Raw genomic sequence first — 67,847 nt, forward strand, 5'->3', positions numbered from 1 at the left:
TGCATGACTTCATTTTTCCTCCCTCTGGAAAATGAGGTTTGTTTCCCAAGTGATATGGAAGAGCCAACTGAATGCATGCGAAGGACCTTGATATCTTCTGCGCTGACACTCGTGTCTGGAGCTGAGAAAGAGGCAGGCGCCAGTGGACCGAGCTTCCCCAGAGGATGAGCTGGGATTGTCCCCGGTGCCAGTAGTTTTCTCCTGCCGTCCTCCCATGCCTTGCTCCTCATGTCTCCCGCAAAGCCAGGCCAGACCGCCCTTTCCCTCGCTGTTAACGCTGTTTCTTAGCAGCTGTGTCCTTCCCACTGTTGGGCACCAAACGATTACCTGAACCTCCTCAAGGTCTTGCTGAGCCGGGCTGTCCCAGCAAGGCAGGTGCGTACCGCTTGCCAGGGCTTCCCCGAGCTACCCGGACTCGCTGTGCTGCTGCTTGTGCCCCTTCCTCTCCCAGAAAACTGCCCCTATCCTGTAGGGGAGCAACCTTCCCCTGGCCCTTTTCTTTCCCAATGCAACATCTTCCTAGAAAGTGCTAAAGAAGGACGGACGCATTCATTCTGCTATTGCTGGTTGTTCAATAACACACCTTAATTCATCGTTAGCCCATTTTCAGGGGTGTTAAAGAGAAAACTCTGGCGTAGCGGCCATCAGGCCAGCGGTGTCTGACTAGCGAGGAAGCAAAAAATGATGTGCAGTGTCTGTAAATGAGGTGGCTGGTTTGCTTGCTCTTTTCTTGAGGCGCTCTGCTAGGCAGCTAGCAAGGTCTGGACAAGCCCCATCGCGTCCGGAGTTAAGAATAAGAGAATGATATAAATGGTAATTTTTTGGCCAACAGTCACATTCTGCTCTCTGCTTCATTAGAGAAAAATATGTAGGAATCTGAGCGCAGTCAGCAGACCGATTCTAGATTTACATCCATGTAACGGAATTTCGCCCAAAGAGACCAAAAAGAACTGATGTAGCACTTTTATTTAGTTGAATATAGCTGTCCTGCTCTGTTCAGGAGAATATTTTAACCAGAACCCATATAATATTGCCTGTACTGTATGACTAATTTCTACAGCAATACTAATTGAATTCTGTAGCAATTTATTGACTTAGAGGGAATTAAATTGCTTGGCAGAATAATGAAAAGAAGAAAGACTCAAGCAGGAGGGTTAAGTATGGCAGATTTCATTGACCACAAGAGTCCTAACTATAATACAGTGAAACAAAGTTCCTATAAGAGCGATAAATAAGGAGCTTAATATATCACGAGCAGGTACGAGCTGCTTAATCTTTGGCAAGGCACTGTGCTTTTGCCTGCTTGGAAATTAGACTCTGTCTTGCCCAACATACAAATTGTTTCAGAGCCTCAAGCCGTTAATTTGTAAATAACACAGAAAATAATGGTTATTATTACAGTGCTTCTGCTAATTTCATCTCCATATCATTGCCATGCTAAATCGGGGGAAAAAAAACTGTTAAAAAATGTAAATTCTTCTTAAGATGAAGGGGGAGAGTGTTTGTGTGGTGGTTTTCTTTCTTTTTATTTTTATTTTTTAATATTATGGATGATGTTGATAAACTCATATTAAGTGAAAACTGGGTTTAGTTCTTCTGTTCCCCTGCAGGTTATACAATTATTAAAATACAGAGATTATAATGTAATTTATTTAAATCTGTTCTGAGGAATGTAGAATAAAATATTCTAAATGACTCAGACTTGCTGATTTTTGGAGGACCCTTTCAGAATAAATTTCTAGGTGACTGAAGGAATCCAGGAAGATTAAGCAACAGAAATACACTGCTTAAATAATGAACTAGTAATTGCAGCCTTTATGTAAAGGAACTACGTTTTGGTCATTTACCCTCCTTAGCTGAGATGGAAACTGCCTTCCCTTAATTCACTTTTACTCTACTGTGAAAGTTTATACAGAGCACTGAGGCTTTAATAAATACAATACTTAAATAGTGAGAATATAACAACATACCAGGTCAACAAATGTTTTGTTATTCATGAGAATAATTCTGAGTTCAGACTCCTAATTTGTCAAACTGGAGACCAAGGTCAAAATTTATTGTTGGTGCAAGCAGACATAATTGGTCTGAGAACGTTGGATCTTTGGAAATTATCCCACTATCATCTCGGAAGAGCAGAAGTCCTTTTGCATCACGCGTTTCTGTGAAACCCAGCCCTCCGCGCCAGTCCCCCCCCAAAAAGCAGGGGTTACGCAGCCCTTCCAGGCAGACCGACTCACAGAGCTGGGTCAGGAGAGGGTTTCAGAATCGAGAAGAAAAATAACGGGACTTCCCGCTCCTCACCCAGGAGCCCCTGAATCTGGGAGTCCCTGTCCCAAACAGGAATACATCTGCCTCTAATTTTGCCTGTTTTTTCAGACCTGTGTTTGACCTGTGATGGTTCTCATGTGACTTTTTTTAATTGACATGTTTTTTCTTCTTTCTGCTTCACTGTCTTTGAATAGGTTGAAGAGCGTTGTAATTGGGGAAAGGTCCAATCTGTATACGCAGGTCACTTCTGTGATACCCCACGTGTCCTGACAGAACGCTGTTTTCATATAAAGCAAAGTGAAATGCTAGAGCTTAGAATTTATTCAAAAGAGGAGTGATGGGAAATGTGAAATCCTTTCCAAACCTAAAGGTTTGAATCCAGTTTTGCTTAGAAAATGGTGAACTAATTTCTAATACAGCTTGGAAAGATAAATTTGGTTCCAGTTCTCCTTCCTAATAACCTTCTGCAGCTGCTGGCCAGGAGTGGCTCCTTAGTCATACATGTAGTTGAATATGACCCAGTGTCTTTCTGCTTCCATCAGAAGCTGAAAACACGTTTCAGTGTAGATGAAAACAGTGTTTCCATTGCATGTGCAGGCTCTGGTCTGCCATGCCTGTGACTGGAAGCGAGAAGTGGGTTTCTCAGACAGCTATCAGCTCCTTCCACATAGGAAATGCACTTTTATGGTCAGGTAATATGTCAAATCATGTTCTCAGGGTGATGGTAAATTGTAGGAGGACCATCAGTCTGGGACAGGCAAACTTGAAATGGTGCTGGGGTAGTGTTCAGCTTTTTGTTTGTTTGTTTGTTTTTTAAAAAAAAGGAAATTTAATGTTGGAGAACTAGACCAGCCTTGCAGTTTTGGATACTGCAACTCCATTAATCAACAGGGCAGATTCACCAATAGTTTCAGAAGAGCAAACCTTCTTTGGTAGTTTCTTGTCAGTGCGTCTCAGCCCGGAGCTGGAGAGAAAGCTAATAGTGCGAAAGAATCAGAAAGTGACTCTTAAGCTGTTCAACTCATTCAACCCTTGACACCCCAAAGATAATACCAATAGCCAGTTACAAGGCTGTGTAATACTGACAGGTGAGTACTGCTGTAAGAAATACCTGTTCATTTTCTATTACCCGAGGAAATATCTGGTTCTCCTAAAGCTTTGTAAGAGTTGACAGAAAAGGCTTTGATTTTTTTTTTTTTTTAACATGACTTCCAATATCCTCAGCCTCCCTAGGTATCTTTCCATTAAAATACAAATCTGCCTTCCTCTCAGTTCAGTCCTGAAGTATACAGGTCGTGTTTATTCTTTGCAGTTCTTGGCAGCACCAGTACTCCTCTAAAGTAGCTCTTTTTAGAGTAAAACTTGTGCTGTACTCAAATTGAGGAGAGGGATAAGAGGGACGGGGCAGGATGTCAGCAGCAGATTTATGATGGTGAGGTGGCCAACAGGTAGCTTCTGGCACATAGAGAAGCAGGGGGATATAAAGAAGCCCCTCAAGGCAGATAAAGAAACCTTTGGTGGTGAGATAGCACTTGGGCAGTAGGACCGCTGCCCAAGGCTGGTTGCTGCAAGTGTGCTCCCCTTTCCATAAGGAGGGAACGTTACCTTAGCTACACCCAGTGTTTAAGTCCTTACTGGTTTTGAGTCATTAATCTATAATGGTGGTGGAATTGTTTCTTCCTCTCCGTCTGCTAGGAAGAAGACCATGAGTTAGGCAGGCAGCTGGACTTAAGCAGGTCAAACAGCTGATTCTCTCCTTGGCTTGTGGTTAGTTGAGGTGGTTTGCATATAACACTGTCAAACTGCCTGAGATATACCCAGACTTTCATGACAAGGAATACATCTCTACCACTCTGTTCAACGAGTTTCAAGAGGGCCCTTATTTTAAAAGCTCTTAATAAGTGAAAGCAGCTGTTTCTTTCCATCTTGGAAACTCTTTTTTTCCCTTGATACCTCCTGGGTCCATATATATGGGGTGTGCTATTCTAAGCCCAGATTCATGTTTCAGCGTAATTAGATTGTCATTCCTACCTCTGTCTTAATTAAATAACAAGCCAAGCATGGGCAGATAGGAGACTTAACATTGGTTGGCTACCAGTTTGGGAGAGGAGATCCAGGTAATTTGTTTTAACTGGACAATTTATTACCAGTTTTTCTTCTCTTAAACAGATGATCGCTTATTTTTCTCCTACCTGTTAAAAATAACAAATTGCGAATGAACAGCTGTATGTTTCTTGCAATTTGTCTTAAAATATATCTTAGACCCTATCTAAGATAGGCACCGGTTGTCTTATCAGACTAGTCTCAGTGATGGTATCCCTCTGAAGTAGGTGTCTTGCTGTTGGAGAAAGAATTTGTGCCTGGGGTAGTGTAATGACTCCCCATCTTTTCGTAGCTGAGTCCGAGAGAAGGGGGAATGTTCTGCCTTTCACTGGGTTCAGCTTCTCAGCTCCCACCATCTCATTACCCTCTTCTTCCCTCGCCTCCTTCCGCTCCCTGCCGTCCCCTCAGATTCCCTCTGGGCACCTCTTGCTTCCACTTCGGCCAGCTCAAGAGCTCCACCACGCTTCCTGCCCCTCAAAGACCGTGCGGACACCTAAACCGGCCCTGCGGCGAGACCACTTCAGCTCTGCGTCTCGCTTAACCTGGGATATAGGGTATGTCTCAGTGACACAGTCGACGCAGGACTGCGATGTCGGCCCGCTGGGGCAGGGGCAGCAGGGTTGGAGCTGCACCCTGCAGTCGCAGCCAGCGCCCGGAGCGCAACAGCGAGGGGAGCTGTGAATTGGGACGGGTGTGCGTTAGCGCCTGCGTGATCTGAATAGCAGTCAGAGCTGGGGGGCTGGGGACAAGTGCATTAGCAGAGAAGAAATATGAAATAATGAAGGTTTAGCACGTGGGGAAAAAAAGAAAGGACATTGACAACAGAGAAAATTTCTTGCTGTTATACACGGGGAGCGGTTAGACAGGGAGAAATGGGTGGTGGAGGAGAAAGTACAAAAATAAGAAAAAAAAACGAAGGCAGCTCTAGAACAGGGACAGGAGGATGGAGTCTTTAGATAGACATTTGGAGCTAGGAATCTTCATTATATATCTGTTTACTTTCCATCCAGACAGATTCTTAATGTGTCAGCTACCACAGGGTCAACTCAGTGCTAGAAGTTTTGGGGCCAGACTGGAAAGCACTCTAGTGCATGTTTAGACCCTAACTAGTTTGGGTGTGAGGCGATTTAAGACTCTTAAATTTACCTGAAACCAAAATCTTCCTCGGTGGCATCAATAAATCCCTAGTCATTCATGGCTGGGAAGGAATTTCAGCAGGCGCTGGGAAGTGGAGATTGGGTTGCTTTGGGGTTCGGATGCTCTCAGGCTTTCCATCCCTTTAGTCAGGGTGACAACTGGCATCTATTTTCCTCCTGCAATTCTCCGCCAGCCTAAATTTGGCTCCGGGTCCTCCCGCCATTAAGAACAGGGTATGTGGATATAGACCTGGATGTGACCGATGGAATGGACAGATGCAAGCCCAGAGTGGTCAGTGCCTGTCCCTAGGCATGTGCATGGTCCTCTCAGATTACCTTAAGTATCCCTTACTACTCGCAGCAAGGAGCTGGCTCTGTTTCTCATGCAGATCTTGGCTGGTGCCTCTCCATGCTGGGTAGAAGAGATTCGTTCCCTCCTTCCTCCTTTTCACCCTGCGTGGGACAGGGAACTTTTCTTGACGACGGTGTGGGTGAGGAGAATGACACTGGGGTGACTCGTTCCGAGAGCTGCTGTGCATCTAGCCTTTCTCCTTTGGTACATTTAAGTGGCTGAAATCTTGTTTGCTGGGCTGCGGCTCGTGACATTAGACAGACTAAAGGGGTCTCAAGCATCCTGCCAAGACCGCAAACACGGTCAGCTTTGCACCAAACAAGAGGGAGCGAGTTCACGTGATTTGACTAGTGTTCTTTTGTGTCAGGATTTGATTTGGCTGATGGAACAGATAGAAGGATGCAAGTGCTGAGCAACTGGGGCTTTCCTCTGGAGTCTGGCTAAGCATGTGTTTGTGTGGAGGCAGAGATTACATAAATGCGTGGGAGCTGGGTAGTGTTATTTATGTTACAGGCTCATCCTGTATGTGTGAAGTGCTGGATGCAAATACTGAGATCTGGAAGCTGGGTGCTGTTTGTGTGTGTATTCCTGCACTCTGAAAGCTGAGCTAGCCGGCCAGCACGATTTGTCACTGGTCCCGAACGTCGTTCGACTTTCTTCGGTCCCAGACAGCGCACCATGACTGTCTGGGTTTCATCAAGATACGGAAGAAGAAATAATACAGTGTTAGAAAAGTCAATGCTTAATATCCAAATCTGGTTCTGGAAAATATTTCCCACCGTTACGATGAGCCTGGGGTTTGCAAATGGCTGCACCTTAAAGTATGCAGATTGCAGCCTGAATCATCTACGCTGCCACTGTCTGAGGAGGAACACCTACCGTGCTAATCTTTCCTGTCTGTTTTAATACTGTCTCCCTAGAAACTTGTTTACGACCAAATAATCCACACAGAAATTACATGGGTTTGGGTACAAATGCCTGGCAAACAGCATGGCCGGGGTATCAACGTCATGGGCTGATCTCTAGGCAACAGCTTCTCCTCTGCCTCATCCTGTTGCTCTTTCTGAAGCGGGATCTGTGCTGCACCAAAGGGCCCATAGACAAGGAGGCATAAAAGGTTTTACTAAGAATCCAGGCAGGCTGTAAAGACAGCGCACCGCTTGGGAAGAGGGTGCTGGTGTATCTTCGCTAATAAATCAGGATCGTTATCACACCAGGGGAGAGAAAGAGAACCCAAAGCAAAGGCATCTGGTGTGAATTATGTCTGTGAGCCTGCTGGAGCTCTCCATCTTCCTGAAGCACTCGCTTCAGCCTTACAGCCTGCCAACAGCCATTAATCCCAGGCGCTCCTGCCAGAAAGCTGATACTGGGCCGAGTCAAATATTTCTTCTGCCTGACAGGTTTTTTTCTTTTTCTTCTCCTTCTTCCTTTTCATACTTGCTGTAACGAGCAAGAGCCCAGAAGTGCTTGGATTGCTTTCTGCAGAGTCCATGGACACGCGTGTCAATGCAAATAAATCCAAAAGCTGGGGCAGCTTTTTCTTCCTACAGGTTAGATTGCCCCTTTTGGTTCCAAATGCAAGCGCATAAAGGAAGGAGTGACAGCTGCTGAGCGTTGGCACTGAACTACAGCAATGTACGTGCCTACGGAAACCATTGCTTACCCGCTACCGTTCCCTCAGGAGAACAACTGGAATGTGTGTGTGTGGGGGAAGCCAGTGGCAAAATTCCCCTCGAGTTTATTAGTTTCTGATTTCTCCCAGACTTGTCAAGGTGCAAATGCCCCGACTGCCCTCTTTTAAGAGTAATCCTGACTTATGCAATGAATTCTATTTGTATTTTTTGATGGGAGAGGAAACACTGAAGGGGCTTTGAGATTGAAAGCTTGCTTGGACAGAGCTGTCTTTGTTCACTGGTACTGTGATGCTGCAACCGTGGCCTGAAGACCCGCTGTTTTAGAGGATGCATGGTAACATAACGAAGCATGTTAGAGAATATTTTATAGACATTCAATCAGTATTTATGGTGGAATTTGCAGGGGTTACCACAGTACAGTAACAGCACTTACAGGAATGAGAAATTGCCTTTTCCAGGAAATATAACATTATGGATTTATCTAATCATCTTTTTTCCTCAGCCAAGGAAGTGGCACATGAACCCCTGATAACCAAGTCCATATTTTTTAAGGAATAAACGTGAGGGCACAAGAACATATTTGACCTACTTCGTCTGTGAACTCACGTAACTGACGCCAGCGAGCCCTCGTTGAGGGTTTGTCCCCACACCCCCAAGGATGTCAAGCACAGTGTCCCTGCAGCTTCTAATAGGACGTACTACTTTATGTCCTGTATGTTTTCAGCATCCTTACTTTTACACCGCTTGCCTCACGTGCTAGTCTGGAGTCCGTAATACCAGATCCCTGACAGCCATCACTAGGTCACAACTAAAGGATCGGGTCCTCTCCAGCAGTTCACGCGGAGAGAGTCTGATAACTCGGCCTGGCAGCACAGAGGAGGGGTAGAGCTCGGCACTGCTTTTCTGCTCCGCGGAGACTGATTCAGACGAATCGTTTCCAAAGGAACATATCCAGCAGCTGGGCAGGTTCTGACGCTCTGGCTCTCAAGCTGCTCTGCCTTGCGTGAGGCATGTTTTGATGATTGGGGGCGGGCTGAATGAACGAAATGATCAGCCCCAAAACGCTGATTTGCAGTGCCTCGTGCCAGTGCTCGTGAGAAGCTAGAGCTGCACGCTGGATGTTTACCAAATGCTGAAAAACGTATAGTAGTGAATCACACAAAGACTTCCCTTTCTTCCCATTAGAGTTATTGTAAGCAATAACAGGAATGACCTGGAATAAAACTAATGCTGACGGAAGACGATATAGCTAGGTATTAGGGGATGCTCCTACCTATCTAATAACCAAAGCTTAACCCCTGGATTTGCTGTTTCCAAAAAGTTTACCTCCAATGCGTGATGGCCAGTGGTGTACTAAGACCTTTCCTTTAAGGAAGACAAACAAAGAAAGAAAAAAGCAAAAGAAGGTTGTAAAAATCAATGCCTAAATTTAATGGTGGCTCATCGAAATTAAAATGCACAATTTATCTGTTTGCTGTAGAGATGGAATCAATGATAACAAACGATGACAGATAACAAAGGAAGACTGGTGAACAGATTTTTATGAATAATATCTACTGAATTGGATAAAATAAGGGAGCAGAAATATCACCAGGAACTCCTCCAGAAGGAGGTGTTCCAGCTTGGGTAACTCAGATAACTATTGATAACAATCATTTGTTATTTCTGTCTCCCTAGGCTAGCTCAGAGGAATAAGTAATCCCTTCCAGCCACGTGGATATTGTTAACTGTATCTAGCTTTGCTTTGCTTTGCTTGTTTCTGTTTTGTTTTGTATATGCATGTGTGAAAAGGGTAAGAGCTGATACTTCTGCTTTAGATTAATTGCCACGGGTGAAGTTCAAGAGAAGACAAAAATGTAAACCAACTGAAGTAATAAAATCAAATGGATCCAATTTACAGCTGCCTCCATTTCCAAACAGGAGAAACCCTGTTTCTCCTGTAAGGATGGCTTTACTATTAATACTGCTTTTAATAGTGATCAGGATAATAGATCACCAGTATTCCTCTTCTTGGAACTCCCTTCTCTTCTGCTACTCTGGTCCCTTCAAACAGTTTCCGTTTCCAGTATTAATAATAGGCTGTACATCTTTCCAGAGGCTTCCTGTAAGTAAGCAGGTTCAAGTATTGTTTGTACTTTCAGGGCAAAGGTCCTTCACAACTGATGCTTTATGTGGTTGTTATATTCTGGATTTTGCTCCCACAAGTTACTACTTATTCCAGTATCGAGTTACAAAAATAGCTTTGCTGTAACAGACAGTTGGAGTTGCGCATACACTAGCATGATAGTACACAGTAATACCAGAGCCTACAACACTCGTAGCACAATAATTGGACAAAACAGTCCTAAAACACCAGATGTGTTGCTGAAAGATGGCTTCCATTAAAAATCACTAAAGGCCACTTCTGCTATGTGCCATTTTGCACCTGAGCCCCGTTCTGACTGGATGTGCAGCACAGCAAGCTCCTTTTTGTAGAGCAAGGTTTTCAACTTCAAAGCGTGTTCCTTTTTGTGAAGACCACTGCATACCGCCTATGCTTTTTCCAGACTTGAAAAGATGGTTCTCGGATCAGACGACTTCCTTGCAATGATTGATATCTTCTGCTGTTTTCCCCAGACAGGAACACTGTAGTCGTACATGTTTACAGTTCACTAGTCATCTCCTCGGTAACAAAAATCTCTTTGTCATCAACCTGATGCGTGAGTATAGATATCGTATGCGTGCAGTGCTTTGCGGTGCCCACAATCGAGGGACCTCTGGCTTCCGCTGCGTGTAATTTTCTGCTCTTCCTCGAGCAAGGATGCATGCAGGCGCAGCCCTCCTGGTCCAGCTTTGAAAAGCTACGCCTAGGGGGATGCAGTCTGTCCAAGCACAGTGTGCCGTGGAAAGCTTTTATAGACTTAAGTCATCTACCTGGGCTTCTCGGAGCTCTCAAAAAAATATTATCTTTTGTAAGTGCACAACGTGGCATCTCTATAAGTCTTTTCTGTGTTACATATAGAGATGCTGCCTTGTATGTCGGTGAGCTGTTAATCACGATAGGGAACGATAAGAGGGATGTCTGTCCTTAGCGGGAGAAACAGGACAGGCCGGAGCTGAGGGGAGGCAGCCGGCCCGCGGGCACGGGGCCGAGGGCGCGGGGCAGGCGGGGGCGAGCGGGGCCGCGGTGCGGCCGGGGCTGGGACGGGGGGCGGGTAGGTCCCCCCCAAACGGCCCTAGGCCCCGTTCGCCCCCGTTCAGTCCTCTCAAGCCTGAACTACCCAGAGGAGCCACAGCACCTAACTAGCCTCCCTGTTTCCAGCCTGCTGCCGGGCTGCTCCGCCGCCTGAGGCGACGGCCTCCCCACCGCCCCCGCCCCGCCGGGCGCCCCCCCCCCCCGCGGGGCAGCGCGCATGCGCGCCGGTCGGCTGCAGTGCCGCGCGCTGCGCGCACGGGGGCAGCAGCGGCTGCCGTGTCGGCGGGCGGGCGAGCTCAGCGCGGCGCCTTGCGCATGCGCCCTGCAGCCGGCGAGGCTGGGTGACGTCGCCGCCGGAAGCGGCGCGCGGCGGTTTCCGGCTCGCGGCGGCCGTTGCCCGGTAGCAGCAGCGGGGCGGAGGCCTCTGGCTGCGGGGTGAGGGAGCGGCGGCGCCGGTGGTGGAGCGCTCCCGGCTGGAACCGGGGCGCCGGCCCGGCGGTTTGCCCTTCGCTGCGGTGCCGCCCGGCTCGCTCGGCCCGGGACTCGCAGCAGGAGCCGAAGCCCGTTGCAGCCAGGTGACTTGAGGGAGCTTTTAACGGCGCCCGGGGCTCACGCTGCCCGCCTCGCACCCGGGAACAGCGGCGCTCCCTTCCTGCCGGTGCTTGGTCGCGGTTTCAAAGGCCTCTTAGTCCTTGCTGGGCTCTGAGCTCTGTATTGGGTTTTTCTGGGTATAAGATCTATAACTGATCCTGAAGTTAACTTGTGGTTTTTTTCACCCCTTCTGATATTTAGGGTGGAGCAGGTGCTAAGACAGTTGAGAAGATGGATGATATTTTTGTCCCCTGGAAAATTACACAAGTTGGCAAAGCGTGCTGGTGGTCCATGTTTTCTGCAGCTATCTGGGTAGACATTTTGGGAGCTCTATTTGGCTGGCTCACAAGCTCCGTTTGGCTTTTGGCAATGTAGGTCACTGATCGTGGGCGAGGGACCCTTTCCTCCTTATTGCTGACGGACTGAGTTTCGTCAAGTAACTTTTGTGGTTTTGGAGGGCTGTGTAAATATAAATCAGTTGGTTGTATGGTAATGTTATTCCCACCACGTAGCAGCTTTTCAGATATAGGGAAAAGAATACGCAGTGAGGCCATCTTCGAAGAGCTGTCCAATTTGCAATTGTGAGCTCGTGTTGCTTTGTGAGATGTTGTTTTCTAAGCTGCTTATGGTGAGAAACGGGAATTTTATTTGTGAAGTGACAGTAATATAAATTGTACCGTTTCTTCTGATTTGCCTTTAACTGACTAAAATTTTGAGATGCTGCTATTACCACTGTTTCAGCCAATTTTATTTTTATACGTGCAGATATTCTGAGAAAAGAATCCCAAGGGAAGAAATGCTGCAAACGCACAGAAGAACATTTGCACACATCTGCAAATGCACATCTTCATCAAGGACAAAAGGCACTGAGTGCAAATGAATGACTGACCTCTCGAATGACCCATCTTCCTTCTTTCCATAGGAAATTGTGCTGGTAAAGAGGTAAAGAAAATGGACACAAACTATAATGCCACAGTCTGTGGCAGTTATAGATGAGACTGGGGCTCTGTGACATTGTCACGTTTATTTCAGGCTAATAAGATGATGAATTTACTGATATAAGACCTAAATATTGCTAGTGTGACTCTTAGTTTTAATATATGTTGTTCCTTTTGAGAGTCAGTTTATGTTGGAACCCTGTCCACTGTTCTAGTATTAAGTCAGCTGGCTGGTTCAGTCATTAAACACACACAAAAATAGTTGCTCTTTTTTTCTTGTCCATAAAGAGCAGAATGAACTGTTCACTTTGTTTTATCTTAAGAGCATCTATACTTCATTATTGTAAAGTACAGGAGGAAGTTCTTGGGTGTTTTCTGAGATGCAGAGTGATGCTAAATCTTTTTGGTCTGATAGAAGAGCAGTGTTCTTACTTGAAGATCAGTTTTTCACAAATGTCTTGGATAATCGCTGACTGTTTTCTATTAGAATAACACGTTTATAAGAGTAGGGGAGATGAATGCCCCTCAGTGTTAGTGTAGCTTCTGTCTGTGATGTGTACCGGGGTTCAGACACAATGCTTAAATGTTAGCTGCTCTCATTAGAATGGACAGCAGTGTTCACCCAGAGGGATTTTTCTTTGCTTCTTGCTTTCCTAGACACGGAGTCAAACAGGGATATGGATGTTCTCCTAACCCGCCCGAGTTTCACATCTGAATCATCCAAATGGGTATGTGTCTTTGTGTTGTTATGGGTGACTACCATGCCTTAGCACCAGAAGGGTGCGTTTGTTTAAATTCAGCAGGAGATGCACAATCTCAGACTCGAATTGCGGTTTCTTACATCTGGTTTTGTTACTGTAGTGGTAACCTATTCTCTTTGATCCACATGCTTATTTTGAAGAGTTACAGGCACTTCTCGTGTCTATGTATTTTATCTATTGTTCGTCTTGCAGAAATATTTAGTATGTTAACTCTTATCATTCCCTCTTCCCCACTCCCTGCCCTGCAATTTTGTCTACTTTTACAACCTCTAATTGAAACAAGTAGCTAAATAAAACAGCGATTAAAGGCAAACTAAGTATCTCTTTATGTAGCCACAACCTGTTGGAGGAGAGGCAAGTACTCTCCTGTAGTTTGTAATCTTTCTGGGCTAACTCAGGAAATCCTAATAAAATCTTGCACTTTTTGTGTCACTGCTATAGATTGAAAGTTCACAACTCAGACTAAGAAACAAGTTTTCTTATTTCTAATGACAGCAATCTAATGACATAGATTTCAGTGGAAAATCTTCTGTTTCACAGTTGTAAATTTGTCAGCTTTTCTCAGTATTGCTGTAATCTTTTCCCTCAGTCAAATTTCATGTAGAAAAATATAGAGAGTAATGTATAGTACTTATGCAGGTCATTGTTTAGTAAACAAGATTTTCTTGTTATTTGTAATTTTTTGTCACTTTTCATAGTCAAAACCTTTGCATCAAGTTGTGGAAGAACTGGAAAAAGTCTGCTTTGGCACAGATATGCAGTCTAATGGTGAAACCAAATTCATGGTAAGAGGTATTTTTTGGAGGTTAGGGATGTGGGAAGATTACATCTCATGACAGAAGCTAGGACACGTACAAAATGTGGTGTTTAGACTGAGTTGTGGGCAGTTAGTTAATAACTTTCTGGCAGTTAGTGCTTAGTAAATCTCTCTTGTAAAGATTTCAGTATTAGCAAATCTACAGGTATTTTTGTAGTTGTTCCTGCATGTTTTGTAGTTGGATCCCACTGAAATCACATTCATGCTGAAAATATCTCTGTTTTACCTAATGTTTCCCCATAAGCTTGGCACTACCAGATTTCCTCAGCTGCACTGTTACCCCCCCCCTTGTTTTTCTGCCTTAAACATCTCGAAAAAACATCTCTGATTTCAGGTGCATCTTTACCTTGTTTTGTCTAATGCTTAATGTACTTTTGTTCCCTTTCCTGAGGATTTTGTTGCAGGGTGAGTGTTAGAGGATACATTGGTATATTCAGGATGTAATATGGAATGTGGGAGGCATCTAGTGAGCGCAGTGAATTATAGGAAGTGTAGGTGTGGCATTTTGTTAGGTCCCTTGCGAAGTACAATTTTTTTAAACATGTGGATTGTACGTTGTCTTGCTTCACTTAAGAGTTTTCTGATCAGGTGCAGGTATCCTGGTTAAGCGGCCTTGGTGAAAACAGGAGCACCAGTGTTCAAAATTGCTTTTAATGTGTAGGAGTTGGAGGGGGTCTAACCTAAGAGACTGCGATAATCCTGAAAAAAGTGAAGTTCACTGGAAAAGCCTCGCTGGCTTAGCTGGACAAACTAAAAAGAACTGCCTTAAGTTGTAATCTGGGCTGGAGGTGAAGCAGTGGTATGTGTATCTTACTGCTATTAGGTGAAGATATTTCCATTCCTGGACTTCCGTCAGCGCATACTTTTCTGTTAATGTCACTCCTGTCACCAGTAGTACTCTTAGATTACCTTCCCCGAAATCTTTGCCATTTGTACTAGTTTTATCTTTGAAAAGATGCAAATGTCTGTTTTTTTGGCACATCCTATTTTGACCCACCGAATTTCTCAGGACAGTTGCAACATTAGAGTTCATGCAGAAATAACTCCTCTCGTTCCTGCCTGTCAGTTTGAGTGTGCATATTGTATTGATTTAAAGTTAAATATGCATCTGTGAGCTCGAGCAGAGACACTCGGCATCCCAGTTTGCATTCAGAGTTCTACAAGCTGATTAACAGTTTGACCATTTGCTCTGTGTAATCCTGTCAGGTTTAAGAAATGGTTCTGTAGTAGTTCTCGTCTTCAAAGATTAAGAAAGGAATGTTGCAGAAAACAGAAATGCAATGGCAGCTGAGAATCTGAGAGGAGCAAGTCTCGGTGTGGAGAAAGACTGCATAACTTGACAAGCATACGCAGTGTCAAGCTTTCAAAATAAAGCTAAAAATAGAAGGGGCAATCATCTCAGCGTGAAGCTGGAGGACATATCTCCAAGGCTGTCTACTGTGTAAACACATCTAATGATTCATTATGGTTCATTTCTTCCCCCACTTACTGCAGTATCATTTTAGGTGATTACAGACTAGACATAAAACAAATTTTAAAAGTGGATTACATAGAGATTACAAAACGGTTTGATATGAAAAGTGTCAGAAGAGTTGTCAAGAAAAAGCTCAAGCTGATAGAAGTAAAAAAGGAAAAGCTTTATTGGCATCTTCCTTAAGCTGCTGTGATCTGCTTATGTTTGTGCATTGTTAGCAGCCTGATAATAATTAAGGTAGAGAAACAGAAGCTGGGAAGTCCTGTGGTCCTTCCTGCTTGAATACCTACCAGTTTAAGACGTAGTTATACACTAAGTTGAACTGCAGTCCTCAAAACAGCATAAAATAGTGATGAACAGTACTATATGACATCCAGATGTTTTTCTAAAATATTTAATCACTTCAGCAGGGATTTATCTTTGCCCTCCAGTATGATGGGTGATGAGCCCCAAAGCCAGACATATATTGACCTTAATGAATATGGATTTCAGTAACTGGCTAAATGCAGCCTTGTGCTCAGTCCAAGCGGCAGAATTACGATGCAAATAAGCTATATTAGCATGGTGTTGCTGAAATCTGTAAGGATTTTTTTCAAAGTATTTTGGTTTTCCTTTTTGGTTTATCATAATGTGTATGTGCCATAAATCCCTTTTGAGATTTCTAAGCTCTGTATTAGTATTTCTCTCCTATTTAACAAGCACCATCTATTATTAGCCTTTCAAGAACACATGTGCTTACAGAACTACATTTAGAAATACACATTTCAAAAAGTGGTAGTGATGGAGATCAGTCTAACCCTATGAGACTATCTCAAATCTGTTTAATTTTATTTTGAATGTCTTGCCTTCTTTGCTTCCTCGTAGGGTATCTGTTAGCAGCCATATAAAGAAGATGGAACAGCCTATCCACATACAACTGTACCCAGCAAACCTAAAAGATATACTAGATCTCTGGTATGTCACAGGCATTTGCTTAAAATTGTGCATTCACGTGTCTATTTCCATGGTCAAAACAGAGCATTTGATAGGTATTTCATTTCTTTGGGTACAGCTGCTGTAGTGGGAACACCCGGTGAGGAGTCGGTGACTGGCAGAGTACGTGGTAGCAGGCCCAGCGTGTAAAACTACACACCGACCAAATTCCCATCAGGGCCAGACACGCATATTCCGTTTTGTCGACAACATCTAGCTGCTTCCTGGGCAGTAGCTACTCAAGGTTAGTGCAACTGAGATAAGAAAACAGTTCTAATAGATTTGAGGGGCCCTTACGAACAATGGGGGAAGTCCTGTCCGTGCATCCAGCCTGCGCGTCTGATCCGTACCTCCAGCAGCCTCCCATCAGCAACCCTTCCATGCAGTTCCCCGTGCAGTCTGTAGTGTAAGTAAGTCCTTTCTTAAATCTATCCTCTTTAACCCCTTATGAACCTTGAGCATGTCTCTCTGCCGGTACCTGACCCTCTCTTGCCTGCCTTGCGGTCACAGCTGCCAATCTCTATAACACGTTATGAGCGAGAATGCTGTTTTTCAACTCATGACTGCAAAACAGGCTCCTTTATATCTAGTTTCAGAATTATGACCTGCTTTGACAGTTGTTCTTAGCAGGTATGCTAGCACCATAGCCATGCAGTGATTGAACACCAATACTTTACAGGCCAGGGCAGTTGTGCTGTACTTTTCTTTAATAAGCAATTCATTCTTGTATCAGGTTTCAGGGAAAATAGTGTCCAGCATCCCAGAACATGTGCACTTAAATAAGCAATAAATCTAGAAAAATGTCTGAACTGCTGAATTCCGAGTGGCTTCAATTTATATTTTTCTTTCTCTCTTATTCCAGGCTCACCTCCCAAAGATCACCGTGGTATACTGTATTTCATATGCAATGATATATTTCAAAAGAAATAAGAACTCATGCTCTGAAAAGAGGCTTCGCAAGCAGCAAGCATCCAGGCTGTCCCTAGGCACCACTGGTCAGTTCAGGCCTCTGTGCAGAATATTTTTTCTAGTTACAGGCTGTGCGATCTTAAATTGCTTCCTCATTGCGCTGAAAGGCTTTTGGTAATACTGTAGTTTATTGAATTTTTCACTGCAGTACAAAAAAAGTTACCTCACCCAGCTAATCTACCTGAGAGAGTTTTATTATTGACCTAAAGACTGAATCTTTGAGTGCTATGCATAGCACACACTTGTCTTCCTACTCTTTTAGCAAGATTATCGATGTCCTTGAGCTGTTTTTTTTTGAGGGGGGCAGGGGGGAAGGACTGGCTACCTTTTTCTCTTGTTCTCAAATTGCATAAGCATAGAGCCTCAAAGGTAATTAGATGCCTTATTTCCTTCGGCATGAATAGGCATTAATGCCTAAATACCTTTGAGACTATGTGAAAAGGCCAGTAGTTCCTGCGCGAATCTGCTTGCTTACAAGAGGTTGTATTAATCTCGCAATGCAGCTGGCAGTTCAGAGCAGTACAAAACTTCCACCTTTTAAATCTCATCTCTAATGTGCTTGCAGGAGTTGCGGGGGAGCCCTACCAGGAGAATGTGAAGACATCTTTGACTGCATTGAGTGGAAGTACTGAGAGCCAAAGGATCAGTGAATAACTGCTTGTTTAAATTTGTTACTTAGCAACGTACTCATGGTTTTCCATGAACAGTCACACTTGATCTCAAGTATATGTTCATTGCTTGAGCACTACTGCAAAAAATGTATGTTACTGATGTTTTAAAGCAAGGGGTAGCATGTCCAGTGAAGACTAAATCCTGTAATGCATCATTTTGATGTCTTTCTCTTATATAAGAAGGTATTTAAAACAGATTAAAATTGTTTTTCTACTATTTTGTTTACTGAATGGACCATGCTGCTAAGAAAAACCTGCACTGAAGGAGATAAAATAGTCAGACCCCTTGGAAGAAAGGGTCTTTTTATTTGCTTGAGGGTTTAATACAAGTTTTAATCAGACAACAGTTTTTCTTTAAGCCCTGGGGAACAAAGTTCTCCCTTGAAGGCCAATTGTTTTGTCTTGCTAAAGTTTTTGCAGCTTGGTTTGAAGAAAGTGTTTACTGATTAAAACTAGTGACAATGATGTAGAGTTGCTGGAAACTTTCCAAAGAAAGTATTTGCCTTTTTTATAAAAGGTTATTTGCTCTCATTGATAATATCTGTAGTAATCAAGCCAGCAAAGTGATATATAGGTGATCAAGCTATTAGTGTTTAGGCTGTGATCACTGCTAGGCAAGTCCAGATACCTTAGAAACTGAACAAGACTGCTTAGCTTGTTCCCTGTAAACCTGCAAAAGCTGATCATTACTGATGTTTTCATGCTTTAACATGGTAGACGTGCTCTTTGCAAACATCCCTTACTATTATTAAAAACAGGGCAGTCTGTCAAGGAGATAGATAGCATAGGTCTCTTCCAGCTATTTACTTGTAACTTTGTTAAAGTCAAGAGGATGAAAGTCCAAAGTAGTAAAATCATTGCTTGTTTTGTGGTTGCAAATTATCTCATTAAGTGGTGTTATTCCTTTTATACAGTCTGTGAGTAATTTTGTCTGTAGAGCATTTTGGATTGTTCAAATGACAGTTCTGCCACTCCAAGCTTCTAGCATTAATGATGAGTATATAATATATAGCATCTGTGTGTAGCAGCAGGCATTTTATAGACAGATTAGGTGATGGCAATGAATTAATGCTGGCATTGTACAGGTAAGTCTTTAATTAAGTTTACTCACATAGTTCCAAAACTTGAGACAAGTTTATCCCCTATATAAATATCAAGAAATTAAAAGTTTATTAGAGCAATATGATTTTTTATAGCACTTAAGTCTCAGACTTAAACAGTTTTGTTCTTTCTTTGAAAATGTATTTGAAAGATGAAGGCAGGGGGGAATGCACCTAAAATTCTACTCCCCCCCACCCAAAGGGTAGATGAAAGTATCAGCACCTTGTAATACTGATTATAAACAACAGTCTATTATGACTCTCCCCCAGCTGCCAAACATACTGTAGTGCTTTTGAAAACATATCAGTTCAGGTGAAGAAGGCTGCCTGTGGGCTCAGTTTCACAGCTAAGCAGGCCTTTAATTTTTTCTGCTTAAAAACATATGTAATTGGAACACCTAAGAGTTCAGCAAGAGAAAGGAAGAACAGAAACATCTCCGAATTCCAGTGCTGAAGTTGTACCTTGGCATATAGTTATAGAATGCAAAGTTATTGTCACAGCAGCTATTGAAATATCATTGTGTGAATGTAAAATTAATATACCACAAAAGCTAGACATAACTGAGTTTCTCTAGGGCTTCAGGTTGAAGATCCAACAAGAACGTTGTACTAGATGTCTGAAATAACAAATAAGAAACAGGGCTAGATGTCTTCTTGAGATCATTTACAGTCTTAAGAGCGAAACTATAAAACCATTCCTCATGTCTGTTAAAAACCTTCAATAGTGGAAGTCCTAAAATCTCCTGGGTCAGTCATTCCCTTTGCAACATTAAACAGGTAAGGGTCATTTTGCCACAAAGCAGGGAAAAATGCAGTTTTTCTTGGTTTTGAAGGAAACTACATCATTTAACTTACTTGCCTAGGGAGAAGGATTTCCTAGCACTGTCGGCCACATGTGGGGCACGCTATTGTGCATCATCCGGGTTTGTGAACTGAGATAACCCCAGGTACCAGTACTAGCTGGGAACGGACTGGCTGGAAAGCAGCTTTGCAGGGAAGGTACCTGGGAGTCCTGGTGGGCAAGCTGAACATGAGCCAGCAATGCCCCATTGCAGCAGAGAAAGTCAACAGCATTGGGAGCTGCATTAGGAAGTGCTGCCAGCAGGTCAAGGGAGGTGGATCCTTCCTCTCTGCTCAGCCCTGGTGAGGCCACAGCTGGAGTGCGGTGTCCAGGTCTGGGCTTCAGGAAGCAGTAACAGGAGGCAGCATTCTGGCTTTCCCCGTCATCTAAGAACGTGACTATTGACATCATTAGTTTACTGTTACAGAAATTGTGCCATTATCCCATTCTTCAAATGGAGCCTAAAACAGAAGAATGACAATGTGGAGCCTACATGCATATGCATATGTTCCTGCCAGGAATGACTCTTCCTTCATTTAAAAGTCAAGGAAACACCTTTCTGAGCCAATGCAGAATGTCACTGTCAGTATTTAATGCTAATTTACTGTCACAAGGAGGCACGTGAGAACAGTAAATAGAGAAGTGTTCCAGATATGCCAGGACAGGAAGAGGAAGACTGGCATTGCAAGAATAGAGAAAGAGGAAGAGAATCTCTCTAAATATTCTTGACACCTGCACTGCAATGCATTTCTCTCTCCTAGTAGGCCGAAACACTTACCTTTTCCCTCTTAAGGTATAACCCCCCCTGACTTCCTCTCCCTCCTCCTTTAAGATCTTACCTTTACTGTTTTGAGATCTGATATTTGCATTCTTCGAAGAAATATCTTGATTCTGGTACACTTTGAACCACTCTTTCATCACTCCTTTCTTCAGCTGAGTAACTTCTTCAGGCTGGCTACAGACTTCTGGTGCCAAAAAGCAGAGCTATAAATACTGGTGGAAAGTTTGATGTAGACATGCCTGTTTGGAGAAAATTAAAACTTCTGTCTTTCTATCTTTCCCTCCCTTGTCTGATATTCTCAAATATTCAGAGATGCAGCCTCCATAAATTTTGAAGATAGAAGAGTCCATTCTCAAATATCACAGATTCTATTTTTGACCTAAAGCATAACTTATTTTTCTTCCTTTTTTAGGATATCAAACCTAGATCTAAAAACTTCAGCTGATGAAAAAGAAGCTAGGTCTCTGGTTTTAGCAATTTTCAAAAAAATGCATCTGGTTTCAATATATAAAATTGTCTAATGCAGGCTTTTAACAGGCAGCTATTTAAATCTAGCATCAACAATCCTGCCTCCGAAAACAGGCAACAATACAAACCCCTTCTCTCCGGTAACAAGTCTTCTCATGGTTAAGAGACTGATCTTTGGAGTTGCTGTAGGTGTTCTTCCGCTTCAGAACTTAGATTGCTCCACTAGCTTTCTTCTTTGACCTGTTTTAGTTGTTTCCTATCTGATGCACAGATACCAGATTGAGACACATGTTACACCTGGCTGTCCCCTGACCCCTGAAAAACCATTTTCTGCTAGTATTAGCATCTTTGTGATAAGTCTCCCAGTGCAGTGCTGAAGCTCATGGCAGCTGTTTTTCTGTCCTTACTTCTAAATCCCTCCAGTACAGCAATATGTTAATGTGACCCCTCTCTCATTGCATGTGATCCACACTTTTTGTTCCTAGATATGTTGTAATACAAGTTGCAGAGCTTGAAGTTTTGTTCAACTTATCATTACCCAGAAGCCCAGGCTGATTAACTGATATATTTTCCTACCATTCCTATGGAGCCAATTTGCTTTTTCACCTGCAAACCTGACAGCTCTGACTTTATAGCTCCTCTTAAATCATTTCAAAAGGCATGAATATTTTTGGACTTGAGAGCAGATTCCAGCAAGACTGCATTATTAGCAGTCTTTGGGAAAGTGATTCTGTCAGTTAGTGGACAGTTCTGTCACTTGAGACTTTTATTCTCATCTGTCCCAAGCCTATACAGAACTACAACATTTTTACTTATTCTTATGTAAATAATGTTGACCATTCTTAGAAATGTAGGCTACAGCTTGATCCTCTTCCTTTTCCATTTCCTTCTTTATTTTCTAGCAGGAGATTTGAAGTATTTTCTATGAATGTTCTTCATTACTAGTGCATGCAGCAGTATGTAACATGACAGTTAATTTGGTTTGAATCTTCCAGTGCCTCCTAGTAAAGAGGCATTTAGCTGCTGCGTTCAGTATTGTTTACTACTTATTATTGAAGACAAAATGAGAACTCCATCACATATGTATAAGCCTGTTTGACTCTTAGCTATCACTTAAGTAGCATCAAAAACCAACAGCAGGAGCTTACCGGGTTTACAAGTGTTCCCTGGGCAGCACTTAGTATTACATTCACATATTCTCCATAATCCTCAGCAGGCAGCACAGGCGGCTACTTTATTTTGGGGCTTGAGGCAGAACGTGATGGCCTCGCAGTCTCTGTCCATAGCACACTCCAAACTCTTCTAGAAGGAAGGAAAACAGTTTGTTCAGAGATTAAAAAAACGCAGACTATATGAAACGCATGATGCATGTCCTCCCCGCCCCAAATAAACTGGCTTTTGTTCTAGGCTGCTTTGGGCAGTGACTTACTAATTTATACTCCTTCCCCAGGCTGGATCACAGTACCTGATAATCACAGGAGGTGGCTGCTGCACTCCCTGGGCCCATCATTAGGGCTCTGTTTAAGTGGGGGTGCGATGTACCATTGTCTGCGCATATGGATGCGTAACGGATTTGCAAACTAGCATTTTGGATTTGCCAGTGTTGGTGGCTGCATGTCCATTCTGTGTTTGTTCCTGTCCCATTTGCAAGGTCTTACATCAAAACTGGATGTCTGTCTCCTTCCTTTGACTCAAGGCTATGGTGCCCTTCAGGGTTTGGATTTTGTATTTTCGTAACAAATTGTTACTTCAGCCTTTAGAGTACTGATTCATGCACATTTCAAGTCTAGAATTACAGCAGTGCTTAGTGTTTACTCTACACCCCATTTAGAAACAAGCTTGTCAAGTAAGATGCATCATCATAACATTGCATTCTTATCTGCTGGAATTTTTGTAGGTCAAAAATACTCAGCTTCCTTGTGCTGCCCAGAGCTTTTGATGATACTGCAGTCCAGAACTGCAGCTGATAGCTGTTTCTTTGCTATGCCCCTTACTGAAAAAAGGGAGTTTAGATTTGCTTTCAACTGTGAAAGCAAACTATTTAGTATTTCTAAGGTGCTGCAGGAGGTTCACAACACATATGCAGTAATGTTATAGAAGCATTAGAACAGTTATCTACAGAGAATAAAAGTGTTATCTTACATGCCTGAAATTCTGCTGACCAGAGCTACAGAAGAGGTGTGAGACTGAAAAATCGCAACTTTAAAGTCATTGGCCTGGACAAGATTTAAAATCAGTTTGGATAAGGTACACAATTAGTACAACCCCAAATGAGTTATACAGGAATTATAATTAAGGAAACAGAAAGCTGACAGAGACAAGGTTAAAGCTTTGTGTGAAGTAAAGGCTCCTTCCCATCAGTCCTGACTTGGAATACAGCTAGGAGAATTGCATTTCTTATGGTTGCATATCCATAACTTGGCTGGTGTTAGCAGACCACGACGGAAATTACTGAAAAGGAGTAAAAGGCACATGGAAAAAAGGAACATGCTGCTTTCTTTTAGTTTAGGGACAGCAGCACCTGTAAACGCACCTGCCCTAGAATACCCAGGACAAAGAATCTCTCCCAGATTGGAGACCAGAGCCTGGAGAGTGGGGCCCAGGGAGACCTTGAGAGACAAGAGCCTCACAGTGAGCCCCACACTGTGGGGCTGAGGGGGATCCCAGGATCCTTACAGAGGGGTGCAGGTGGAGGCTGCCCATGCCTAACCCTCACCTCTTCAGGCCCACGAAGCCATCTAGCTTAGTCCCCACTGCACAGACCATGGCTGATGTTGGGCATGAGGAGCTCAACGCTGGTGCCTTTTTAGGACATACAAGGTCCTGGCCGTGTCACCACAAGCGAGACTTGAACAGCCTTAACAGGACAAAGACTGTTAGTGATGAAAAACAAACGAGACAGAAGCAATTAAGCAGCCCACGGGGGCACGATGGCGCAAAGCTTCCCATCAGCCTCCAACCCTGTCGACAAACAGGAATCACCCCACGAGCGCGCCAGGACGGCTCGGGAAAGCAGGAGGGGGGGCCCGAAAGGCGACGTAGGGCCGCCGGCCTCCCCCCTCACGTCCCCGCTCCAAGCCACCGGGAGCGGGGGGAGCACCCACCCCGGGTCACCTCCCCCTCCGGACGCGGGCTGGGCGCATCCGGGAAGGCCCCAGCCCCGCTCACCCCGGGCAGCCGCCATGGGGCCACCTCCGCCACGGAGGGCGCCGGGTCCCGCGTCTCTTTGCCGCGGCGCCAAGCGCCGGTACCGCCGCGGGCGGAGGAAAGGCCCAGACAGCCCCACCGGCGCCGCCATCTTCTCGGGGGGGGGGGGTCCCCCGCCCTCCACCGCGCCTATATATGGCGGCGCTCGGCGCGCCTGCGCACTGCGGCCTCTCCCGGCGCCGCGCGCCGCGTAACATGGCCGACGGGAGGCGCGAGCGGCCGTTGCTTGAGCCCCGCCCCGCCCCGCCCCGCCCCGCCCCGCGGAGCTCCGCCATGGGCCGGTTGGCGGGGCTCGGCTCAGCTCTGGTGAATCGGGAAAATAAGGCGGAGAGCCCGGGCTCTCTGTGGAGGAGAGCTCGCGTCGGCGTCTTTGCCCCGTGGCCAGCAGCAGCAGCAGCAGCTCTGGGTGCTGCCCGAGGGCTACGTGTTGCGCCCGTCCTCTCTCACGGCCCGGCTGACTCGGTGGCTGTGGGTCCCGCGTGGCCGTGGGTGCCGAGAGGGTGCAGGGGCACGCGGCAGCCCGGGCGGCTCAGGGTGTGCTCTGCATCGGTGCGCTGCTCTGCGCCGGGCGGGTGGCGTGTCCCATAGCGTGGGGCACTGGGGGTTGTTTGGGACCGCCAGCTCTTCCCCCCGGGGCCCCTCGCCACGTTACGGGCACTGTTGCAAAGCACGGGTCAAACTCTTGGAAGGAACCGAGGAAAATCCGGGCTTGTTCTTGCACCCTCTCTGCCACACACGAACAAACTTCCAAAGGGCCGAGAAAAGTATCGGGTCCGTGCCCAAGAGCTCCTCTTTTCCAGCTCCTTTCAAATCTGGGGGCAGAGGATTTGCTGTGCTGGGATTTGATTCAAGCATTAGGAAGTGGAGCCGGCAGCCCGACTGGGCACAGAGGCAGTGTCTGCCAGAGAAGGGTCACGAATGGGACTGCCGCCCGGAGAGGCGCGCTGGTGTTTCTGCAGCCTCCGGCACAGGAGCCAGCTGGGCAGGAGCAGTTCAGGACCTGGGAACCTCAGGCTGAGCTGGGCTGGAGCCAGCAGCGTGTGTCTGGGGGCGCCCGTGTGCACTCTTCGCTTTGGAAAGAGGACTGGCGTCTCCCCCACTTTGAATAGGTCAAGAGGAGGCTCTTTGGGAAGCAGGCACTGCATCTAGAAAGATGCTGGTCGGGAGATGTCGTTAGGGATTTGACAAATTTGTCAGAGAAACATGTCCAGACAATCACTTCAGGGCGGTGGGAGGGAGAAGGTCCTGTCCGTCCTGCCATCTCTCTGCTGAGAGCGCAGGTGGGCTCTGTGGATGGGGTTGCTGGCAGGTCCCAGGACACCATGTTCTGGATCTGCCACACTCCCAGGCTGGGGCTGCCATTGCCAAGAAGCCAGGACCCCCTTTCCAGCTTTCCCAGTTCCTGAGCACGTGTCAGGGCGCTCAGTCACTGCGCTTCCCTTACGAGCAGGAGCTGACAAAGATGCCCGTTGTGTCCGCTGCAATGGTCTCCTCACGTTTGTGGCAGCACATGCGCTGCTTTGCTGCAACGTGCCTGTGTCAAACCTGAAGTGCAGAAGCACCTCTTCTGTGGAAAGACAGATCTTCTGGATTAACGCGGGAAGGCTCGCTGATGCCAAGATTTCCGGCACTCAACGCTCCCCTGTGACCAGTCACTTCAGGAATATACTGATGACACGTGACGGCTGGCTCCTCTCAGTTTCACAGCTTTGGGGAGACACAAGAGGACCCCTCTGCCCCATGCAGACCAGAGGACTCTTCTGCCCTTGCTAGGTGATTCAGATGACCTCCCTTCTGTGGAGACAGCCTGGTTCATAGGCACACCGTTCCCCACCCTGTACCTTTGCCTCTAGGCCAACTTGCTAACAGGGCTTCTGTGGTTTCCTTCCAGCCCTGGAAATGACCAGGGATCAGTTTAGCACTCTACTTTCAGAGCTTTCTTGCTTTCTTCTTCTTTGGGCTTGCAGGCAGAGCGCTTTGCATCTCTTTCTTTTGTAGGACCTAATGTTCCTTGGTGAGTAGGCTATATAATTCTTCTGCCTCCCCATCAGAGTATCTAGATATTCATAAAAAGTTGTCTGAGAAATCTAGCTTCACCAAGAAAATTCGCTTCATAAATGACTAATCCTACAACCTCACTATATGTTTGCTTGTTTTTACAAATTATCTTAGCAGATTTTTGCTGCTAGAGTTGCAGCAGGACACTACCCGTTTTGAACAACAGTCAGGGGCTTTTAAACATGCTGTGAAATACAAGCAACCATCTTTCTTGGTTGGGTTAGAGGAAAATTCCAATAAACTCACTGTATCTGTTTAGGTACTCTGCTGTCTGACTCACCTGAGCACCTTAAACTGAGGCAGGAGACAGTTTGCCATGGCAGAACACACCTAACAACTTCAGGAGATTCCTGGGGTCCTCGGTCCCGATTTATTGCACAAAACTGCTATCCTAACTAGTCGGGAGAGTGACTAGGGAAAACGAGGGGAATGTGGTTTGCACAACGTACATATACAGTCCTTGGGGCGGACAGAACGGTTGCTAAAAAGAGGTGCGGGTAGCGCCAGTCTTCTGAAACCTGCCTTGTGGGTCTCCAAAAGCCCAGGGTTCAGCCCTAAATTGCACCTGAACCTCTGCCTGGGCTCCCGCCGCGGCTGCGTCGCGCGGAGAGGCCCGAGGAGGGGGCGGCCGGGCCGGGGCTTCCCAGCGCCCCCCCTCCAGCCGCGGGAGCGCGCTCTCGCCGGGACTGTCCCCACGGCACGCGGGGCAAAAAAGTGATACTTCCCATACCGGGAGTCGAACCCGGGCCGCCTGGGTGAAAACCAGGAATCCTAACCGCTAGACCATATGGGAGGTGCTGAATGGTTTTTCCTCCGCGCGGCTGATAACGCTCAACCGCCCATGACTGTTCTGTGCCCACAGCCCCAGAGACGGGGCAGAGGCCCAGCCCAGACGTACCGCCGCCCTCTGCCCCGTGCCCGGGCAGGGAGGCCCCGGGACCGGCCTTTGCCCGCCTCCCACTCCCTGCACGCCCGCTAACACTCCGGGTCCGCCCCTGCCTCCCTGTTGTGGGCACGGCGGGGGTGCACCCGCCGCCCGGCACCTCCGCCGAGCGGGGGCACAGCGGGGCACCACGCGGCCTCCGCCTCGCTGGGCGACGAGCGGCTCTCAGGGCTGCCTGGCCCGCGCCTACCCCCTGCGCCATTCCGCGGCGGCCGCCCTCCTCCCGCCGCCTCCATAAAGCCCCCCCGGGAAGAGCGGTTTGCCCACACGCAAGATGGCGGCCGGCGCTTCACCGCAACTCCCTTCCTCCTCCTTCCCTCTCTCAGCCCCGCCCGCCCTGCCGTTGGCGGCGGCGCGTCACGTGACGGCGGGGGGCACGGGAGCGCGGGAGAGGGCGGGGTGAGCGCTCACGTGACTGGCGGCGGCCGCCTAGCGCTGGGTCTCGTGAGCGCCGCTGGGGGGGGGCGGGGGGTCCCGGGCGCCGCGGCGGGAGCGGGCGAGACCCCGGCGGCGCGGCGGGCTCACGCGAGGCCGCGGCTTTGAGGCCTAGCCCGGAGCGCGGGAGCGGGGCGCTCGGTCCTCGCCGCCCGCTGCGCCCTCCGCCTCCGGCGGGCAGGCCGGCAGGCAGGCACCCCGCTGCCGCCCGCGGGCACCGCCGAGCCGGCCCGGGAGGCGCCTATCGCGGCTAGAGGTAGCGGGGGGCGGCGGCGGCAGCGCTGCCTGGGCCGGGGGGAGCGGCGGTGGGGGGCGGCGGGCGGGGGGTGAGTGACAGCCCCGGGGGGGCGGCCCCGGCGTGGGGGAGCCCCGCGGCGGGGCGGGAGGCCGCGGCGGCCGGGGCGCGGGGCCTGGCTCGGCCCGGGGGCCGCCGCGCCTCCGGCCGGGGCGCGAAGGGAAGGTGCCGGCGGCGGGGACAGTGCGTTTGGGGACATGTGACTCGCTGGTCATGGGTTGCGCTGCGGAGCATCTCCTGGAGCGGCTGGGGAAGGAGGCGCCGCGGGGCGGCGGGGGTGGCGGGGGCGCCCGGCTGGGCCGGCGGCGGCGATCAGCCCTGCCCGAGCGTCTGCGCGGGGACCGGAGTTGCGCGGCAAGACTGTGAGTGTCTAACGCTGCCTCTCGGCACTCGCTGCATCCGTCTTGCTTGGGCTTGTTTCGGCTGAGTAATTAAGGGAATGTTGTTCATCACGGGCGTGCTAGAGGGTTTTCTTGTAATAAGAAGCTTTCCTTAAAGTTTCCCCTTAGCAGTGTTGTCTGGAACAGAAGCTGTCAAGCGTCTTGCGAGGTGGAGGTTGGGATGAGCTGTGTCAGTTCTGGGAGTGCTTCCCCTTTTGCATGACGCTTCTGTGGGTGGAATTTGGATGTTCAAGTGAAGCCTATAACTGAGAAAAGTAGAGCAACATAACGAGATGGTCTTGTCTCCGTAGGTGGGTGATGCCGAGCACAGCCATGAAGAAAAAGGTAAGAACTGAAATAAGAATCCTTTGTAGATAGGTTTGCTTCCCCTTTTGCTAATGTGGTTATGTGTTTACACCTGTATCTTGATATGTTCTTTAGCTGTCAGCTACCTCTTAAGACTCTCACAGAGCTGATAGATATATTCTTTGGTTAAAATGCTGGAACTCAAAAACAAATTTGAGTTTATTGCTAACAAGAGCAGCTGGGCCCAGCAGAACCATCCACGATAACTGCTATGTGAATACCTCTGGTACATGTTGCAAAAACCCTCCGCTTACTATATACCTTGCGTAGCGCGAGGGAAGAGGACATGCTGTAATCGACTTCGTTGGCCTGTGGCAAGACCCTTCTGGTATGTTACAGAAACTTGCACGGGAAGCTTGTAATTCTCTTGAGGGCTCCTGGGAGGATGAAACTTAACACACAGTGAAAAAGTAGTGCATTTATTAAGGCTTGGGGATGTGCGTATGACAGCAGTAAGCATATTCAGAGCTGTCAAAATGGCTGTGTAAAGACTGTATGACTGTCCCTCTGTGTTATGCTAGGGTTGGATTTCCTTTCTGGCCCCACGCGCTGGTGTCTGACCTCACTGAAAGTCCAACACAGCCTAAAACTTAGGAATTAGGTTTGCTTTTAGGTTGACCTTGTGCTGTGTCTCTTGGAGCTGTATTGGGTTTCTGCATGTGCTTTTCCTGCAGGTGGTATGAAATTAGAGGCGATGCTGATTTTATTTTTGGGCTGCTCTGTGTGTGGCTAAGGGGAAAAAAAGGCAGTGTGGCTTTTTAGGGGGGTGCTTCAGAAGTGCTGGTAGGTGTTACCTAGTCAGCCTACTTCTTTGGAGAAAAGAGTCCTTGTTAGAAAATCATCGAGGTCTGCTCTCCTCGGCGCTTCTGAGCATAATGGGAGATTCTTTGTCATTTGTATCTTAACTGTGTGGTCAGCTTCTTTTGGAAAGAATTTGCCAGCCTGCGAAGTGTTGCGGTAGCTCTCGAGTGGAAGAGTGACTCGTGTGAACAGGATGGTGTGATTCTGCCTCTCCTGTTTTGCTCTGAGACTCTGGCAGTTGTTGCCGTGCAATCCCAGAGTGAGGTCAGGGAGTCGAGCGAGTGCCTTTCCAGCCAGCATTTGGCACTAGTCATGGGCTGGGCAGGCAGACTCGGGCCGGCTGCACTCTTGTTAAAACTATCCTTGATGATAGATTTTCAGAGCTGTTGCCAAAGGCTGAAGTTGACTTTGTAACTGGAACTTGTTTAACAGCTGTTTTTGTGAGCAAGTCTGTGTTGGCTGTCAGAGACTTTTTAAATCACCACATAGAGTCTTTCCATGTGTGATTGATTGTCTCCCCTCTTCCTTGGTTTTCTGCTACCTGTTAACTAAAGCGGTTGTCTTTGGCATGATGATCTGCAAAGAGGCCTCTGGAATTGAATCTGTGTCCCCTACAAAATAAAAAGGCCGGTATATTTGAACTGGTGCCGCATCTGCTTTTAATTTCTTTTTGGTCTTCTGACGCTCTTGAAACTCAACGTGCGACTTGTATTTCACTTCTGCCAGGGAAGAGAAACCAAGCTGTGTTGTAAGAAGGAAAAGAACAAGATTAGAAGAGAAGTAGTGGCAGGGGGGAGAATACCAGGGCAGAAGGTGCTGAGTGGGCAAGTGATTGTTTTCAGTCTAGGCTTACAGGCTTGAGATAAAACTGTTCTTTGTTTTGCTTAAGTCCTTTGCTCTTGCCAGAAGAACACCAAGCCTTCACCTTTGGTGCCAGTGCCTTTGGAAAACGTGCAGGCCGCGAGGGATGGGGGGAAGGGAGAGACTGACAGCAGCCTCAGGAGCAGGCCCCGCTCTTCGCCCCGTGCTGGCGGTCTAGCTGGGAACGCAGGAGAGCCCTCTGCCAGCGTGTGTTGGGGAAGAAGGGGTTATGCTTGATAGTGGCTGTGGGCTGGCTGAACTTTCTCTTGGGTGTTACGCTGTCAAGCAAAGGAGCAGGAGCGTAGTGTCCAGCAGGGAGAGGCTCCTGAGAGAGAAGAGCAGAAAGGGGGAGGCCAGGGAAGGAGGGGGGCATAGTTTCAGGAATGCAAACAAGATGAAGAGGTTTTTAGCCTTCTAATTGTGATCCAGTGACCACGCTTGGCAAGGAGCTAAGAACATCTGTCTTCTAGGTTTCCAGGTGTGGTACTCTTTGCCACTGTCATCTGAGGTATTCAAATCCTGTCTTCCAGTTGCTTCAACAGTAACGTAGAAGGCTGAGAGGGGATCTTATCAATGTGTACAAGTATCTGAAGGGAGGGTGTCAAGAGGATGGAGCCAGACTCTTTTCAGTGGTGCCCAGTGACAGGACAAGAGGCAACGGGCACAAACTGAAACACAGACGCTTCCATCTGAACATGAGGAAAAACTTTTTCACTGTGAGGGTGACAGAGCACTGGAACAGGTTGCCCAGAGAGATTGTGGAGTCTCCTTCTCTGGAGATATTCAAAACCCGCCTGGACGCGATCCTGTGCAAGGTGCTCTAGGTGACCCTGCTTGAGCAGGGGGGTTGGACTAGATGATCTCCAGAGGTCCCTTCCAACCTCAACCATTCTGTGATATTAACCCAAAGGGAGGCCTGGAGGACTTGGTGCTTTATGGTAGCTAATTCTTTCTTCCTCTTTCTTTCCAGGTGCTGCTGATGGGTAAAAGCGGGTCTGGGAAGACCAGCATGAGGTCCATTATCTTTGCAAACTACATTGCCAGGGACACACGGCGCCTGGGTGCCACAAGTAAGATTTCTCTCACTTAAATTGGAAAGTCTCAGGGCTCAAACTCTGGTTATTAGAGTGGTGAGACTTTTTTGGATCAGGAAGCAGCCTTTGCTGCTGCTACACCTGCTATTGGAGAAGTGATCGGAGCCTTCTCATGGTCTTTTGCATTGGAGAAGCCTTCCCATTGATAGCCTGCTGATCACTAACACAGCTGGGGGGCACAGTGGTCTTACTATAAACACCTGTGGTTTGGCAGGATGATGCACTAGTCCTAATTAGTGCCTTCTGCGTTTTGTGTTTCTCTCCAAAGCCACTGATCTGAAAAAGTAGTAAAAGATTCTTCTGAAACAGTGGTTTGAATCCATGAGGATCTAACAGTGATCCCTGGGAAACACCTGTGAGGACTTAATGTCACAGGTTGATCCATCCTTGGTGATATTTCCTCTTTGTCATACGTTAGGCCTTTTCAAAAAGTTTATATCTGATTACTAATTTATTTTTAAGGCTTGCTTAAGGCCTTGCAGAATGTGCTGGTACTAGTATCATTCTTAAAATATCACAAAGATTGGAGAACATGTTGTTAAAGGGGACACACCTACTGTATTTCTCAGGAGAACAATATCCTAGTTAAGCAGTGGGAAGGCTTGAATTACTCTGGCAACTGTATTTATCCATAGTGTGTCCAGCTTCAGATTTACATCCAGTGGTGTTGTTTAGATGGAATTTTATAAATTGTAGGCCGTGTTGTGAAGAGTGATGTTTCTGGCTGCCTGAGGAGGCAGCAGTCTGATCTGAAGCTGCTCTGGGTGTGTCTGGTGAGCGGCACAGTTTAGTAAACTCCTGTTGTCTCTTTGCAGTTGATGTGGAACACTCCCATGTTAGATTTCTAGGAAACCTGGTGTTAAACCTGTGGGACTGTGGAGGGTAGGTACTGTCTATTTTCTTACTTTTGTAACCTTTGGGGGTTAGCTCTGGTGGCCAAGATGGAGATGTAGTACAGGGATCCTTCTGCCTTTACGAGACTAGTATGCTCGTTGTGTATTAAAGGAATAGAACAAGCTTTACGCGTTAAACTGTAAAACTGGTGAGACAACTCTGGAGAAAGTGACTACCACATCTTAGACTCGTGTGGAGGTGGGTGGGAGAGGTTGACCTGATTACTGCTGTCTTTTGAGTTATGCACTGCTCCTTTGATGTGGAAAGATAGGCCCACCCTTTCCGTGCTGGCTGCTTTTTCCTGTTGGCAAAATGTCTGAGCCTGTCGCCTGGACTTTCTCTTGGGGTGGCTGGTGGTGACACACGTTTCAGAACTGTCACCAGCTTGATTCAAATGGGGTGTGTGCTGAGAAGTGATGTCAGAGACTAGTGATCCTATGGTTCCTAGCAAGCAGCTTTTCAAGGAACAGACCCTCCCGCTGGCAGAGCCTCAGCAGAGCTGTCAGACTTACTTGCTAATCTGCCTCAGATCTAAAGTCCACGTCCTTTGCCTGAGCCACTTTCGGTAAAAGTTAGTTAAAGTAGATGCAGGTCCTGTAATAGCAAGATACAATGATGATTTTGGACATATTTTATCTACTGCTGCTGTGGCTTTTTTGTATGCAATTTCCCAAAAGCCAATATGCGTCAAAAAGCTCTGTAGCTTCATTTGCATAGGACGCTGCCCAAGCTAGCCCGGAGCAGCCTGCTCTGATGTGTAAAAGCTTCCTGTGAGAGATGGAGAGGCAGAGAGTACCCCTCATCTTCAGGAGCATCTGACTTTGCTTAGTTTGAAATGCCTTGGGAGCCTTATGTCATGGAGAATTTAGCCATCTGTGGAGCTCTTTCCTAGTCTTGTGTGATGGGGACTTTAGCTAAGAATGTAAACCTTCTCTTTGCCTTTCTAACGTGAGGTGTTTTACACAGAACACTCTTTCCTGACGATACTAAACAAGGCCTGGTTGCTCTAATGGAAGTCTCTCTGCTTTGCTGCTCTGCCCCTTCTCAGGCAGGACACCTTCATGGAGAACTACTTCACCAGTCAGCGAGACAACATCTTCCGCAATGTAGAAGTCCTCATATACGTCTTCGATGTAGAGAGCCGTGAACTGGAGAAGGACATGCACTACTACCAGTCATGCTTGGAGGCAATTCTTCAGAACTCTCCTGATGCAAAGATCTTCTGTCTCGTGCACAAGATGGACTTGGTGCAGGAGGATCAGCGGGATTTGGTGAGAAGCTGATAGTTGCCATAGAAATTCTTTCAAAGAAGTAGAGCATCTTATGACTGTGCTAAAGCATTGCTATTTCATGCTTCAAGGACAGCCCTGTCAGCACCCTTCCTAGAAGGGTTTCTCAGATATTCAGAAATCCTCAAAGCCTGAGGGTTTTTTTTTCTGCCTTTTGTAAACTGTATGTTGTTGTTCATCTGCATATAATCTAGTGGAGAACAGAACTAATGATTTTTAGTAACTAGTCTTAGCCTTATCTTTGGTAGCATCAGTTCTAACATTTTCGCCAGACCTTGGCTGCAGAGGGTAGGGAAAGAAGGTAGAACTGCAAGAAATCCAGCAAACAAACTGGCATCTTGCCATTTGGGTGTCTTCAAGGACTCTGACAGTGAGAATTGATTTCTTTTTAGCTGGTGCTTTCAGTCTAGCATGGGTCCTGTTATAAAGTGTAACCAAAAAAAACAGTGAAACTTTCCCAGTTTACTAGAAAGGGGCTTGCATCAGTTGATTCCTCTGGTTTCTGTCACAGGGCATTCTATTTGGCCTACTCGCCCAGAGATCACCTCTTAATTTAACACTTCCCAGCCCCAGGAGCTCAGTGCAAATCCTGCAAAGTGGCTGGGGAATCAATCTTTTGGCAGCATTTGGTGTTTTAGGCTCTTTTCAGAGCCTTTGAAAGGTTTGGAGGGAGACTGGTGGATGCTGAATTTCTACCAAACTCATTTTTCAGCTTTGAAAAGCAACCAGCTCCTGATACCAAAGGAGAAATTAATTTTGTGAGTTAGACACTGTAGGTTAGATACCTTTGCTTGACAAGGACATCCCTGGCTGATGGGCCCCTTCCTGATTTGGAGCAAATCTGGAGGCCCCTTTAGGCTGAAGTCTATTGACTGAAGTAAGAATTCAAATAGTCAACTTTTCTTCCGGTTCCTGGTGAGTATGGGTCTGGGCAGCTGCAAAGGAGACCTTGCAAAGAAAGGGGATCCCACGTCTGAGATCACAACCTGGCCTCCTTGCATAGACTTATTCCATGTGGCAGTTTGGCTGCAGATCACTCGTGCGCTCTGAGTATGGTGATCCTCACTTTCTCTTTTGGTTCTGCCCTCCAGCTCAGTGGAAAATAGATCAGAGCTTCCTTGTAGGGCTGATTGGAGGACCTTTTCCTTTTTTTCCATCTCTTTTTCCCTCCAACCTGTAAAAAGGGGTTGAAATCTCCTTGAAGCTCCAAATTAAGTAAAACCTTGCACTTTCTAGCTTTGGTATTTTGGGGATTAGTAAGCAGATGTTGGTTTTCTGCAGTTCACTTGTGTAGATTCTAGTGAGGTCCTGAAATGAGAGGTAGACAGAAGAGCTGCCTTGCTCTGCACATACTTTCAGCACATATCACTGCAGACCCGTCAAGATCTGCTTTATGGTGTCTGCTACTCAGAACAGCCAGCAAATACTCTTGAATTGGGCCAAACAACTATGCCTGTATATCCTACTGAAGACTTTGGCGTTTTAGGCCCCAGATGGTAAGTGTTGGCCTAGGCAGCATTTCAGACATAACAGGATTTATGTTCTGTCATGCTCCTAAAAACACTAAGCTGTGATGAAAGCAGTGATCGCATCTTCCCCAGCAGAGGGCACGTTGCTGGCTGGCTGGCTGCTCTTTTACCAGTTCTGTAGGGGCACGTGCTGTCTTCGCTTTTTTTTATTTAAGACTGTGACTTCCAAGGGCAGAGTTTGATGTGAGAAGGCTGTATCAAAGTACGTGTCTTACAGCACCTTTATTATTGCAGTTCATATTGATGAACTTCTCTAGTGCTTTCCTCCCATCTTGTTCTCGCTGACAGTTTTTTTTGCCTGCGACCAGGGACTCCAGAGTTCCTGCGTTGTGATTATATATTACATTTAAATACTTGCCATGGTTCAGGTCCTCTGTGAAACTCCTCCTTCCTGTCCCCATTCCCACTCCGTAACACCCGTTGTTATTTCAGATCTGAGTTCCTGTCAGCTCTATTGCAAGACAAGCCATGGTTTGCTTGCCCCTACTACTTCTTTGCGGGGTGGGTTTCTGACAGTCTGTCCTAGCCAGCAGTCGCTGCTGCTGTCTGTTCTCCAGTGCTGTATGTGCCTGTGTGGTTTTATTTTATTTATTTATTTTTTTGAAATGCATGGTTTCTGCTATAAACACAATACAATAATGCACCAAAGGCATAAATATTTATATTCAGCTGTTAATTTTTTTTTCCTCTACCAGATTTTTAAGGAGCGGGAAGAAGACTTAAGGCGCCTTTCTCGCCCCTTGGAATGTGCTTGTTTTAGAACTTCCATCTGGGATGAAACACTTTACAAGGTCTGTACAGTGTCCTTCCTATACCTGGTGTGTGGTTAGTTGCTGCAGGCTTATTAGTGACTGATCCTTTCTAGCTCTGCAGTGAAACTACTTTTGGAGGCTCCCTGTTCTTAAGGGCATCCAGAAATCTTGTTTTCTTTAAAAGAAAGAAAATCTGTCAACATGTTAGTGTCATGGTTAATGGTGTCACTGGTTAGCGCTGTCTAGACACCCTGCCTAGCCACTTTGGAAAGAGCTTCTGCATCTTTTAGTCATGTCTAGCCAGCATAGATTTGCTTCCTGTTTTTTTTTTTTCTACAACTTTGTTAAAGCACTTAAGCATTTAATGTCCTGGGGATTTGCTTGCTGTCAGGAATTTTTCTTACTCTCTGTCATTCCGGACTGCTAAGTCAGATCTTTCTGGTGCCGGAGTGATGAGTGCTGCCTGGGCTACACTGAGAAAAAGGGATCATCAAATTGCCAGCTAATGCTAATAAGCAGCGGTAGTAGCGTAATGGTTAGGTTGCTTGCTGTCTGAAGGTGATGACCATCTGGCTCTTTCTGCTGATATCAGTGAGACTTCAGATAATGGTGTTCACCATCTTGGAAAATCCAGCCAGAAGTGTAGCAAATTCCCCTGCCTTCACTATATGAAGAGTTTGAAGGAAGCTGGTACACAGAATGTGTGCCAGGTGTTGCTCTTTCCAGAGCACCTACCTACTCCCTCTAGGTGACTAGCGACCTTTAAAAGCAGTGGCACACCCTGTCTTCTTACAGGAATCCCTCAAGTTGCTCAGTTATGCTGGTTACTTTATTTGGGCTTCTTATATTGAGGCAGACTTGTGCTATTCTAGATACCACCCTGCCAGAGCTCTTCAGAGCTCGTACCATTGAGATGGGTCTAATTTTGCAGGCAGGATGGTAGGGTTTTTTGGTAAATATCAAATACTTGGTAAATATGAAACATATGCCCACCGTGACACCTGGGGTGAAGCATGGTGCAGACCTGGATCAGTAGGTAGGCAGTGAGATGAAGCCACTGCAGATGGAGAACCCAAGTCTGAATGAGGACAGATGCCTGTTATAGCATGTCCAGTTCCTCCTGGGTTGGTAGTTCCTGACTCAGTGTAGTAGTTTAGAGCTTTCTGTTTGGATCTGTTATGAGCTGTCAGGTATCTGTCTGCTCAATGACCTTGCTCAAGATTAAGAAACTTTGAAAACTTGAGTGGGTTTACCTGAAAGCAGTAGATAGAAACATTGCCAGCTCAAAATGAGAATGGATTTAAGTCTGTTTTATAATAGTCTAGTTCCTGTGTGACTGCTGTGGAGAAAATTTGACCTAGTTAAGAGTTTGTCCCAGGAAAACAGGTCTGGGATACCACTGAATATCCCTACCATAGTAGAGAGATCTGGATGCTGATGTGGGAGAAGCTTCTCAGTCTTGCCTAGGCTTAAAAAAGAGGAAAAAAAAAAAAAAACCCAGCAGCTGCAAGTAGGCAGTTCTTGAGCACTTAGTGTAGCAAGAGGATGAGGCAAAAGCGCTAATACAGCCTTTATGTTGTGTCTTTCTTAATTGACAGGCTTGGTCCAGTATAGTCTATCAGCTGATCCCCAATGTCCAGCAGCTGGAAATGAACCTGAGGAACTTTGCTCAGATCATCGAGGCAGATGAAGTGCTTCTGTTTGAGAGAGCCACTTTCCTGGTGAATACAGCTGTTCTGCCCTTCGTGTTCTTCTGCCCAGCCTAGGATGGCGTTCCCTGGATGGAAAGTGCTGTTATGGCAGTAGCCCAAAGAGAGGTGCCAGCACCACATGGCAGAACATTTTGATCCAGGCCTTGTGATACTGAAAGTAGTTGATGTGACTCCATAGCTCATGCAACTTTCCCAAAATTTCCACTTGTAGCATTTGAGCTGAGGGCTGCAGGAGGGTTTCATATCTCCATTCTCATGTTGGCCATTGGACTTTTTTGAGAATTCCTTTCTGTACGTGGCAAGAACCTTTTTTAGCTTGAAAAATCTTTTCAGTTCCTCATGGACTGGCATTTTAACTGGTCTTGATTCCCTTTTTTTGTCAAGGGTCTGATGCTCTACAAACCTGGAGTATGGACAGGGGATTGCAAGCTATTGGACTGCTATGGCTTCCAAAGTTACTAGCTGTGTGGTAACTATGCCTCCAATCCGTTGTGTCTGCAGAGGAAAATGTGTTAAAACCACTGTTGTGGCTTGTCTGTCCATACTCTCAGTTTCTAGATTGGTCTCTTCAGACTCTATACCAAAACTCTTCCTGAAATGAAGAAAAGGTTTTGAATTTTTTTTGAACTTTCTCCTTAGCAAACAAATACCTGACTCTGAAATGGCGAGTGTGTAAGGAGGGAGCCATTACTTCTCTCACTTAAGATATCAGAAGTAGGCACCTGTCATTTCTGGCAGGCTCTACTTTTTTGACCTTTTGTACCTGATGTATACCACCAAGGTGGAACTATTAAACAATAATTATAATTGTATTTATCACTGGGAAGGAATAATCTTTGCTACAAGAAATCCGTACTTATTTTCAGCGTAGTGTTGACTTTAAAAAGACTTTTCTCCTTCTCATTATCTTTTTTTATGTATTTAAACTTCCCCAAGGACTCCTTTCTCCTGAAGTGAAATAGCTTTTTCCTGTTACTGTGATTTGAATATAGCTGCAGAATAAGACATCTGAGGAGTTAAGGAACGAACTTGCATACAGTGAAGGCTTTGGTATGAATGTAATCCTTGAATCTGGCTCATATTGTACTTCTATGAATAATTGGGCAGGCTTAAAACTAGGAAATAGATAACTTTTTAAGGTGCACGAGAGATTGTTAGTTACTGCAAGCCTGTTAAATATGATTCCATAGGTAGAAAACGAAGATTTTGATGTTCTTGCGCAAGGGTGTGTGACACTTTTGGTAATGGATGGTTTCATGATTACGAATACTTTTTGGGGGTTTTCTGTGGGACCAAAGATGATGCAATTACTTGTTTGTGTGCAGTTCCTCTTGTACAGTAAACACAGTTCTTGGCCCATTGGCAAATTTGGCTGAAGAGTGAAGGTCTGTAGGGTACCAGCCTCATGAAGACGGTCAGGGAGAGGGGAGAGATGGGCATGGATCCTTTTTTGCAAGCGTTCCTAATAATACTTTTTGATCCTTGGAATTTTTGCAGTGGGGTACCAAGGCCTGCATGTTGCTGCCAGATGACAAGGAGGGGAACGGATCTGTTTGCAGACGACTTAGCACAGTCTTGGTCTGACTCAGTTAACTGATGGAAAGAGAGCTCCCTGGGAAACCAGGCTTCGTCGGCTCTGCTGTTCTTAGTCAGAAAGACGAACAGCTTGCTCTGGTTTTCCGAGAGCCCTGCTTGTGCATCCTTCGTGTTGCATAATGACAAATTTCTCAGGTTTCTGTCCTTGGGAATCTGCAGCATGATAGACTTGGCAAGAAAAATCTATTCTAGCAGTTGTCAAGTATCTGTTTTCCCCCCCACCTGAAGTGATGCTCTTAAATTATCCCCCTCCATTGTGCTTTTCTTGTTCTTTGAATTGAGGCTTAAATTGCTGGTAAGTTGGGGTATTCAGTCCTCAAATGAAGCAGAGTGCCTCTTCTGTATCTCACATGCTTACATGTGTTCATGCTTGTGAAAGGCTTTGCAGTGATTGTGTTACTGAATCTTGTTTTACCGTGAAATGACCATAAGTATTGTTGTAAATAGTTTCCCGGGTTCAGTCAGCGAAAGGCAAAGGGAATTCCTGTGCTGGTCACCACCCATTTCCCATAATTGCTATCAAGCCTGAGAAACCGGTGCTGAAATAAGTTACTAACACTGCAGTCTCTCTCGTTCTCTCTTCCAGGTCATTTCTCACTATCAGTGCAAGGAACAGCGGGATATCCACAGATTTGAGAAAATCAGCAACATTATTAAACAATTCAAATTGAGTTGCAGGTGAGCTGGTTTAGTCGTTAGTTGGGAAAGATACCTGAGCAGATACCAAATGTATTTTGCTTTCATTTGACAAACTTTCTTGCTTCAGAATGAATAAAAGTTCTGTGGCTCCTCAGCAAGCTAGGGAGGTGCCTTAGTTAAATTGCTGTCTAGAAAGCACCATGTTTAAACACGAGTGTCGTGTATCTTTCATAGTTTCCTTCTTTGCTGCTCGTTGAAAGAGGTTTGTTTTGAAACAACTGTTTCCCTCTAGGCCTTATTCTCCTGGGCAAGGTAGGGAAGTTCTGGGACTGAACTGATAACTTGGTGATGGTTAAGTGCTCTCTAAATTCAGATTAAGAGCTTTGCTTCTGACCCTGTTGGTCTGGGAGGAAGGGGCTTGCAAATACTCTTTACCACTATTTTCAAAGGAAAATAGAAAGTTTACTTCAGAGTAACTTGTCCTTTGAACAGCCTTCAGGTTCAACAGCCTGTCAATAGTACCTGGAAGTGTTTAGACCCCAAGTGGGATGGAGGAGAAGTGGCTGCACAGTTGATAAGGCTGTCTCCAGATTTTTCAGCTTCATGCTTTCTTCTGCTGGTTATCTGCAGAGTGTAAAACTGCCCTTCCAAATGACTGTGGGGGCTGTTACATCTCCTGCTGGACAAGTGACAATGACTGCTTGGGCACAGCAGGCTCAAACAGGCAATGAGGTTGTATGACTTGAGTAACAACCTTGGTCGTTCAAAACTCAGATCGCTTTATATTGTTCTCATCAGATCAATTAAGCCTAAAGCTAAGGAGTTTGTTTTTTTTTTTAAAAAAAAAAGTCTCATGTGGTGGTTGTCCCCACCTGGCAAGCAGCACCTCTTCGTTAACAACACCTCAAATGAATAATGAAATGTTGGGCTGCAGAGGGGAAGCAAGGTTATGGAAAAAGTTCACTCACACTTTTTTCTTTTCTTTTCTTTTCTCCTCCCCCCTCCCCCCCCTTTAGTAAGCTGGCTGCTTCTTTCCAGAGCATGGAGGTCAGGAACTCTAACTTTGCTGCTTTCATTGACATCTTTACATCGAATACATATGTGATGGTGGTTATGTCAGACCCTTCAATACGTAAGTTGAAGCAAATATAAGCCTCTGGCCTGCTTTTGTTCACAGGAATGAAAAGCTGGATAAGTCTAGTTTAAAATGTGTTCCTGTTAAAAATGATGAACACCAGATGCAAGCAATAAAGAAATAATGCAATTCAAAGATACAAATGGATTTACTGTCCTGCCAGTTTGCCCTGTCTGAGCTAAGGGTGAAGGAAGAGACTTACCTAGCAAAAGGAAGATGAGCTGTGTACCTTTAACAACTGAGCTGTCTGCTGCTGCTGCCCAGTGGAGGGTTGTAGCAGTGGTGGGGAACCACTGAAACAGTGACCTGATTTCATAGGTCTGGTCTGGTAACCTATTTTGGACTGTTCTGATCTGGCAGCCACAGCAGTTTCTGGAGGGGAAGCAGAGATGGATTGTATTTGAGTTTTTGCTGCCTGAATTGTCTTTGTGGGCAAAGATTCCAATTCTAGCAGCATCTATTTCTCTTAAAGAATAAATTGCAACCAGTAGTGCCAACTCCCACATGAACAGTTGGAATATTTAATTCTCTACACAACTGTAATTGAAGCTGCTTTTGTTAGGACTTGAGAATCTTAAGTGAGAATCACTGTCCAGGACAGCCTTGTGGCATGCAGGGTTAATGCCTCCTGTCCTCCTCCTCTTAGGCTGTTTACTAAATTAAGGGAAAACTTGTGTAAACTGCCCACCTGGACTGAATTATTGGCTGTGATAGTGTTGTGCTCAAGGAGCAGCAGAAAAGATGCTGAAGCAACTTCTGTAACAATCCCCATGAACGAACTGTGCTGCTGCGGTTCACTCTGACTCTCCTTCAGTGTTGCTCCGGGATCAGCAAACAAAGCCCAGACCTTTTAGGGTTAAATATTGCACAGCTAGGGAACAGCGGGGTTAGTATAAAAGAGCTTGCTGATAAGGACATTGGTACTCTTAGGAGTATTGTGCCTCTTGGAAGAGAGCCTGCTTCCCACTATATTATTTTTCCAAATTTAAGCTGTAAGTTTCACTTTTACTTTCATTGATTAGCACTAAAACAGTTCTATCTCTGCTGAACAGAAGGCTCATTTCATCCTGTAGTTATCATGCAGACGTTAGAGTGGCAACATGAACCCAAGCCACCCAGGGCTTTTTGCTTCAGTGCTGCTGATAGGAACCAAAATAATCTATGTTCTTAGGTGGCATTTAATGTCTGAGGACTTTGTTACTCACCTCCCTCTTAACTTTTCTTTTTCTCCCTCTTCCCTTACCCTTTTCCATCCTAGCTTCTGCAGCTACACTGATCAACATCCGCAATGCCAGAAAACACTTTGAGAAGCTGGAGAGAGTGGATGGACCAAAGCACAGTCTGCTCATGCGCTGAACATTGGCCAAGACGCATGGTCTTTGGGGGGAGAAAAAATGAATTGGAACTACTTTTTCTTTTTTTAGGAGAATCTAACAATGTGGATGTCTTTGTGGGCTTTGAAATGAGTGTGCTGCTTACCACCGCAATCTTCTTTATTTTTTCTCCTTTTAACGTTGGACACTAGTTGCTCAGATGATGTCTGGATACACTGCGGACCTTCAGAAGAGACTTCCTGGCATATGTGGGGTTGGGAAGAAGCAAGGACAGGTGATGTGCACATGGTCTCATACTTCTGGTTGTCATAGTGGCACATGGCAGAGCCTTTTCGGATGTTCTGCTCCCAGGTGATCATACAAATCACAGGGGTGGAATATTTACTATTTTATTGGTAGGTTGCTAGAATACATTTATAAATTTCTCCTTGTCTTCAGTCATGAAAATAAATTTTTGCTACCAGGGATTTTGGATCCTAGAGCTTTGGAAAGTGGGCTTTCTTTCTCCTAAAATCTAGGGCAGCTTTGGCAAGCAGATGTATAATGGCTGCATTTCTTCTTCCATGCTACTTGTCGGGGGGTTGACTGAAGGTCATGCCAGACTTTCATTTGAGAGCTCTTCATGTTGAGGCAAAATTCACTTAACGGGTAAAGCAGTCAGGATAACACTGGTCTCTCTACACTTTTCAGTGTAGAAAAGATCAGAGTAAATGGAAGGAGCCAAAGGCCCTTATTTCCTAAGCAGTGAGATAGTCCTGGCATACCAAGTCCTCATCCTGGTGAGCCAGGAGATGCTGACATGGACAAGTAGGAATACTAGAATGTGACTGTTATGGGTTGTGTGTGCATGAGCTATATTAGCTATGTTTACGAAGAGCCAGTTGGACAGTGTTTGACAGCAATATGACTTGACATTACCGTCTATTTTTAGTGATTTTTTTTTTGTGTGTGTGCATTTCTATTAAACATAGGAACAACAAAAGCCCTACGAGTTAGGGGAATCTCTCTGACTTGGTGGATGGGAGTTGGTGCTTGTCAAAGCATCTTTTTTTTTTTCTTGCTGCATCAAATTATACATATGAAAAAAAGTGTGGTAAATCTGAATCTGAGCCTGGCTCTCCACTTTGTATTCTCTGAATCATGCCTTTCCCCTGTATCTGTGCCTACACACATACTGGGGGGGGGAAAAATCTGAAAGGGTGAATCTGTTATGTGAAAACTGAAAGCTAAAGTGCATATCTCGGCTGGAGAGCTGAGGATGGGTTAGCCACAAAATCTTTCATTGATTCTAAATCTTTACAATATTAAACACCCATGTCTTGCACCACCTACTCAGCAGATGTATTTGTAATCTGTAAGGCTAGGTATATTTTCAATGAGAATCATCAAGTCGGCATCCCTGTGGGAGTGGAACTCTGTTACCAAGATTCTTATTAAAAATTCAAATGTCTGAGTTTCTGGAGAACTTGTGAATGGACTAGAGATGCCAGAGTGCTTCAGTGCTTGAAGGTGTGGCATATGGTGTCTCTTCTGGCACGGGAAGAGCAAATCTCGCCCACCCACAGCAAGATCGGTTTTGTCTGACGTCTGGCTGGAGCAAGTCAAAATGCAACCGCTGCTTCCTCTTGCTGATGCTCCCCTGCTGCTTTGATGAGGTCAGTCTGTGCTTTCACTCCAATCAATGGAAACATTAGGGTTTTTCTTACACCCAAACCCTGCCCTCGGTGCTGCTCAGCAAAGCAGGAGGATGAATAGCTTTCCTGCAGATGCATGTGTTGTCCGAGTTTCTGGAACTTCAACTTCAGAAGCCTCCAAGCAGTTCCCGGGAAGGACTCTGCTTGCAGAAGGCAGGCAGGCTGCTGTCGAGATCACAGGAAAGTGGAAGATTGCTTAGGGCTGCAGTTCCAGTGCAGGCTTAAACACCTTCTGTTGAGAGCACTCTTTCATAGGTAGACAGCTGTTGGTGAAAGAGAGACGGAGGAAAGAGTGGGAAATCAGTGCTGTTATCTCCATGGTTACAGAAAGTAGTGGGGCTTATCTCTTGCTCTTTATGTGGAGAGCAGCTTGGGAGTTGCCATTCAGATTCCTTAGAGGATAAGTTGTTTAGCATGTAAAGTGAAATAGCATTAAAAAGGAAAAAGCGGAGTGGGGGAAGCAAGTAACAAACTGGTGCCAAGGAAGAACAGTCTGATAGTTGGTAAATGGGAGTGGAACCCGGTTTGCAGGTATCCTGGCTTGCTGAAGCCTCCGAGGGCAATGGTACACCGATGGTAGCTGAGGTACTGCTGTTCTCTCTTATTCCAAATCTCTTTTCCTAAAGGTTATATATCTTGCGGGTTCTTCTGGAAAATATTTTCCTTTTGCTCTCTGGCCGAGATGCAACTTGCGCTGCTTTGTGTACACGTCCTCCAGCACAGCTGTCAAGTGAACACCAGTGTCGATGAAAATAAGCCAACAGTTTTATTTCAAGACAGCTCACTCACCTTTTGACGGTACTGTGTTGCATTTTGTTTCCGTGTCTTCCCAAAGCAAACTTTGGGGGCTTTTTTTCTTTTTCTTTTTTTTTTAAGGCTGGGGGTAACTCGCTACCAGCAGAGGTCAGTGTGCAGCTGTGCCGGTCAGGATGCTTCCCCCAGACTAGCAGCCAAATTCTCCTGGCCTTTCAGAGGAGCAAGGTTTTGTGGATCGAGATCTCCAGAAGACTTGTTTCCAGATTAACTAGGCAATAGTGAGGCTTCCTCTGTTTCGGCAGCTCTAGAGAATATTGTTATTAAAAAAAAAAAAAAAACCTCCCCAAAACCTGATACTGTGGCTCCAGGTACAACCCTGTCCCCAGAGAGCCAAACGACTGTAATATCTCCGTAAGATCTTAGAGGTCTGTCCTTTTTCTTTAGGACTTCACACTTCAAACTGTAGAAACTTCATGTCACCTATAACTAAGTTTAAGACAGAACTAGGCTGTGCACATCCAAAAGATGGTGTCCATCTTTTGGACACCAGCCACGCAGATGCTTTAAATCCTCAATATCCTCTTTTGGTGAATGAATTCCCCTGCTCAGCCCTGTTCCTTTCCAAACGACAGCTTTCATCTCTAAGCTCCTGTGTGAGCTGGCCTGTTAGTGAGCTTTACTGAGGATGGGGATGGGGAGATGGGGTGGTAGCTGAAAGTTCAGCTGTTCCTTTTTAAATTAATAAGGACAGGTTGGGATTGCCAGTGTATATGTTAGTTCTGTGGCTCTTTGCTCATTAGTTCTGTTTTCCTTCCTGCTACCTAAATTGGACTAAGCGTAGATGAAAAAATGTTTTGGTATCAACATGAGAATTATTCTTCTTCGAAGTGTCAATGATGAAAATGGATCTTTGCTTCCTGTGACTTGAAGGAGTAGCTTCTCTGATGAAGCCATCAATGTTCTTGGCCCATAGTCAAGTCTTTTTGCTGCTTTCTCTGTTCTCCTGGGCAGAAACGGAGTGAGCAGCTGAAGTGCGAGTGCTACTTGCTGAACACTGGCATGTCTAACTGTAATGGTTTTGTTCCTGTTTGGGAGGCTGCTTCTGTTTATAACCCCTTCGGTTTTGGTTCTTATCTCTGCTGATACACTGGAGGCCAAACTACAAAGTGGTGCCCTTGGTCAAGGAGTCTGGCTCAGAAGTGAATCGTTGCAAGCTTTCGTGCCACTGTATGGTTGACTTGGGGGCTACCAAGTGGCTCTTATCCTAGTGATGAGCAGTGTTCAGATTCTAGCTTGACTTGCAGAGCTCTCTTACCAAGGGTACTGCACGCATAATCTGCCACCCAGGGGCTCCTCAGAAATATCCCATAAGCTTTCGTAGTTAACATACTGAGGCTTAATGCTACAGAAGGGAAGCATATTGAAAGTGTTTTGTATTTACAGACCACAGCCTGTGCCGTCTGGCCTTGCTCTGCCTGGAGTGCGAGGCCCAAAGCTTTCCCGACTCCTCCTGACTGCTGTCATTTGGGATATGCCCGACATAGTGCCCTGTGATTTGCGAGGAAGAGTACAGAAATGTGAATTAGAGTTCATTTTACCTTCTCTTTGCGAAGGAAGAATAGCTGCCAGGCCAGGTTGAACTCATCCACGTTTGGGAGACTCTTGGACAGTGAAACCTTCAAGTAGTAGTGGAAACGGTGTTTCAGACTGAGTTGGAGGGAAGTCTCTGGGTTAACAGAGCACAGGATTAATATTAGGGAATGTGTTGACATGCAAGTTCAGCTCAGAGGAGTTGCCTGCAGATGGTAGTATGGTTTGAGTCCAGTCACAAAAACACTTACCCTGTGAAATGGCCCAGCAGTCTCCCTTAGCGGTGCGTATTCCTAGCTGTCTGTCAGGACAGCGTTGAACTTTGCAGGAGACGTGAAGCACCCAGGTGGCATGGACGTGGGTCTGGGGTATGCTGCTGCACCAGTGTTTCTAGTTCAGTACCAGGACCTTCTGCAGCCAGGGTGTTTGTGCCCATCAGCCTCCTCTTCTTTGTGGGAGTCTGGAGCTTGGTACCCTTGTCGAAATAGTCCCCTCCTCTGCCTCTTCCAACCTAGCCATGAAAGGCTGTGGAACAGATATAACACTTCAGCTGGGAGCTTACTCCTATGACATTTCCAACTGGTGATGCAGATTCTGCGGAGTGAGGTTTAAATTCCCTAGCAATAGGCTTGCTTTGGTTAATTGTGGTTTATGGACACCTGTAGCATCTGGATCATCCCTAAGGGCCTGGAGTTCAGAAGATCACTTGTCCAAATCATGTGCAGCCTCTGTGCCCATCTGGGGAACAGCCTGGAACAGCTTTTTGCCATATGAGGGATCTTAGCCATACATTAGATGGGGGAAGGGATATTTCAGGTGGTTAAAACTGTACAGTGCTGCATCTCAAACAGTTGCAGCTCAGTGTAGAATTACGTAGGTGAGAAGGGACCTCTGGAGGCCTCTGGTCCAGTATCCTGCTCAAAGCGGGTCCAATTAGATGAGGTTGCTCGAGGATTTGTCTAGTTAAGACTTGAGTACCTCCGAGCATGGAGTTTCCCCACCTATCTTGGCCCCTGTTCCAATATGTGATTGCCCTCATGGTTTAAAGAAAAGAAAGAAAAAAAAAAACCCATATCGCTAATCAGTTTCCTGTGTTGCAACTTGAGCTATTGCCTCTTGTCTTATCACCATACGCCTCCACAAAGAGTCTGGTTGAGACTTCTCTTGTTAGGCAGTTGCAGGCAGCAGTAAGATTGCCCTACACCCTCTCTGGGCTGAACAGACCTAGCACCTTCAGCCTCTCCTCATACCTCCTGTGCTCCAGCCCCATCACCATCTCGGTGGCCTCTGCTGGGCTTGCTCCAGTATCTCCATGTCTGTCAGTCTCGTACTGGGGTGCCCCAAACTGAACGCAATGTCCAAATGTGGTCTCACAAGTGCTGAATAGAGGGGAATAATGACCACCTTCAGCATTTCCCTACACTCTTGCTGCTATAGCCCGCGATGTGGTTGGCCTCCTCTGCTGTAAGGGCATGCTGCTGACTCCTGTTCAACTTGTCCTTTTCCATAAAGTTGCTTTCTAGCCAGTCACCTCCAGCCAGCCCTGTCCATCCCAGGGCAGGACTTCGTATTTACCTTATATTTTGTGGTGTTAAGCTCAGTAAGGCTCCTGTCAGCTCCCTTCTGCAGCCTATTGAGGTCCCTTTGAATAGCAGCCTTGCCCTGAAGCTTATCCACTGTTCCTCCCAAGGTGGTGCTATCCATAAACTTGCTGAGTGCATGCTTTGTCTTGTAGTCCAGGTCACTAATAAAGGCATCAAACGGTACTGGCCCCAGTATTGATGCCTGAAGGATGCTCCCGATTTTCAGCCACCACTGGACTTTGTAATGCTGATCACAACCCTTTGAATCCAATAGTTCATTCAATTTTCCACCCACCTTATCATCCATTTATTCTGTACGTTTCTCTAGAAGACTATGTTCATACTGATATTAGTTATTCAAGTATTCAGCATGTCGAGAACTAAGTATTCAGCATTTAGCTGATCTGGGAGAGGTTCAGACGCGCACTTGGAAGGATGCAACTGGTCACTTGATCAGATCACAGCTTTAAGAAGGAAGTGCTAGTGTGCTGGTTCTAGTGACTTAGGGACCTCCTTCCCTAAGCGGAGAGGTGGGAGCTGACCATCTCGCTAGAGAGTGAAAGCAGTTTGCCTAAACTGCTCAAGTACAGTAGGACATCAAGACACCAATGGTGAGAGATCAGGCTCATCATAAGAGGAGAAAAGTAGGATGATGTATTGCCAAAAATCCCCTGTAGGTTTTACTTCATTGTATAACCAACGATCACATCTGTGGTTAGCTTTGAAAATTGAGGTATAGAACTAGTGTACTCAGTTTAATGACTACACTGAGGAGAGAGGTCTAGTCCTATTAAATACACAGTTCCTTGCCTCAGGATAGCAAGTGAACAGCAAAACACACCCATTCTTGGGGTGCTTTATTTCTTTATTTTTTTTTGTCTGCTCCCATGGCAGGGAAGAACAACTTGCACTGTTTCCCTAGTTGGGCAGGTATTTCTGGCCTATCTTCTGCTGGATAACAGACTTCAGGGTTGCTCCTGGCCTTTGGTGCCAATCGGCGCATTGTAATACCCTTTCACTGTTCCTTCTTCACGTGACCAGCCCTCCCCTTTTCCTGGCGGTACGATGGAGTAAAGACTGGAGGTTTTGCCAGGGTCCCTTTGGAGGGAGCACAACTACGCTTGATGTTGGCAAAGGAACTGGAGCTGTGCCTATTTCTGCCTTTGCTGCTGTCCTGCTGCGTGGCTTTGGGTGGGTCACATCACTTACCAAAAGCAAAGCTGAGGCCTTTTGAGGGAGACTTGAGGCCCAAGAGAACTTTAAGAAAAATACCACACTTTTAAACAAAAATCTCCAATAATATTTAGTCTTACAGGAGGTAGCTGAAAAGCGAAGGCTGCTGTTACATGAAGCAGCATGGAAGAGTACAGTATTAAAGTGTCAATGCCAACTGGCTGACACCAGCTGAAGCGTGGGGTGTATCAGCAGAGGGCTGCCTCTGCGCTGGGAGAGGCTCCTCAGCTTCAGCCCTGCCCTGCTGTTGAAGGCTGCCCCTGCTGACTGCAGTCTGGGATTCAGTCTTGATGCCAAAAATCAATGACACTTCCTTGTTCAGAGACTTCCTCTTTGAGCCTGAAAGCTGCCTGCCTAGTAGGACCTTCCCCATTCGTCTCGTGGCTAGGCTTCCAGGTGGTTTAATGAGCCCGCTACTGCTGCTAAACTCAAAGGACCCATGGGCCAGAGTGTAGACAGGCTTTGCTTGCTCTGACCTTTTGCCGGGAGGTTGGGTTTGTGGTGTCTATGTCTCTGAGCCTGGGTGCCCACGCTGTGCTCGCTCAGCCTGCCTGCAGCCCCGTGGTTGCTGGACACTTGGGCTGGTGGGAGGTATTCCCCAAAACCAGCAGGTTGGGCACAACTGAGCAGCAGCATGAAATCCTTCCATCGCTGCTGAGTGACCTTTGCCTGGGTCACCTTAGCTAGCAACGCGTGTCCAGGGGCAGGCTGGTTGGTGCAACTTCTCCGTTGGAAACCCTGGAGAGGCTATTTAGGGCTTCCAGCTCTAGGCTGCAGCTGCTCGCTTGGTCCGGTCCTTTGGGTGCCCAAGGCTCCTTCAGAGGCCAACAGGGTTGCTGGGTGGCATCCCCTGTTACCACTGTGGTATTGGGCAAGGCTGGAGAAACTAGTGTGAAGAAATTCACTCTGCCATGAGTTAAGTTCCTGTATTGGGAGAAAATTAGAGAAAGTCATTTTCCCAGCCTGAGTGCGAGTCAGCTCTGCCCCAGCGATTCCCAGCAGAGGTGTCTGTCCTTATTTTTTGCCACTGCCATCAGCAGTGTGTCCCTTTCCTGGGAGGAGCTAACCCAGTCCTTCACTAATCTGCTAAGAAAGCTGCTTGCACATCTCGCCTGTGCCTTGCTGGCCACGCCGAAGCCTCAGATGCCTGGTCCTAGCTTTGGTGAACAGGGAGACCTTGGTTCTTCTTGGTGTCTCTCGGTAAATAAGTGTCTGGACCAAATGCCCTTCCTCTTTCATGAAGACAAGGACAAGTTACTGCCCCTACATCTCACTGGCACCTGAAAAGCAGAAAAACCGGGTGGTTTGTTTGGTATTTTTTATTCAATTGCTGTAGAAAGTCTCAGCTCAACAGGAAGCCAAGAAAATGCATTAAATAAATAAATCTGGAGTTGACCCTAGCCGTTCCTCCCCCAGTCCCAGCCTGGGGAGAGAGCAGCCGAAGCCTCCAAGTGCTTGAACGAAAGCCCCTCTGCGGGAGCAATAGCAGCGCAAAGAGAAGCTGCTGGAACCAGGGCTGGTCGGCAGCAGCGTAGCGAGAGTCCCCGGCGGCCGCGGGGGCGGCAGAGCCCTTCCCTGGCACCGGCACAAGCCCTGGGCCCGGGCCCTTTCCCTGCTGGTTTTCTTTTTACAGGCCCTGGGCTTTCCAGAGGGAAAAGGCAGGTGAGACAAGGCAAAGGAGATGCGCTCCAGGTCAAAAAGATTCAAACCTTCTGCTCTTGCAGCCGGGCCTTGAAAAAGTGAAGGAGAGATTATGGAGGAGATGAAGTAAGTCCTGCTCTGCTAGGCTGGACCTTGAGCAGCGGGCAGTCTCGGTGCTAACCAAGGCAGCCGTGACTGAGAAACTCCCGAGGAGGGTTGTCCGCAGGCGGCGGGCGAGCGAGGATCCTAGGTCCTGGATCCAGGATCCTGGATCCACCTGGCTGCTGGCGCAGGAGAGGGCACGAAGAAAGGCAAGGGGGGGAGCCCAGCTCTCGTTGCTAGTAGTCTCTGCCGAAAGCGGGGAGCTGGGCTTCCGAATGCCCGGCGCATTCGCCTTGCTTGCGGCTGGGCTTCTCGCAGTGCCGGCTGCAGCCGGCCCGCCTGGGGCCCGAGGCGCCGCTGGGGGTGGAAGCGGCCGCCGGGCCTGGCTTCTCGTGGCTGTTGCAGCGGTGGACCAGGACGGGCTCCCTGGGGCTAGACTTGCTCTTCAGGAGGCGCTGGAGCAGCTGCTTGTCCGACCTTTCTTTCCTGAAGTCGTCCTCAAAGATCTTCAGCTGTGAGAAAGAGCAGGGGCAGAGTGACCGGAGGGTGCGAGGTGGTTTTAGGTACCCTGTGCTGCAGGGGCCGGGACCGCAGCTTCCCCCAGCCCGGTGTGCAGCGCGGGGAGCTGCCGGCGGGTCTCATCGTCCTCCCGCGCCTCGGGAGCGCTTGGCGGCGCGGTGCCCAGGAGCTGGCTCCGCCTGGGACCGACGGCTGCCGCGCGCAAGGGGCGGCTGCTGCCTTGGCTCACCTGCTCCTGCAGGAGCAGCATCTGCTGCCTCATCTCCTCTTCCTTCTTCCGCAGCTTCTCGTTCTCGGCCTCGATGCGCTCGCGGTCTCGCTGCTCCGTCCTGTAATCGGCCTCATAAATTTCTGTCTGTAAAAGCGGGATGAGGTGCGTCAGGAGCTCCAGCTGCTCCTCCTGGGCTCGGGGGGGGGTTCAGAGGCTCCCTGCCTCCCCTGGGGCTGGGGGGACCTTCACACTAAATGACGGGCCTTGGAGGGGTCCGGGTGCTCCCAACGTGTTGCACCTCGGCGTTTGGTCTTTGCTCGAGGTTTGAGGTTTGCCGCCGGGCCGCGACGTCCCCTGGGCAGAGCACAGCAAGCGCCTGCCACGAGCTCCTCTTTGCCCCCCCTTTCCCGCCCGGGAGCCCCCCGTTCCCCGCACAAGGTCACCTGGCACTTGAGGGCCTCCAGCTGGTCCTTCAGGTCGGTCACCTCCTTGTCGGGGCCCGCGCCGGCAAGGCGCCCGCGCCGCTCGCTGCCCAGCGTCCTGGGGGAGCGCTCCGCGGAGCCCTCCCGGGGCGGCAGGAACGGGGCGTCCGGGCGCTCCTGCCGGGCCCCGGCGCCCGGCGCCTCGAGGCTCTGCGGAGGGCGAAGTCGAGAGGTCGGCCGTGAGTGCAGCCTCGGCCGCGCCGCCGCCAGGTGTCACGCGGCCGCCCGCCCCGAGGACGCGTGCGGCGCCCCGGCCGTGGGGGCCGAGAGCGGGGCGAGAGCCGGCAGCCGCGTGACGCCCGGCGGCTGGGCAGGCTGGTTCGTGTCTCCGGAGAGGGGCTTCAAACTCACCCCCGCGGGCCGCCTGTCCTGGCCGTGGTGGCGGCCGCCCTCCAGCTGCCGCACGTACTCCTGCAGGTGCTGGTTCTTCTTCAGCTCCTGGATCAGGGTCTGCTCGTAGTACTCCCGCTTGCTCTGGAAGGAGGCGCGCTGCTGGGACGGGCGCGCTCCGGGCTGCCCGCGGGCGAGACGGGGCCCGGCGCGCTGCCCCGCGTCGCGCGAGCTGCTGCTGCGATGCTCGGGGCCGGCTTCGGCTTTGGGTGTCGCGCGAGGGCCGGTCCCCGCCTGGGAGCGCTTTGCAGTGGGCAGCTCTTCCACCCACCCCGGGCAACCCCGAGGGGGGAGCGGGTGGAGCAGGCTTAAAACCTGAGCTGGGCTTTGCGCCCCGCTCCCACGGCTCAGCAGAGGCCTGGCAAACTCATTTCACCAAAGAACGAAAGCGGGTGGGAAGCAGAGGCTCTGGGGCTGAGGTGGGTCTCCGGCACGCAGCAGCTCAAGGGAGATGACCAGCACGGGCCACCACCCTGCTCCCCTGCGCGGCGGCGCTGATTCAGGATACTTTGGCCGGAGCAGGGCTCAGCTGGGAAGGACGAGAGCCTCGGTGCAAAGCCCAGACTTCGTCCCCGAGCACCCCGAGATGGGGCTGGGGGAGGACAGCACCCCGCACCCTTCGTTGGTGGGAGGGCCCCAGGGCCGGGCTCTGCAGGGCCCGGGCCACCGTGCGCTCATGGCTCCGTCCGGGGACCCGGCCGCTCCGGGGATGATGGGGATGGGCATGCGCCTCACGCACCTGCTCGTGGTCCAGCTTCATGGTGAGCCTCTCCGTCTGCTGCCTGAGGGTCAGCATCTCCTGCTGCAGGACCCGCACCTTCTGCTGCAGCCCCAGCGTGGTGCTGTGGTAGATCTGGTCCCACTCCTGGTTGAGCTTCATGAGCTGGGGGAGAGCGGGCAGGCAGCGGTGAGCGGGGGGCCGCGCGCCCCTTCCCGTGGGGACCGAGGAGGTCAGAGCAGCCCCGAGGACGAGAGGTGGAGCTCGTCCCTTCATGCCACGGCACTGAGCGCCAGGGCAGGGCTACGCTGAGCATTTCCCAGGGCGCCATCCTGGCACATCAGGGCTCTGGAGCGGGACCGACGGCCCTGGCTCCCTGCAGCCGGACCTGCCGCTTGGGCACGGCTTTGGGCTTCTCCGCAGGAAGGTCTCAGGTCCTCACCCACGGGGAACCCCTACCGCGGCCTGGGGGGTCCTCCATGGCGTTCATGGGTCCCTCCGCCCTGGCTGCAGCGCTGCGAGTGCCCGGGGGGTGTCCGGACGTGCCAGCCCCGACCCCCAGGCCCGGCCGTCCCCGTCCCCAAGGCTCGGCTCCGGCGGGCGCCGCTCACCTCCTTGTTGAGGCGCCGGAGCTCCGTGTTCTTGTTCAGCAGCTGCAGCTTCTCCTCGTCAGCCGAGGTCACCGTCATGCCCTCGGAGATGTAGGTGACGATCTCCTCGGAGTCAGCCCTGCCGAGGACGGAGGGGGCTCGCTGAGGGCGCCGGGGCCCAGCGCCGCCCGCGAGCCGCTGCACCACGCCGTGCCGCGCCACCACAGCCGCCTTCCTCCGCGGCCGCCGCTCCCCGAGCGGGAGCGCTTCCGCGTGCAGCCCTTTCCCGGGAAAAGGGCTCTGCGCTCACCCGCGCATCGTGGTCGGCGGGCTGCCACCCGGCCACGCTTGCCAGGGCCGGACCCCCCTGCCGCCCCGGGTCGCCGGCCTCTCCCGGCGGGGAAGCGGCCTCGCGCGGCGCCGGGACGTTCCTAGGAAGGGCCATTTGCATGGGCCGCATTTGCGTAGGGCTTTGCATCGAGGGGGCTTTCGGAGGGGAATTTAGTGCCGGGCCCAAAGTTGGGGCCCGCGCCCGGGGAGGACGGCGCGGCGCTCGGGGGAAGCGGTGCTTTTTCTTTGTCTTTCTCGGCCGCGCGGGGGTGTTCCGGCCTCCTCCCCTCGCGGGCCCGAACGGGACCCGCTCGGGAGGGCAGCCGGGCCGCGAGGGCCACCGAGAGCAGCCACCACGCGCCGAGACGCCCCCGGCGCCTCGGGCAGCCTGCTGCGGGCAGCGCTTCCCTGCCGCCTGCTCTCAGCCCCCGGGGCGGCTACCCCGGAGTCAGCCGGCGACGCCGCTCCCGCCGCCCTCCAGCTCGGCCCTGGGGGCTCGGGGGCCAGCGGCGGCTGCGCTGGCCAACGCATCCGGGCCGGTCCCCCCCTTAATCCAGGGGGTTCCCCGCTTCCCTTGCCAAAATGGCTCCGGTGCCCGCAGGAAGCCCGTTTCCAGAAGCACGGAGCCCCGGGAGCGCTGGCAGTGGCTGGTGTGGCCCCAGCACGGTGCCCGGGGCGAGGTGCGGGCGCCCGGGCCGCGCCGGCCCCGCGGCTGCCCCGAGGTGCGTGCCGGGGCCAGGAAGCAGGATGTCAGCGCAGGAAGCGCCGGCCCCGGCGGCAGGAAACCCCGACACCGGAGCGGCGGAGAGAAAGCGAGCGAAGGGACGGACGCGCTCCTGGGGGAGCAGGGCCGACCCGCAGCGGGCGCCCGCTTCTGCCCCTGCGCCGTCCGTGCCGGGGAGCGCGGCCGGGCTTTCAGACCGGGTGCTGCCCAAGGAGACAGCCCGGCTCGGCTCGGACCTTGCACCCCTGCTGTGCCGCGCTGGATGCGGCCCAGAGGAAGGCAGGGCCAGAGCTCTGCTCCGGGCTGAGGCCTCCTGCCGCCTCCTTTAGCTGCGTTTTGGTGCAGCAGCTCAGGCTTCGAGCGCGACGAGCTGGCGGGATGAGACCGGACCCGCTGCGCCGTCGTCCGGATGGGGCTCCGGCTGGGGCACCGCTCCGTGGGCTGCCAGCTGGTCTCGCCGGTGCTGCTCCCGGTGATAACGGAAAAGCCAAGCTTCGCGCTTCCCTAAGGGCACGTTTAACCCAAACACGCTTTGCGCTCACTTTTTCTCTACGGCGCGCTAAGCCTGCGTGCGGCTTGACCACCCCAGCTTAGCGCGCCTCTGGCTCAGCGCTTCGGTTTTGTAGCGTTTCTGTTAGAAACGTGCCTTTCCCACTCGCTCCCGGGGAGCCCTGCCTCCCCTGCCTGCCCCTTGCACGCCGGTGCCGAGGACGGGATGTAAAACACGCTTCAGTAATGTGCTCGTACGGTGCCTGCTCGCAAAATGGCTTCAAGCACGCTGGAAGAGGGAAACGCCGGGACATGGGAAGCATTTACAGCAGCAGCTGCAAGCAGGCACACGTTGCAATGGCCTTTGGGACTCAGCGGTGTCCCTCCGGCCCGTCCTTCCTCCCCCTGACGCTGCCGGGAAGGAAGCCACCTCCCTGCGTTTTCTTACTTGCCGTCGACTTCTCCACTTTGAACGCAACGGTCGCCGAACAAGCCTACGGATGGCGAAAAATGTTCTCCCACGTCCCGCGTGAGAGGCCGCCAGGGCAAGCGCTGGGCCGGGAGCCGGGGTCCCACCCGTGCCCGCAGCTTGCTCCCGAACCTCGGCCCCAAGAGCAGCCGCCCCCCCCCCGGGCACCCGTCCCCCTCGGCCCCGCGCCGGGGCGAGCAGCGGGGAGCAGCTGTCGGCCTTGCCAAAGGGCCTCGCCGTCCCCCGTCCCCCTTCGGACCTGCCCCGGGAACAGGCGGCCAGGTGGTGCCAGCAAAGCCAAAGCATCTCGGTGCCGTCCAGATTCAAACCGAGCGCCGTGAATGCTGAGCGCGACGCGTGGGAGCTGGGCAGCGGTGGGGAACCGGCCCCGCAGGGCAGCGCCTGGCCTGAGCCGTTCCGGCTATCTGAAGATCTCACAGGGAGCCGCGATGCCAGCGTGGCTTCGCTGCGATGTTGGGGACAAGGGGTTCCTCTGAACCGGGGAGCCGGCAGCGCGAAAGCCGGACTTGCACCTAACAGGGGCTGTGGGCGTTGGGGAGCCGCGGCCATCTCCCTGAGCCTGAGGGTCTCCCTCGGCCGGGGGCTGCGAGGACCCTGCCCATAACCTGCACAAAACCCAACGCCGATCACAGCTAGGGGAACGCTTCCCCCTGCCTCCATCTCTGCTCCGGGCATTGGTTTGTCCTGCCTGGCAGAGCCTACGCTGAACTGGCCGAGCAGGGCCTGCGGTGGGCTGGTGGATGGGTGGGTGGGTGGATGGATGGATGGATGGATGGGTGGTGAATGGATGGGCAGTTGATGGATGGATGGATCGTTGGTGGATGGATCAATGGATGGATGGGTGGTGGATGGATGGGTAGTTGATGGATAGATGGATGGGTGGTGGCTGGAACAATGGATGGATGGGTGGATAGGCGGATGGTGTGGCTGCAGATCTGGAGATCCCAGGGCTCCACTCATGCTAGACCTTTGCTTTTAAAGGCAGCTCGGGGTCACGGAAGGAGAGCGTGAGTCTCTGACCTTGGAGCACATCTGGCCCCACAACCTTGTTCCCACTGCAGTTGCCCCAACCCGGGGAGGGTCCCTGCCCCTGGCACTTCCAACCTCCGTCAGTGCTGCCGCAATGGGCAAAACAAAGCCCTGGGCACGTCTGTGACCTCCTGTGACGCAGGGCCACGCAAACACCCCCTGTTTCCACGCTGACGCCTCCCTGCGCCCGTAGGGGCCAGGAGCCCCTGCAGCCAGCTGCTGGTGAGCAACCGCCTCCCCGCGGAGGAGAGGCACAGCCGCCCGCGTACAGCCGGCTTCGTGCGCGGGGGAGACGGGGCCCGACGCGCATCAGGGCCGTGCCGGGCGCCGGGAACCCCAGGGCAGCGCTTGCTGCCGGCTCGGCGATGGCCCGGGGCCAGGTCACGTCCCTGCTCCCTGCCTCAGTTTCCCCAGCGGGGACACGGGATAACGCGCCCGGTGGCCGCTCGCCGCAGTCAGCAGGGAAAGTGTCGTGCTCAGCGGGCCCGAAATAACCTGCAGGTTGCGGCAAGCCTGGCGAGCAGGTCTGAGCACCCCGGAGGAAAGGGCGGGGGGGTTTTAGAAAGTCCCCAGCGTTTCATTGCTGCCCTTTCAGAATGAACCTCGCCTCTCTCGCTCTGAAATGTTTTCGCTCTGAAGCGGCGTTTTCGCTCTGAAATGACGTTTTTCGCTCTGAAAAAGGCCTCCTTTCTGATAGCAAAACTCCTCTGTTTTACCAAAAATGCCTCAGCCATTTTCAGAACGCATCCCGCCGCTGTAGTACGGGAGCGAGATGTTTCTCCTGGCACCAGTGGAAGAATTTATCCCCCTCTCGACACTTCCCATTTTGCAATTCGGCCCCCAAAGCAGTTAATCCCTCTGCGCTGGCTGGGGCTGCTCCCTGGGGGCAAAGGCTCCCCGGATCCCACGGAGGGAGCTGGGGCTCCTGCCGGCTGGTGGAGGACCCTCACGGCCAGGAAGGACCAGGGCAGCAGGGTGCTGCTGCACCAGGCACCGGGACGTTCTGCCCTGGGAGCCTTTACAGCGCTGCAGCCCCTGCCGAAAACCCTCCGGAGAGGCTCACCCTGAGCTCGGCCCTGCGAGGACCGGGCTGGCTGGGGGGGGCCCATCCTGGTGGGGGGGGCCCATCCTGGTGGGGGGGCCCCGGCCGTCCCACTGCCAGCAGGGCTGTGGGGGGGTGCCAAAGGGCAGCTCAAATCTCGTGGGGCACTTACCTGGGCAGAGACAGGGTGTCTGGTGGTGGGGGCCTCTGGAAGCAGAGATCTGGCGGGGGCATGTGGGCAGCAGGCAGGGTGGCAGGCAGGGCTGCAGGCAGGGTTGCAGGCAGGGCGGCAGGCAGGGCGGCAGGCAGGGCTGCAGGCAGGGATCCAGATAAGGTTGCAGGCAGGGCTGCAGGCAGGGATCCAGGCAGGGTTGCAGGCAGGGCTTCAGGCAGGGCTCCAGGTAAGGTTGCAGGCAGAGTTGCAGGCAGAACTGCAGGCAGAACTGAAGGCAGGGGCAGCATAGGGCAAGCGCTCGCCTCCATACAGCCCTCGGGTGGGCCCAGACCCGACCCCGACGGGCTCTGCAGCAGCCTCTGCTGCGGCCCCAGGAAGTCCCGCAGCTCTTCCCCGGGGAGTTTCGGCGAGCACCGGCGCCTGGGGCGGGGGGATGGCCGCCCCCGGAGCTGCTGACTCAGCCCAGCCCCGGTGTGCGGCTCCCGGCCCGTGGCTCACTTCCTCCGCCGGCAGCGCCCGGAGGCGAGAGCTCGCCCTCCCCCGGCTGCCCCCTTCCCTTCCCGGCACCGTCCCGCCAAAATCCCCCCGCAGGGCTCCCCCAGCCCGGGGCGAGCGGGCACCGGGGCTGACCCCACGGGCGGCGCGTGGGCGCCGTGCCCTCCGGCCCGGCCTGGCCCGGATGAGCGGCCTGCACCTGAAGTCTCCAGGCTGCATCGCTGCGACGGGCTTCGCTCAAATCCTCCGCGCAGGGGAGGGCGGCTGCGGGACGCAACCCTGTAAAAGCCGCCTGAGCATCCGCAGCCGGCTCAGCCTCCGAGCCCCCTCCCCGGCTCTGTCGGTGCCGGTGGTCCCGGCAGGGCCCGGGCGGGAGTTGGGTAACGCGCTGCGTTCCCCTTTCCTCCGCGGCCGGGGCGGAGGCGCGGCGGCGCTGGGGTTTCTCAGCAGCAGCCGGGGAATTTCCCGAGTGTCGGAACGCCGCAGCGCCCCGGCCACATCCTGCCTCGCCGGGCCGCGGCCCGCGCCGGGGGGCGCACGAGGGGGCGCGGGGGCCGTGGCGCACGGGGGAGGGGGGGGGGTGCGGGAGTGTGCAAGGGGGCAGGTGGAACGCGGTGGTGGGGGGGACGCAGCCCCGAATGCCCCGGCTGGGGTTCCCCCGCCCAGAGTTTGCTGGGTCTCAGCCTCTTCCCGCAGCTCGCCCGCGCCTCTCTGTCCCTTGCCCTTTGCTGGCATCCCCCCACCTGCATTTGGGGGGTTCCCTGGGGGGGGGGCAGCGGCCGGGAGGGCTTGTGGGGGGCAGGATTGCCCCAGCTCCCCACCTCGGGGGCCGGGGCAGCCGCGGCCGGGGGGGGCAGGCAGCGTGGGGGGGGGGGCTCCCTCCGCCCCCCCTCCCTGAAGCCTGCATCTGTTTCCATGGCGACGGCGGATCCAAGGGAGCCGCCCCATTGGCTGCTGCTGATGTCATCGTGGGGCGGGGTGCCCCCCCCCCCCGCCGCCGGTTTGGGGGGGGCCGGGCTGGCCCCGGCGCCCTGCGCTGGCGCTGGCGGAGGCAAAGGGCCCCGAGCCGGGGGGCGGCCCCGGCTCAGCACCAGCGCCACGGCCCCCCCCCCGGGGACACGACCCCCCCCCCAGGGGACACGGGCCCCCCCAGAGGACACGGCCCCCCCCCCCCAGGGGACACGGCGCGCCTTCATCCGCGGGCGAAGCAGGAGGCGCCCCGGAGCGGGGGGCCCCGGGGAGGTCGCCGTGGGGCTCGGCGTCGCGGCTGCCCCCCCGCGGGCCGGGTCCCGGCAGTGCCCCTCGCCCCGCGTCCCCAGCCCGGGGTGTCCCCGCCTGCCCCAGCCCCGTGGGGGGCAGGGACACGGGCGGGGGGACGAGGGGATGCGAGGGGGGCAGCGGCTGCTCGGGCAGCTCCCGCGGCCCCGACACCCCCCCGGGGGCACCCTGAGGCGGGGGCAGCCTGCAAAGGGGGGCGCAGGGGGGCACAGGGGGGATGTAGTGTGTTGGGGAGATGCAGGGGGGATGCAGTGTGTGGGGGGGCACAGCATGGGGATGCCGGGGGGATGCAGCGTAGGGAGGTGCAGTGGGGATGCAGCGCATAGGGGGGTGCAGTGAGGGATGCAGTGAGGGATGCAGGGGGGGATGCAGTGGAGATGCAGTGTATGGGGGGTGCAGTGGGGGATGCAGGGGGGCTGCAGCGTGCGGGGGCTGGGCACGGGGCAGCGGGGCGGGGTGGGGCGGGGCCGTGAGGGGGCGGGGGCGGGGCCGTGCCGTGCAGGGCGGGGCCGTGAGGGGCGGGGCGGGGCGCGCCGCGCGGTGCCCCGGGCTGCGGCCGTGCCGGGCGGGGCGGGGCCGGGAGGGGCGGGGCGGTGCCCGCAGGCATCGCCGGGGCGGGGCGGGGCCGGGGGGAGGGGGCGCATCGCCCGGCTCGGCCCCGCCCCTCTCGGCCCCGCCCCGCCCCGCCCCACCCCGCCCGGCACGGCCGCTCCCCACGCCCGGCGCCGCCCGGGGCCCGGGGCAGCCGCGCCGGCGATGCACTCCGAGGACGCTCAGGGGAAAGTAAGTGCGGCCGCGCCGCGCCCGTCGGGTCCGGTCGGGTCCTGTCGGGTCCTGTCGGGTCCGGTCCGCGCCCCCCGGGCGGGGAGGTGCGGGCGCGGCGAGCCTCCATCTTGCGTGGCCTCTTAAAGGGCCAGCGCGGGCGGGCGGGCGGGGCGGCCCTGGCGGCGGGCAGCGCGGGTGGCGCCCGCGGGCGGGACCCGCTCGGCGCGGCTCGGCTCGGCGCGGCTCGGCGCGGCTCGGCCCGCGGGGGGCGGGCGCGGCTGCAGCGGCCGGGGGTGGGGCCGGGCCGGGCCGGGGCCGGGGCCGATGGCGGCGGCTCGTGGCCGGCAGGTGCGGCCGCCCGTGCGCCCGGCGCGAGGCGGGTCCTCGCCGTCCGCCGCCGCTCCGGGCCCCGCCGCCGCCGCCCCGCGCCGAGCCGTGGCGGGGAGCGGCCTCACGGCCCGGCGGCGGCCACCTGCAGCCGGGGCTGGCGCCCGGAGCCGGGGCGCCGGCGCCCTGGCGGCTCGGCCGGAGGTGGAGGCCGCGGCGCCCGCCCGCTCCCGCTGCGGCTCCCTCGCCGGGCGGCAGCTGCCGCGGTGCCTTTGGGGCGGCTCTGTCACCGCGAGGGCTCTGTCACGCGAGGCGGCTCCCAAAGCCGGGGCCCGGAGCGCGGTCCCGCGGCTGCGCGTCGCCGGACGACGGCCGGGGCGGCAGGGGAGCGGGACGAGCCCACGGCGGCGCTTCTCCGAGAGCCCTCGGTGCGAGCGATGGGCCGGGGCGAGTGGCCGCCCTGGGACCCGCCCGTCCTCCGCCACCGCCGAGCCGCGCGGCCTTGGGCGAGTTCCTCGCCGGGCCCGCGGTGCCGACCCGCCGCAGCCAGCCCCGACGGAGCGGCGCTTCGGCGGCCGCTGAGCTCCGGAGCGATCTGCGAGGAGCCGGGGGCCGCGAGCGAGCGGGAGGGAGGCACCGGGAAGGGGAAGGATTCCCACGGCCCCGGAGCCGCAAGAGAGAGCCCGGGCGTCGTGTCCGGAGGGGCTCCTTTCCCGTAGCGGCTCGCCCCGAGGAGGAGCTGGCGGGGCCGTGCTGCGGAGACGGGAACTTGAGGGGCTGCTGGCCCCGGAAGGTGTTTGGGGGCGGGTGGGTAATTAAATGGGCCCGGCAAATGTGTCATAAAAATTAAATCCTGAGCATATGCTCTTCGCACTGCTGCTGTGCCGGTGAGAAGAGGCCGGTAATGGGCGTGTTTAAATCCTGCTTGATTTGTTTTAATGCAATAATGTGTTGGTATGCTGGTAAATATGTATTTGAGGCCATTTTGGGAATGAGAGTATTTTAACAGCTCATAGGAGGAAGAGGTTGTTTGACCAAGACTATCTCTGTGCATTTTGTTAACGGGACACGGATGTATAACGAGCCCTCCAGCAGCGAGTGGAGAGGATTTCCCAGTCCTCTCCCGTCAGGGCCTCTTGCCGTTTCCATCGCTGCTCTCCCGCTGTTGGTGGAGGTGGGCAGAGGTGGGTGGCAGCAGGTTTAGGAGAAGGATCCTCCCTGTGCTTCTGCTGCAGACAAGGACAGATCTGGTGGGGGGATGAAGCCTCATCTTGCGGTTCCCCATCACCTCCCAAGCATCGTCCCTACCCCGTGCCCTCCGCGTGCCCCATTTATCTCTTTCCCTGGAGACTCAAGGTCTTGCTCTCGGCTCTGCTTGACACTCACGGTGCCGCTTGGCTGGGACGGGGATGGGAGGACCTGACGTCTCCCTGGGAGGATACCTCCTGCAACGTTGCCCAGCCTCAGGAGAGGATGGATGCGGAGCGGGATCTGTTGCTTCAGCTCGTCAGGGCAACCCCAGCCTTGCGCTGCTTTTTGGGGTCTCATGAGAGAGCTGTTGGTGAGCAGCCCCCCGAGTTGGTGAGGGCGTGCGTCCCTAAGGATGAGCGGCACGGTTTGGGCTGGCTGGTGACCCGTCATCACCACATCTGCTGAAACCCCTTCTATAACAGGGATTGAGTTACGCTTGAAACTGTTCCCCTCACCTCTCCTTGCCGGTGGCAGAAGACTGTCCCGCTGGCTGGCGCAGAAGGAGGTCTCGCTGGGTGAAAATGTGCATGTTTCTAAGAAATGCATCATTTTCATGCTTTCTGCTATCGGTATGAGGAGCAATTCTGAAAACAGGCTTGCTTTAGCTCCAGGGTATCTAAGCCTGCCTGACTGCAGCTCAGTTGCTTTTTTGGAGGTTGTTCTCCTGCCCAGCCCCGACCATGGCAATGGTGGATGCTGAATCTTCAATGCAGCTTCTCTGAAACATGTAGTAGGTTTTGGAGTTCAATGGCTGTCCTAAAAACACGTCTTGCTTTTCTGGCTTAGGGACATCCCCAAAAACGGCTGAGAGGAGACAACCCTTAAGAATCTCCAGCTGCCCTGCAAGCCCTGCAGATCTCGAGGTCCTTGTGCAGTGCTTGCATCCTTCTGGGAAGAGCTTGTGCAAGTGTTGCAAGGGGGGCAAATTTGAGGTTTTGATGGAGTCTCTGGGTGCCCCCATAGCCAAGGGGAGCTTTATAAGCTCCCAAAGGGATGAGGATCCTTCTAGGTGGCAGAAACCAGCTCTTGCCTGCAGTGTCTCTGCTGCTGGCTCTGCCGGCGTTGCCACTGTTCCCACGGATCCAAGTCCAGCCCGAGCCTTCGGGTGCCTTTTCTTAGCCTTCAGCCCAAGCCACCAGCTCTGGCCCTCGTTGAGTGGGATGGCACTGGCATCTCTTGCTTTCTGGCATTGAATGTCCTCACCCAAGGTCTTTGCTGGCCTCCCAGCCCTCGGCTTCCTCACCCGCCTTCAGGGAAGTGAGGAACGCGCTGCCCCGAGAAACCTGAGCCCTGGGCCTTTTGGCGCCGACCCCGTCTGCCCGGAGGGTGTTTTGCTCCCCCCTCTCCACGCGGGAGGAAGTGTTCTCCCCCCTACCAGGTAGTTATTTTTGTCAGGAGTCTGGGATCTGCAACAAAAGGTTTCCTCACTGGAGGAAACGGTACAGCCGGCGGGGGAAACTGAGGCAGGAGGGGACTCGCAGCTGGTACCGGGTGCAGGATCCCGGCTGGCCGGCATGGAGAGAGCCGGGGTCTCTCGCCCAGCCAGCGCCCTGCCCGCAGGGGACCCGGAGTCACGCGCCGGCACTGGGACCAGCTCCGCGTTGCAGCGGCAGGAAGCGGGGCAGGCCCCGCGCTCTTGCCGTGTGCCCCGAGGTTTCGGGTCAGGCCGGGGCGGGGGGGGGGGGCTGCGGATCAGACCCCGCTTCCTGCGGCACCCCCAGAACCGCAGCTGCTTCGCTGCGAAACCGCCCCCTCCGGCTCGGGGCCCAGCAGCCGCCTCCGCTGGGTTGTGTTTCTTCCCTCCCCGAGGCTGATTTGGTTCCTGTCCCCCCCCCTCCTCGCCCCGGGCCCTGGCAGGGGTCCAGCGGGCGCTCGAAACCCCGCGGCGTCTCGAGGTTTTGCATCCAGGTGTTTGGGGACGGAGGGGTCGGCGGCTTTGCAGCTTAGCGTCTCTCTTTCCTTCCCGGGCCGGGTGGCTCGGTCCCCGTCCGCCCCCTCGTCCCCGGGGACACGTGTCCTCTGCACGTGCTTAAATATCCGGTGTTAACCCCGGGCGCCGCTCGGCTGGGTCACCCCGCGGGGCGCGCGGCGACTGGGACGGCTGCAGGAGACGCTCGCTCGTGGGCTCCCGGTCTCCCGCGGGCCGGAGCTGCTGCGATCGCTGGAAGCGGAGCGTTGGGGCCAGGCACGGCAGCGAGGCCCCCCTGGGCGGCAGCCCCGCTGTCGCCCCGGTCGTGGGAAGGGCGCTGGCTCGTCCCTGGAGACGTCGCTGAGGCTCAGCGCCTCAGTTTACCTGGCTGTGCAATGGGCACAGGACGTCCCATGGGAGAAGCTGGGGCAGCCCCTTGCTGGGGGGCGGGGGGGGGGCAAGGCAGCCTCTCTACGCGGGGGATGGTGCAGGGAGCGGGGGTGGCGGCAGGGGACTGTGCTCTGCTGAAAGCCGGTCCCCCCCCCCCGCCCTCCTCCCACCCAGCTGCCGGTAAGGTGTCTGGCTCCGTCACGTCCCCCGAGGGGGGGGAGTTGCCCCCTTTCGCTGCTCGCCAGGGTCGCCTTCGGCAGCGGGTGTGGGTGCCCCCGCCCTCCCCCCCCCCCGAGCCCTGGCCCCGGCCCCGCCGCTGCTCTCCGGGGGGGCTGTTTCCCTCTCCTCCGCCTCCTGCTCGCCGCCGGCGGGAGCTGCCCGGCCCGCGTCCCACCCTCCCCCCCCCGCCGCAGGGCCCCTCCCGCCCCGGGAAAGGGGCTCGGCGCCTTTAAGAGCGAGCCCGGCTTCCGGGGCGGGGGGGGCGGGCGCCGCCGCGCGCTTGGAAGGTCACAGCGGGGGGGGGGGGGGGGAGGGCGGAGGCGCGCGGGGGGGCGCGAGAGGCGACGTCGCTGCGCCCGGCGCGCCGCCCCGCCCCGCCCCCCACGCCCTTTGCTCTTAAAGGGCCAGGCGCCGCGGGGGGGGGGGGCGCGCCGCCCCCCTCCTGCCTCAGTTTCCCCGCGGTGCCCGGCGCGGCCTGGCCGAGCCGAGCCCCCGGGGCATCCCGAGCCCCGCAGGGCGGCAGGGGGACGCCGTGGTGGGGGGGTCCCTGGGGGGGGGTTCATCCCCTCAGCAGTGTGGGGGTTCCCGGCTGCGCCCCCTCCCACGCCCGGCCCCAGGCTGGTGCCGGGGGGGCTGGGGCCGTGTGCGAGGGCAGGGCCCCCCCCCCCCAAATGCTCCGCGCGGAGAAAGCCCACACGGCCGGGGCTGCCCCTGCTCCTTCCCCGCTCCCCGAGGCCTCGCTGCCTCTGCGCCGCCCCGGGGGTTTCCGCCGCTGAGCCGGTGCGGGAGCGGTTGGGAGCAGGTGGGGCCCGTGTGGGGCGCCCCGGCACCCCGCCCCGGCACCCGGCCCTGTCCTTGCTTGTCCCGCTGCCGCGGCCTGCCCGCCCGGCCCTGCGGGGGGGCGCTGCCGCCCTGGCGAGGGCGGGGGGTCTCCCGCCTCCCCCCGTCCCGTCCCGGCCCTGCCGAGCCCCGTTCGCGGCGGGGGAGCCAGGGCTCTGCCGGGCAGGGTCTGCTGGCGGGGAGGTGACCCCGGTGCGGGATGGACCCCGCTCCCCTCTTGGGGCCCCGATGAGCCCTTGTAGGTGAAGCCAACCTGGGCCAGGGCTGCCTGGGCTCGCTGGGGCCTGGGGCTGCCTTCGGGGGTGGCCAGGGGTCAGAGGGCTTGCTGGTGTGGTGTGGTGGGCTAGCTAGTGTGGTGGGCTAGCTAGTGTGGTGGGCTACCTGGCGTGGTGTGGTGGGCTAGCTAGTGTGGTGGGCTACCTGGCGTGGCGTGGTGGGCTAGCTAGTGTGGTGGGCTACCTGGTGTGGCGTGGTGGGCTAGCTAGTGTGGTGGGCTACCTGGCGTGGCGTGGTGGGCTAGCTAGTGTGGTGGGCTAGCTGGTGTGGCGTGGTGGGCTAGCTAGTGTGGTGGGCTACCTGGTGTGGCGTGGTGGGCTAGCTAGTGTGGTGGGCTACCTGGTGTGGCGTGGTGGGGTACCTGGTGTGGCGGGCTACCTGGTGTGGCGTGGTGGGCTAGCTAGTGTGGTGGGCTACCTGGTGTGGCGTGGTGGGCTAGCTAGTGTGGTGGGCTACCTGGTGTGGCGTGGTGGGGTACCTGGTGTGGCGGGCTACCTGGTGTGGCGTGGTGGGCTAGCTAGTGTGGCGTGGTGGGCTACCTGGTGTGGCGTGGTGGGGTACCTGGTGTGGCGGGCTACCTGGTGTGGCGTGGTGGGCTAGCTAGTGTGGTGGGCTAGCTGGCGTGGCGTGGTGGGCTACCTGGCATGGTGTGGCATGGTGTGGCATGGTGTCTCAACTGGAGCAGGAGAGCAGGGTGGGTGCTGTGGGGCTTCATGCCATAGGAAACCTCGTCCCCCCCGGGCTTGGGGCAGACCAGGCGGGGCTGCCACTAGGAAGCGATGGATGGGGACCGCCGGGACCTTCTCCTCCGCTCCAGGCAGCCGGCAGGCAGGAGGCGGGGGAAGGCAGCAGCGCAGGAGGCGGCAGGAGGCAGGCCCGGGCGGCCGGCGGGGCCTCCCTGCCCGGGCGCGCTGGGCGGTGGCTGGGTGGGGTGGCCCCGGAGCAGATGGCGTTGGCGTGACTCGGTGCCCTTCCCCCTCGCTGGCGTGCCTCCTGCCTGGGAGCTGCAGGAGAGGCTATAAAAAGAATGTATTAAAGTGACACAGCAGAGAGGAAAACCGGAGCGGCAGAGGGGGACGTGCCCGCGCCGCGTCCCGCGCGCGTGCTGAGCCGCTGCCGCTGCCGCGCCGGGGCCGCCGTGCTGCCGTGCCGGCGCGGGGCCCGGCCTGGCTCGCTCGCCCTCCTGCTGCTCTCGGCGAGATGCCGCTCTCGGAGCTAAGGCGCCTTAAAGTGACGCGGGAACCGGGAGCCGCGATGCCTCTAAAGCTCTTGAAACGCTGACTGCGGCGGCCAGGCTTCCTCGGGCTCCCGTTGCCCGCGGGCCGTCCCCGCGCGGCGCGCGGCGGAGGCGCGAGGGCAGCGCGGCGTCGCCCTGCCCGCGCGCCCGGCCCTCCCTCCTGCCTGCGGCTAGGGCTGTGCTCGGCGGGCGCTCCGGAGCGGATGTGCCCGGGAAGCAATTCCCTCCCCTCCTCCTCTGCCCCGGGGAGGCGAAAGAGGGGGCAGCGAGGGGAGAGGCCAGCCGTAGGCACGGGGCAATGTCGGCGCCATCTGCCCTGGGGCACAGGCGGGGCGACGGTCCCTGGGGAAGGATGCCAGCCCTTCCCAGAGCTGTTCTCCTGGGAAGTGGTGGAGGAGCTGCCTGGGATGCCCAGGCGCAGCAGCAGGTCTGGCTCTGGGAGCTGTGTCTCTTGCCTGAGACCGGAGAGGTTCCCGCAGGGAGATCCGACATCCCGGGTTGGTGGTGAGCACCCAGATCGGCCTCCTGGCATGGCAGCGTGGGTGTCTCCACGCTCTCTCTCTCGTGTTATTTTTGCTCAAGCCTGTTGCCTGGATCTGCCTGAGCTCTTTGTATCCTGTCTCCCTGCCACCTCTGTTTTTAACTCTTGCTAAGCAAGGCCCAACCTTCTCCCCAGCTCCACGTGTGGAGTGTCACCTGGG

At 52.3% G+C, this 67,847-nt stretch overlaps 3 protein-coding genes, 2 long non-coding RNA genes and 1 other non-coding gene across 14 annotated transcripts in view; 3 read left to right on the plus strand and 3 right to left on the minus strand.

The window, feature by feature from the left end:
• The first annotated feature begins 11,054 nt into the window (after window positions 1–11,054).
• Window positions 11,055–18,748, plus strand: LOC106489872 (uncharacterized). Of its 6 annotated transcripts, none has more exons than XR_010885589.1 (8): window positions 11,055–11,887; window positions 12,025–12,201; window positions 12,855–12,925; window positions 13,657–13,743; window positions 16,114–16,203; window positions 16,301–16,465; window positions 17,084–17,216; window positions 17,756–18,748. It is a non-coding gene; the product is annotated as an uncharacterized lncRNA (long non-coding RNA). The 6 variants fall into 6 exon arrangements; XR_010885590.1 differs by having other exon boundaries at window positions 11,055–11,630; XR_010885591.1 differs by having other exon boundaries at window positions 11,055–11,571.
• Window positions 18,749–18,839: 91 nt separating this feature from the next.
• Window positions 18,840–24,353, minus strand: LOC136993294 (uncharacterized). The gene is made up of 4 exons (XR_010885592.1): window positions 24,220–24,353; window positions 22,200–22,353; window positions 20,642–20,822; window positions 18,840–20,263 (listed from the first exon to the last, which is right to left on the minus strand). It is a non-coding gene; the product is annotated as an uncharacterized lncRNA (long non-coding RNA).
• Window positions 24,354–27,037: 2,684 nt separating this feature from the next.
• On the minus strand, window positions 27,038–27,109 carry TRNAE-UUC (transfer RNA glutamic acid (anticodon UUC)). The gene has a single exon. It is a non-coding gene; the product is annotated as a tRNA-Glu (tRNA).
• Window positions 27,110–27,683: 574 nt separating this feature from the next.
• On the plus strand, window positions 27,684–43,821 carry LOC106489866 (ras-related GTP-binding protein A). Of its 4 annotated transcripts, none has more exons than XM_067304390.1 (10): window positions 27,684–27,698; window positions 28,681–28,714; window positions 31,368–31,467; window positions 32,307–32,373; window positions 33,434–33,656; window positions 35,899–35,994; window positions 37,554–37,676; window positions 39,850–39,941; window positions 40,919–41,034; window positions 42,296–43,821. In XM_067304390.1, the coding sequence occupies exons 2-10, from the start codon at window positions 28,688–28,690 to the stop codon at window positions 42,391–42,393; spliced, it is 942 nt and encodes a 313-aa protein (XP_067160491.1). In that variant the 5' UTR covers window positions 27,684–27,698; window positions 28,681–28,687; the 3' UTR covers window positions 42,394–43,821. The 4 variants fall into 4 exon arrangements, with proteins under 4 accessions (XP_067160491.1, XP_067160492.1, XP_067160490.1 ...); XM_067304389.1 differs by lacking the exon at window positions 27,684–27,698 and adding an exon at window positions 27,760–27,950; XM_013949145.2 differs by lacking the exon at window positions 27,684–27,698 and adding an exon at window positions 28,335–28,351.
• Window positions 43,822–50,563: 6,742 nt separating this feature from the next.
• LOC106489824 (TNFAIP3-interacting protein 1-like) lies at window positions 50,564–54,198 on the minus strand. The gene is made up of 7 exons (XM_067304445.1): window positions 54,191–54,198; window positions 53,902–54,019; window positions 53,312–53,455; window positions 52,534–52,656; window positions 52,144–52,332; window positions 51,719–51,844; window positions 50,564–51,482 (listed from the first exon to the last, which is right to left on the minus strand). The coding sequence occupies exons 1-7, from the start codon at window positions 54,196–54,198 to the stop codon at window positions 51,207–51,209; spliced, it is 984 nt and encodes a 327-aa protein (XP_067160546.1). The 3' UTR covers window positions 50,564–51,206.
• Window positions 54,199–60,624: 6,426 nt separating this feature from the next.
• Window positions 60,625–67,847, plus strand: part of KLF8 (KLF transcription factor 8) — a 21,698-nt gene continuing 14,475 nt past the window's right edge. Inside the window, exon 1 of the mRNA XM_067304394.1 lies at window positions 60,625–60,715. Coding sequence (XP_067160495.1) covers window positions 60,689–60,715 — 27 coding nt within the window. The 5' untranslated portion in view covers window positions 60,625–60,688. The remainder of the gene's footprint in view (window positions 60,716–67,847) is intronic.

Source organism: Apteryx mantelli, chromosome 13, assembly GCF_036417845.1.
Source record: "Apteryx mantelli isolate bAptMan1 chromosome 13, bAptMan1.hap1, whole genome shotgun sequence".
Taxonomy (NCBI): domain Eukaryota; kingdom Metazoa; phylum Chordata; class Aves; order Apterygiformes; family Apterygidae; genus Apteryx; species Apteryx mantelli.

What these genes read in the sequence shown, in the direction of transcription:
- LOC106489866 (XM_067304390.1), top strand. Translation starts at nt 28,688, where the DNA reads ATGCCGAGCACAGCCATGAAGAAAAAG. An exon ending in CAATTCAAATTGAGTTGCAG is followed by an intron (nt 39,942 to 40,918) that starts GTGAGCTGGTTT and finishes CCCCCCCTTTAG; the next exon opens with TAAGCTGGCTGCTTCTTTCC. An exon ending in TATGTCAGACCCTTCAATAC is followed by an intron (nt 41,035 to 42,295) that starts GTAAGTTGAAGC and finishes TTTCCATCCTAG; the next exon opens with CTTCTGCAGCTACACTGATC.
- LOC106489824 (XM_067304445.1), bottom strand. An exon ending in TCCGGCGCCTCAACAAGGAG is followed by an intron (nt 53,456 to 53,901) that starts GTGAGCGGCGCC and finishes GCTCTCCCCCAG; the next exon opens with CTCATGAAGCTCAACCAGGA. An exon ending in TGGAGGCCCTCAAGTGCCAG is followed by an intron (nt 51,845 to 52,143) that starts GTGACCTTGTGC and finishes CCGCTTTTACAG; the next exon opens with ACAGAAATTTATGAGGCCGA.